Here is a 72,089-nt window from a genome sequence, read left to right on the forward strand (position 1 = left end):
TAGCCAGGCGCGGCGGTGCATGCCTGTAATCAGAGCTACTTGGGAAGCTGAGACAGGAGAATCACTTGTACCTGAGAGGCGGAGGTTGCAATGAGCCAAGATTGCATCATTGCACTCCAGCCTGGGCAACAAGAGCAAAACCCTGTCTCAAAAAATATATGTGTATATATATATATAGACCAAGCCTACATCTCATTGATAAAAATGCGTGGGATAAGAAATTACTTTATAGGCAAGCACTAAGGATTATTGAAGGTAGTAGTGCCTTGTCCAAACATATAAAAGTGGTAATAAACATGTAAAAGAGTTCGAATGAGTAATATACTGGATGTTACCATAACCTTCTCATTTTTCACAAGATTTATATATACACATGTATTTAAATATGCAAGGAATCATGTAGAATATACTACTTTGGATTCATTTAAGAACACCAAGGTAACTATCTAGCTAGTAAAACTTAAATGAGGTCTCACTTGCTTCTCTTCCCAGAGGAAAAATGTTTCACTACACTCATTCACACACTTCATGTGTTTTCTCCATCAGTAAATACATGTCTTATGCCAAAATAAACTGGCCCAGAAAGAGTAAATAAATGATTTAGTACAATCCATTATCAGTACTGGAAAAAATTGGAGTGTATAACTTCTACAGACTATGAGTCAGGAACACCAGGTTTTCACATGATGGTTGATGCGTGCTGTAGTGAGAAACGGGGACCCGAGGGAGAGTTGTGATGTGGACGGGTGCCATCACATCCTGTGAGCTCAGGCTCGCCACAATATATCAGGCTGCAACGTATTATGTTTCCCTACACTGGGGTCTGTCTCCTCCGTGGAACTATAAGCTCCTCAAGGACAAGAAAAGCATCATACTCATTTTTCAGCCATACCTGGCATTATGTAAATAATAAATCCGTTAGCTTGAATCAACTTATAAGCAATAGGGGTTGTCATCCTAAAGAGGGGAAGAAAAGCACAACATAACCATAAAATACCTGGGAAATGGCTAAACCAATCCAAACAAGTGGGGCAATGTGGTTGTTTATATTTATTTAACAGCGCAGAGAAATACTGTCCTCCAGCAGAGAAGAGAACAAAGAGTAAATGTTTTCAGTTAGAAGAGCTCAGTTGGCAAGGGGGCCCATGCTTCAGCCCTGGTACACAAGGAAATGCCATTCATTCCACCAATCAAAACAGATTTCTATGTATGCTTTACACAAAACCCTGGGGTTTACCTTTGTGACACTTTGAGTTATTTGTTGAATGAAACTATTCTGACTGTGTTAGGTTATGGGAAGTTGTTACCAAATAACATATTCTGGCACATAGTAGATATCAGAAAAATTATTAAATAAATGTACTTGAATTTTAACTCTCAGAGTGGCTATGATAAATTGTAGACTACTATTAACTGTGGCTGAGAACTGGCCATAAACATTCTTGGGAAGCCTGAGCTCAAGCCAGGGCTGTTAAAATATTACCAATCCATTTGTAATAATCACCAATATTTACATAGTTCCAGATACTGTTGTAGGTTGTTCACATGTATTAGCTCATTTAATCCCCATTTCTAATCCCCTGGGGTAATTATTATTATCCTAATTTTGTGGATAGAGAAACTGAGGCATAGAGTGACATGGAAGACTGAAAGAGACATGGAAGACCCCCCCCCCCCGCCGCCATCCTAAACTCTTACTGGGGAAGAACTGGCTACTCACAATTACCAAGTCACAGGGAGCATGCATAATTAACAGTTAGAGGTCATCAAAATATGAGGGACCAAGAATAGAGGATATGGAACAAAGGAATTAGCACTCTCTAGTCATTGGTTCAGGTAACTGATAGTATACAGTGAGGAAGATTAAGAACAAGCCTAGATTCCTGAGATATCATAAAGGAGCCTAGGGCCACCACAATGGTAGACATTTAGAAAGGTCATGATTATCTCTGTATAGAAGTCAGGCTTAATTATCCTGCTCCAAGTGCTATAAACTTTGGGAGCTAAATCCCATTTGAGGAGGAAGGAAAATTACCAATGTCTTAGAGGTACAGGACTAGACTAAGCAAAGAGTGACTCACACAAGGTAAATTTAAACTTCCTCAAGTCGTGTATTTAATTCCATTTGAAGTCTAAGGATTCACAGTTACTGGGAAGCAGACATTTATATAGTAATACTTCTAAGATATCACTCAAATTTAGGTCAACTTTTCAGGTGATATATGAGATCATCCAGTTCAATTCAAACATCTCCCCTCTACCATGAACACCAGCTCAAGTCAATGACTTTTCTTTGTTATCTGGAAAAAAGCAAGAGAAACTACGCACTACAGTTTTACTTATCAAATAAGTGACTATCTAATAAATAAGTGAAGTATGTGACAGAGTAGTGGGGAATTCTTTATTCTGGCAACTAACAAAAGTTTTAATTTTCTAGGAAGGTGGTGCTATAGAGGGAGAGGATGGTGAGGGGAAGGATTTAACCTTCTAAGTTACTTGGAATCTACGAATCTCCTGAAATTCTGAATAAAGGTTTATGTATATGTGCTTTTTCATGGAAAAAAACATGTTTAACTTTTTTTTAATTGCCAAAGCAGTCTGGGACCCAGAAAAGATCAAGAATCACAGGTATAAAGAAAATTTATTAGATTTTTAAAACATAATTTGCTATGCCTACTAAAGATTCCACATTGAACTGCAGGAATATCAAAAAGAATTTTCACCAGAGAGAGGTTAAACTGGTCATTACAATTCATACTTTCTCCTTAGAAAACATAGGTTTGTATTTTAGTGGGAATTCATCATAATAACAGAAGGAGATCCTGGCTCTGATGTGAGATCCTCAGGTTCAAATTCCAAACCCACCTCCTACCAGCTGCATAAGCTGAGAGAAGTGTTCATGAAGCCCCTATCAAAGTACCTGGCACTCTGAAAACACTTAAAAAATGTAATCTGTTATGGTTATTGTTATAATTGTGGTGAAATGTTGTATCTAGAAAACAATTTTTCCCAATTTGCCAGGTTTTTTTCAGAGATCCATGATGGCTGAGTAGTCAGTCATGAAAAGCCTAGTCTCCATCTGCATTTATTCTATTGTCTTTGTATTATTTTGTTAGGTACCGAGAAATCCACAGTTTGTAAATTGCTTTTGTTTTCTAATGATGACATGTTGCCAGGTTTTTGCCAAGTTTCCTCAAATATGAGTTGTAATTTAATTTTAAGTAAAACTTGAAACCCTTGGCACTCCTACTTGGCAACATAGAACTTCCTATTCTTAAGACAAAAGGCTCAACGAGTTCCTTTGAGTTTTCACAAAACAACATGTGTGTGAATAAAGAATTAAGTAATCCAAAATTACATAATTAAATTTCCCTTAAAATAAGCATTCGTTCAGCTCCTTTGTTTTTAATTAGAGGACAAACACTTTCTAAACATTGAGTTAATTACTTTGAATTTTTAAGAATAGGATGGAATGCTTCATGACCAACAAAATTAAGACATTTAGCCAAAAGTGGTTCCTTCTGAGGGTGGATTATGATTTGTCTCCAGGATTTACCTTCAGAGAAAGGTAGCAGAGTTTATTCACATAATAGGTTCATGCATTCCTTGAGAGCATGTAAGCAGCTCCCCTTAAAATTATTGTTCAAATAGACACAGAAAAAGAGGCTATGTAAAGATAGTGGCAGAGAGATTGGAGTTATAAGATTAACTCTATATAATGCAAATTTATATATAAAAATGTATATATATAAATATATATATAATGCAAATTTTTGTCACACTTACTTGTTTTTATACTATTGTTGATGAATTAAGCCTCCCAAATGTTTACACGTATTTGTGTTCTGAGAAAATAACTTCAGACATGGAGATTAAGCTGAGGATAGGTAGTTCAGAAAACAAATTCATTGGAGTATTGAAGCTTTTTTACATGTTTTCAAGCCACTGATAACAAGAGCAAAATTAGAGCTGTCTTGTTAAAGAAATACATTAAATGGGAAGGGCAATGAATTCTCAAATGGCCAACTGTAGCTCTATTCTCCATAAATAAAATTGCTTTAACTTTTAATCATTTCTGGCATGAAAGGTTCTAGATTTCTCCAAATAAACTCTATAGGTCCACAGTACTAGAGGGATCCACTGCACACAAGCTTTATCCTGCTTCCCAGTTGCTATATTGAATAACCTTCTTATTTCCTCGAACTTACAGGTATTCTCCCAAAAATGTAACCTTTATAGTTTTGTTTAATAAAATATTCTAGGAAATAAAATACACTCAGATACATTTCCTTTTATCTTGCTGTCTCTGAAATATGTTCATCATTTAACTGCCTTAAAAATCTTTAAGTGAATCTCCTGAACACTTTTTCAGGTCTTCCAGAACAAATGTCAAATCATTTATTGCTGTAAGTGAATTTATCTCACTTACATAGGCATATTTCTATTTTTTATGTTTATTTTTGTGGGTACATAGTAGATGCATATATTTATGGAGTACATGAGATGTTTTGATAAAGGGATGCAGTGTGAAATAAGCGCATCATGGAGAATGGGGTATCCATCCACTCAAGCATTTATACATTTAGTTACAAGCAATCCATTACAGTATTGCTTTAAATATAAAATTTAGTTATTATTGACTATAGTCACCCTGTTGAGCTATCAAATAGTAAATTTTATACATTCTTTCTATTTTTTTACACCCAGTAATCATCCCCACCCCCTATTCTGACTCCCCACCTCTAGTAACCATCCTTCTACTCTCTATGTCCATGAGTTCAATTGTTTTGATTTTTATGTCCCACAAATAAGTGAGAACATGCAAAGTTGCCTTTCTGTGCCTGGCTTATTTCACTTAATGATCTCCAGTTCTATCCATGTTGTTACAAATGACTGGATCTCATTCTTTTTTTTAATGACTGACTAGTACTCCATTGTGTATATATGTATCACATTTTCTTTATTCATTCATCTGCTGATGGACACTTAGGTTGCTTCCAAATCTTAGATATGCTTCAATAAACATAGAAGTGAAGATATCTCTTTGATATACTGATTTCCTCTCTTTTGGGTATATATTCAGCAGTGGGATTGCTGGATCATATAGTAGCTCTATTTTAATTTCTCGAGGAACCTCCAAACTCTTCATCATAGTGATAGTATGAATTTACATTCCTACTGACAGTGTTCAAGGTTTCCCTTTTTTCCACATCCTCACCAGCATTTGGTATTGCCTGTCTTTTAGATATAAGCCCTTTTAATTGAATAGGATGATATCTCATTGTAGTTTTGATTTGCATTTCTCTGATGATCAATGATGTTGATAGGCCTATTTGCCATTTGTATGTCTTCTTTTAAGAAAATGTCTATTCAGCCGGGCAAGGTGACTCACGCCTGTAATTCCAGCACTTTGGGAGGCCGAGGCAGGTGGATCACTTGAGGTCAGGAGTTCGAGACCAGCCTCGCCAACATGGTGAAGCCCTGTCTGTACTAAAAATACAAAAATTAGCCAAATGTGGTGGCAGGCGCCTGTAATCCCAGCTACTCAGAAGGCTGAGGCAGGAGAATCACTTGAAGCCAGGAGGCAGAGGTTGCAGTGAGCTGAGATCATGACACCACACCCCAACCTGGACAACAGAGTGAGACTTCGTCTCAAAAAAAATAAGAAAGAAAAAAAAAGAAGAAAAAGAAATGTCTGTTCAACTCTTTTGCTCATTTCTTCATCAAATTATCAGATTTTTTTCCTATAAAGTTATTTGAGCTCCTTATCTATTCTGGTTATTAATTCCTTGTCAGATGGATAGTTGGCAAATACTTTCTCCCATTCTTTGCATTGTCTCTTCATTTTATTGTTTCTTTTGCTGTGTGGAAGCTTTTTAACTTGATGTGATCCCATTTGTCTATTTTTGCTTTCATTGCCCATGCTTGTGGGGTCTTTCTCAAGAAATTTTTGCCGAGATCGATGTCCTAGAGATTTTCTCCAATGTTTTATTGTAGTATTTTCATAGTCTGATGTCTTAGATTTAAATTTTTAATACATTTTGATTTGACTTTTGTGTATGATGAGATATAGGTGTCTAGTTTCATTCTTCTGCATATGGATACCCAGTTTTCCCAGCTCCGTTTAATGAAGAGACTATTTTTTCCCCAGTGTATGTTCTTGGCACCTTTGTTGAAAATGAGTTCACAGTAGACGTGGGGATTTGTTCCTGGCTTCTCTGTTCTGTTTCATTGGTCTATGTGTCTGTTTTTATGCCTGTACCACACTGTTTTGTTTACTATAGCCCTGTAATATAAGTTGAAGTCAGATAATGTGATTCCCCTAGTTTTGTTCCTTTTACTTAAGATAGCTTTGGCTATTCTGGGTCTTTTGTGGTTTCATGTAAATATCAGGATTGTTTTTTTCAATTTCTGTTTCTATTTCTTTTTTTTCTACTTGTAAGAAGAATGTCATTGGTCTGTTGATAGGGGTTGCATTATATCTGTATAGGCATATTTCTACACATAAAGAATCTGTCATTACAAAAATACTATTTTCTAACCATGGGAGTTATAATGATTCCATCAGTCCATTACTCCATTATACAGCTAGACAAGACTGACATTTCTAAGGTACCAATGCCAACCTCCTTTTTAGCCAACTTTAGATTTAACTTGAACTAGCATTTGTTAAATGCCTACTATATGTGAGTTACCCTGCTTTGTGTTTGCACACACAAGTATATAAATAGTCCTGAATGAGATTACACTACATAATAAGAGTATTTACTACAATTTTATGAATGACACCAAAGCACAAGAAGGGACAAGTACTAGCTTATGTAAAAATTTGCATGCATCCAAATACCCTGCTGACTTTGGGTTTGAAAATATCCCTTATTCCAAGTACTAATAAATCCAAATGATATAAAAACTACAGTCGATATTAATTAATGCTCACCAAAAAGGCATTTTCAGAGCAGCTTGCAAAACTCTCTAATAAAGAAGTCAGGTGGAGGTTTAATGAGTAAGCCTGAAGACCAACATACAAAAGATCAAAATATGCTTGGATATGACCAAAACACAGAAAACAGTTGAGTAGCCACTTAGAAAAATGCCTGTTGATTGTTTAAACTTTTTTCAATTAAGGGGATATGATAACTGTATATAGGCTGCGGCATCAAGCTTATATGTTAGAAATTACTCACATCTTTCCACATATAATACTAAATTTAAAATCACCAAAAAAAGTAAATATAAATGCCCCCATGTTACTAAACCATGTAGATGAAAAGTGAAAATTCAAGTCACTTTTTAGGTAGTTTAGGTGTATAAAACATCCATATCTTTTCATATGTGGTAGTACTTAAATCATTAAATATTTTGACCATCTTCTCTTTTTTCCTCCTTTCTCTCAACATATACTCTCTTAACAATCACTAGGTTTCTGTTATTACTGCTGTGGAACTCCTAGATCTATGATTCCATCCTGATATCAGCCCAGCACTAATGAAAACCCTGCTCCACCTTTCCATTTTGATAGTCTACCTACACTTCAAGCTCAATATGCATCAAATTGAATATATTCTCGTCCCTCGAGCACATGCTTTCACATGACATACAAATTTGGTTTATGGCGCCATGAAAATCATCAATACTCACATTCAAATTGAATGCCAACTAACACTGATTCTACAATTGGCAGATCTAGAATACATATCCTTTCCTAACTTCATTCTCGTGATATTAATCCAAACCTTAATTATCATCCCTTGCCTTCACCAGTGCAAAATTTCCTACTTCTTTTTCTTTGGCCTACTGTTAATCCTTAATTTAACATTTACAGCTCCAGTTACCTTTACAGCCTACATCTCAGACTATTGTTTAATGGATACCAATTTTATGAGGCAATCCCTTCTCACATTCTGGGGTAAGTGTCCCACTCTTTTTCCCTTTCCAGTCTAACCAAAAATGTTCCTACCATATTCCAATTATATGATTTGAATGGAAATCATCATGTTCTAATGGATTGTGCCTTTCCTTCTCTCCTATATCCTCGTTTAAGTCTTACTTGTGTTTTCTGCATTTTTACAATCAAAGTGTCTCTGCTATATGGTCTAAACTCCAGCTAGAACGAACACATTCACTTTAAAGCTCAACTCAATGTCATCTTGTCCAGAAGGCATTCCTGAATCTTCCAGCTATGTTTAAGTAATCTGCTTAAGCATAAGAGTTTGTTTACATCTCTTTTGTGGCACTCTAATATCTTTATCACTTCCATAACAATTGTAGTATATTTGCATAAGTTTCTCCCCTTTTAAACTCTAAGTTCCTTGGTGATAAGGCCACATGTATTATAAACAACCAGTAAATGTTGAATAAATGAATGACTGGATGGATGAACAGAAAAAAATTTTTGCAAAGGATTTTCTAATGCTTTTTCTTTTTCGTTCAGATGTTTGGCATCAGAGAGACACTTCCAAAAAGGAAATAAATTAATTGGTCGTAAACAATGTTTTCTCTTAGCTCCCATTCAAATCATTGTGAACCACAATGTTCTAACTGCATGTTTGTGCTTCCTCAACTTTCATAGCCAAACACCTGCAGTTAACCAACCACACATACCAAAGTATTTTTAACATGACTCAAACTGATCTGGGGAATTGACAACTTCTCAACCACCAGCTGAATACCAAGCTAAATGTCAGTAGTTTCACAGACTCTTTTAATGACATGGGAAAACCTGAGATTTCTCTTTTTTCATGAAGTGACACACTTGCCTGAGAAAGCTGTATCATATCTCTTCCACTGGATTAACAGTGCAGACATTTCTATTGTGGATAAAACAAAAGGATCTAGAAGTTCTTGAAGGTTTTATTTTCAAATGCTGTACACCTATTATTGTACCAGACAACCAGGCTGAGAGAAAATGCAAGTGATTCTTAGCTATTAGAGTCACTCTCACAGACTCTCCTTCCATTTCAATGTATTTCAATCAAAAAAGTGCTACTAAAATTCTTTTCTCCTTTACAGCAGCAGTAATACCAACTACACCGTTACATATCATTTTTAAACAAGGCTCCATGACTTGGTCAACATATCAGAAATATTTCCTCTAATAACTTTATGTTTTAAGACACACTAAGCTAGCTATATTCTTAGCTATATACTTCAAGATTACCTCTCTACAAGGAATAATACAAGGCCAAATTTTTGTCCTGTATAACACTGTTTTATAAGGTTTGTAGTTACTTATTTTTTTAGTCAGCAAATTATTGCAGGATTTGAATACCTTAAGAAACAATAGTAAGGAACTTATTATTTATCTTATACCCCATATATTAATGAATGCATTTTATGTGTTGGGTTATTAATAACCATGTAATGGAAAGGAAAAATGTAGTTTATTTTGATCTGAAAAAATACATATACATTTTCCTACTGAGCAAAAAGTTCAAAACCACATGATTTTTAAGAGATCTGCATATAAGCATAACCAATATCAAAATCTAACTTCAAAAGTACTGAATATTTGCCATGCACATTAATATCCCACTGAGTTTTAGACAACAAAATATATTGGACTTTTGCTTCTTCAGAGGCTGGCTGCACACTTTGGGGTTTGTGTAAAAATAATTATGTGTATTCTCAACCAATTCCTTTAGTCACCTTTCTACGGCACTTAAAACCAAAAAGTGGATGCTTTATATGAAAACATCCTACCTTACCTGATCTAGGTGTTATTTGCTGACTTGTTTCTAAGGCTACACATGCTTGAGATTGTTGCTTATATGGTATCTCAAATGATAGCAGAAATATTTCATCCCAAATCTGTGTTCTACCAGCCTGATACAAGATACAAAATTTCAGCCATTTTTGTTTTATTGGGTCTTTTTTTAAAAAAAAATATTATGGGCACATTTGACAAACTGAAGGAAAAGAAAGAAATACCAAATACTCAAAATTCATTTGTAGGAGGATCTTCAAGCCACCTGAATGGAACATTCCTCTTTAATCTTCCACTCACAGAAACTGCATTACACCTTGCTGCTACCTTCCATTTCTGAGTTTTTCTGTAATATATTACTCTATATTTTCTCTAATTTTGATATTGAATTGCAGAAAAAAGATTTTCACAAGGTGTATGAGAGGGATTCAGGCTACTCTGAACACATCTAGGGAGACATCAAGGTTATTTTGCCTAGAAATCTTTTGAACTTCTCCCTAGGATCCCATGCAGCATGGTACAAGTTGAGTTTCCTGGGGACTTGGCTTTATCCAGGTACTTTTGATCATCTGCACTCGAAGCATTGTGCTGCTTCAGGCTGGAATTAGCCGAGCACATGAAAGTCACCATTCCTTGAAACCTGGATGAAAATAAAACAAAAACTGGAAGTCAAGCAATTGCCACAACTTAGATTCATAGCATTTAATTCAATACACATTTACTAAAACGTTATGAGACACTGAACCTGACCTCAAGGAGTTTCACACATCAAGATAAGGAAGAATCTCAAAGAAACCTAGATGCCACGTCTTTTTTGTCTATAGGGGAGAGAAGCTGGGATATGTATTCTTGATTTTGTGTTTTGAGAGTTAGAAGCAAGATCTTCATAGCTTTGAAAATAAATATAGGAGACTAGAAATAATATTGATAATTTTTTGAAGTCAGTGTAATAATTTAAGGACTAAAATATTCTTAATACATTTGAATTATTATTATTTATCATTACTATTACTTTCTACTTTACAACTAAAACCAGTTTTTACCCCACCTGTGGGAATTTCAGAGCTCAAAGAACAAACATGTATTGGGCAATTAATTCATGTCAGGCATTACACTAGGAATTAGACATACATCTTTTTGCTTAGCACAGCGCTCAGATTGATCTTGGCCTTGCAAAATATTGACAGAAAAACTAGAATATATTTTAATTTCTTTACGTCTCCACGAAGTAACTTCTAGCTTAGTATGAAGGAAATTCCCAGAACATGAACCACATCCATCTTGAAAGCAAATGCTGATGAATTCTGAATTTCCAGCTGCCTGGGACTCACTTATTGAACTCCATTATCAGGGTTAAATGAAACCATGTTGAAGCCTGAGGTAAAAAGAAAAAAATTAGAAGTGTGACTCTACATACACCGAACAAAATATCCTCTTATATTTTGAACCTAGTGGGAAAGTTAACAAAAGTTCTACAATTAAAACAGTTTACACACCATTGTCAGCCTTCATAGATCCTCCTGGCAGAGGGCAAGAGGGTTGCGCTGGCTGAGAAATGTGAGCTGATTGGAAACAACTGTTTCTGTTGCACAATAACGGAGGACTGTCAGGCAAACAAACAACAAGATGTCTTTATTTACACTTTTGTTAGTTTTTTAATCATGAATTTTTGCATTAATTTTGATTTTTTAAAATATTATATTAAAACATTATTTTCATTTCTGAGTTTTTTGGTGCCTTCTTAAATTTTTCTCTGAGGTAGTGATGCTAATCACAGCTCAGCCTTATTCATTATTATAATTTATCTAACGTTGACTTCAGTTTCAAAACTTCTTTCTCATCCAGCCTGTTCATTGAACCAAGACTGGTTCTTGAGGCAGAGTCGGGTGATTAAAAAGTCAGACAATGAATGGAAAAGAAACTTAAAAGATGAACACTGTCACGCCTGTAATCCCAGCACTTTGGGAGGCCGAGGCGGATGAATCACCTGAGGTCAGGAGTTCAAGACCAGTCTGGCCAACATGGTGAAACCTGCATCTCTACTAAAAATACAAAAATTATCCCGGCGTGGTAGTGGGCATTTGTAATCCCAACTACTTGGAGGCTGAGGCAGGAGAATCGCTTGAACTCAGGAGGCAGAGGTTGCAGTGAGCCGAGATCATGCCACTGCACTCTAGCCTGGGTGACAAGAACAAAACTCCATCTCAAAAAAAAAAAAAGAGATGAACACTGATAATGCAAAGAGTTTTTTTAAAAACCTACAATGTACTAAATACTTAAGAGTTAACTGCATTTTCTTTGCAATTATTTATTGGTGGCATTTTGAATTGTTTAATCTTATTTTAAGAGGTTGCTGTTAGTGATGCTGTAACTCTTTCATATTTTCAGAAAGACTTTTATAACCATTATTTTGTTTAAAGCCTACTTGAGTATATTGAATCCCTACTGTAGATTTAAAGGAAATAATTTTATTTAATTGAGTCATTAAAAATGACAACAGTAATAGATTTTTTAATAAATGTTTTTCATTCTACCTTCAGAGTTCACTGAGTGATACAGAGACCCTGGTTAACCTCACTTCTAGATTGTGCCAAGTGGAACTTGTCACATCTTAAGTGACTAACTGAACACATTTTACTCAACTAAGTGACCTGGATCAATTATGCAGAGATATAGTAAAGTTTGCCTTTCAGTGAATGTTTCCTTTTTTAAAAAAAGTTCAATGTTTATTATATATACATACTAGTCTCAAAGACAGAAAACCACCTTTTTTCAGCATATTTGGTCTAAATCTCAGAGTGAAGGAACTACCCCATAATAAACTAACTGGCTGAATGAATTCCTGTCAGCCCCTTTAGAGGGCAGAGCAAACATTTGGGGTTGCAAAAAGTATGACCTGGGTACATCTGCACATGGATAAGTGAGCTCAGAAAGCTCATGTCATGTATTTATGTGCTGCGGCTGATTAAAAAAAAATCTTAGAATTATAATTTGGGTCTGATTTGTTAGACACTATTAAAGGGTTCTAATACTGTTTTTTAATCAACAGCTTGTATTCTCGAGTTTCTAAATTTCCTTTTGTACGCCAAGTACCATTGCATTTATATAGCACATCTTGCTATTATTTATTGAGGCAAATTATTGTTTTATTTTGTCCCAGTCAGATGTCTTGTACACAGTTAACTCTGTCCTTCATCTCAGTAATGAATTTTTAATTTAATCCTTTACATTTATTAATAGCTTTCCCCCATTTTTTTCCCCTTTCTCTTTCCAAGGAGAGTACACCCCCTCTTTACCTTAACTCGTAGTGAAACACTTTTAATTCTGGCCATCCAAAAAAAAGAAAACATTTCAGGAATGTCTCTATAACTTTTTGTTTCCTGATAAACTAACTAATCACTAGCTTTAGAGTCAGATCTTCTTTGAACCCAACTCCAACACTGACAAGCCAAGTGACCCTATCCTAGACAAATAACATTACCTCCCTGACCTCCTTTCTCATCAGCTTTATGTGAATGGTAGTGCCTATCTCAAAGCCAAATTGTAGGGATTACAGCAATAACTTATCTAATGTGCCTAGTACTTCTTACCAGCAATTTCAAATGGTTCAACTTAATTGTAAGGGTTCAGCAGATCCTGGCTTCTGTGTTTTCCCTGGAAAGAGTCTGGCTGGGCAGGGACTTCCAGGGCTTTTGGCTTATCTGAGATGAAATACAGCTTAACTCATGCAAAGCTCAAAAAAAAAATAAGGTGAGCACCTAAGTATAAGATGTTTACCTTGATGGCCAACTAAGATGGTTGGTTCTTTTTGCCTTTACTACAGGCTTTCATTAGTTTTGACAGATATTCAACCAAAAGCTGGCTCTGCCCTATCTTTTACAGAACTTTTTAGAAGAAGAGAAAATTCTTTTCTTTTCTTTTCTTTTCTTTAGTCATTTTCCAGTTCTGCATGGGTTGTATTGCTAAAGTACACAGAAACTTTTTTTCCTTTTTCCCTTTAGGAAAGCCCAAGATGGAATCTTAATTTCTTAAACACTAAGTGTTTTGTTAAATTCCTATCATAAGTTTTCATGACCCATGATAAGAAAAGACACTTCAGAAAAGACTGCAGAGACCACAGGATGCTACTGCTTACAGATGACACTGTTTCTGAAAGGCAAATAAATAAAGTTAAATTGCTAACTTCAACATAGCCTTGGTTTGTATCTCAAACAACAAAGATATCTGAAACAGTTTTATTTTTTATTCCAACTTCCAGAGGCTTTTTTTGCTTTCTTTGACAGACTTGAACTTCCTTTTCTTTTACTCATTTCCAGTAGGACAAATCCTCATTCTATTACTACAACCTTTTAGTTGCCTGCCTTAGGGCAAAGCTCCGTTTGACATTAATGGAAGCTCCAAGCCTGGCCCAGAAATGTGGGGACAAGACACAAAGATGAAATCATGAATGAGGCCATGAAAGTTGATATTCATAAACTCAAAGGTACTTTCAGGATGTTCAAATAAAGAAATAAAAATACATCAACATTTCAGCAAAACATTTGTTATTCCTGCAAGCTTTATTATTAATTTATTTAGAAAGACGGTTGGCAGAGATGCAGGGAAAAAGACTCTAGAAACTTGTACTAGGACTACAGATCCATTCCTGTTTTTCTCTCAAGCACTTAGCCTAATACTTCTCACATGTTTTCTTTTCACACAGTTTTCAGTCATTCCTCATCAGGTTTCACCACTGTGTATATCATATTTTCATCAACCCAAAACATTATTGTGACACTCTGAAAACACTTTTTGAATCAAAGAGAAACTGGCACAGCTTACTAATGAAACTAGTAAGTTACATCAACTCTCATAAATATATTTAATCACAAGTAATCTGTTGGTTAAATCCTTGTTCTTCTTATAACTCAGGAGTGATAGTTAATTTTTTAATTATCGAAGTTTTGTGCTCACATTGATTATATTTAATTTAAACCTTAAATGGAATAGATTTGGAGAAATTATTATGATTCCTCTTCAACATCTCAAATAAAAATTATTCTGGCCATGTGCTGTGACTCATGCCTGTAATCCCAGCACTTTGGGAGGCCAAGGCAGGTGGATCATTTGAGGTCAGGAGTTCGAGACGAGCCTGGCTAACATGGTGAAACCCTGTCTCTACCAAAACTACAAAAAAAAAAATTAGCCAGGCATGGTAGTGGGCACTCCTAATCCCAGCTACTGAGGAGGCTCAGGCAAGAGAATCACTGGAGTCTGGAGAGGGAGGTTGCAGTGAGCCAAGATTGTGCCACTGCAGCCCAGCCTGGTCAACACAGCAAGACTCCATCTCAAAAAAAAAAAAAAATTTTTTTTCTTTGGTCTTTGGAGGCAATTTCTACCGACCTAAAATGTTAATAGGAATAGATACCTCTGGTTGACATGGAGTACTTTTTTTTTCCTTTCCTTTATACTGTATTTCATTTTTTCCTCTGTACTTTTCAAACTTTCTACAAAACTGGTAATAAGTTAAAAAGATTTTAATCAAATAAGGTATAAACTAACTTTGTGTGTGTGTGTGATGGAATCTTGCTCTGTCGCCTAGGCTGGAGTGCAGTGGCCCAATCGCGGCTCACTGCAACCTCTACCTCAGGGTTCAAGCAATTCTCCTGCCTCAGCTTCCTGAGTAGCTGGGATTACAGGTGCCCACCACTACACCCAGCTAATTTTTATATTTTTTGTAGAGATGGAGTTTCACCATGTTGGCCAGGCCTATCTTTAGGTATATAAACAAGTGACTTCAGGTGATCCGCCTACTTTGGCCTCCCAAAGTGCTGGGATTATGGGCGTAAGCTACCGTGCCAGGTCTAACCCATGTTTCTTTTAGGACAAAGTTTCTCACAGTTCTGTGGAAGAAGTATGTTTTGAACAAGATTCTGAATGGAGGTAATGCTGTGACTTGGCAGAGATGAGAGGAGAGAAGCAATGCTCAGAGAACAATGACAGAGAAGGGTTATTTCACAGGAAGCATCATTTTTGTGGCCAACTTTGAAGCACATTAGAAAGAGTTCAGAACTTATGGAAGATTATATTCACTGTAATTTTCACAGCAAGGACACTGCAAGGTCACACTTGTGTGTTATAATTATGTCCTATAGCAATGTTTGCATAAACTAGATTCTGCTAATATATTTTCTTTGATTACTAGTTACTGCTCTGTCTAGTTCACCAGATTTTGAACATTTTTGTTGAAAACTCACATATGAAATTTATTTTATATAAGGCAACCCAATATACATAAGCATGCACACAAACACATTCACATCATATTCCTAGACCTATACCAATACCTATATCCATATCAATACCCATATTTTTAGGTATATAAAAATGTTGTTTATAAAAATGTTGTGCTGCAATATTTACGTTTACAACATGAATACACTCCTGTTCTATTCTACTCTATCCTTCTCTATTCTATTCCATCTTCCTCTATTCAGTTATTTCCATTCCACTGTACTCCACTTTAAATGAAATAGTGACTGTGACCTACTAAGGCCCAACACTTGAAAAATGCTGGTTTAGCAAATGCTTGGGTGACCAAGTCCTTCTGCCTGAAAACAAAAGCATGGCAAATATTATAATATTTTGTTATTATAATATATTGTTGCAACAGTCCCAGCTTAATACAAAAAAAAAAAAAAAAAGCCCAGGCCTGTGGAAGTATAAAAGATGAAATAATATTCTATAATTAGAATCACCAGGGCTTGTCTTGTGACCTTTTGGTGAGGGCAAGAGAGAACTGAAAATGACTCGTGTTATGTACCTAAAGGATCTGAAGCCAGTGACTTTGTGGGGAGTATTGGAAACATTAGAAAAGGGTAATGGTTTGAGGGTATTATTTCAGACATAAATTTTTGTCCATTTATGTAGTTCAAAATGATCAAACTCTCAATATGTCTTTTTCCCTGTCTTTTAAAAAATAACTTATTTTCTATTAATTCATAAGCATTACACAGTGAGTTATTTTTATTTATATGTCTTTCTTTATTTGCCACAGTACAGAATATGATGTTCTACAAGAACATGGATGACAGACATGTTAAAAAACAGTTTGTTTACTGAAACATTCTTCTTTTTTTTTTAGATGGAGTCTTGCTCTGTTGCCAGGCTGCAGTGCTGTGGTGTGATCTCGGCTCACTGCAACCTCCAACTCCCTGGTTCAAGCAATTCTCCTACCTTAGCCTCCTGAGTAGCTGGGATTACAGGCATGTGCCACCACGCCCAGCTAATTTTTGTAGTTTTAGTAGAGACAAAGTTTCACCATATTGGCCAGGATGGTCTCAATCTCCTGACCTCGTGATCCACCTGCCTCGGCCTCCCAAAGTGCTGGGATTACAAGCGTGAACCACCGCACCCGGCCTGAAACATTCTTCTTAAGAAGTTGCATGTGTGCAATTCTCTCCTTCTCTTTATTTGTCAGCACTTAGTACAATTGAGAGGCCTCTTCTATTTGCAAGAGATAAGAGTTTGGCCTAAGACAGAACTTAGTTTAAATTCCAGCTCCTGACACTTAACAGCCTTGGAATCTTGGAAAAGAGTGTAGTGTCTCAATTAGTCAGAATGTTTTCAGTGGCAAGTAACAGAATCTCAAATCAACCACTATTTCTTTTTAAGTGGAGTACAATGGAATGGAAATAACTGAATAGAGAAAGATAGAATAGAATAGAGAAGGATAGAGTGGAATAGAACAGGAGTGTATTCTAGGTTGCAAGGGTAAATATTGGGCAAAAAGGGAAATCTAAATCTAACATGACTGTGTCATTATCTTGCAAATAATGATTCCAGGCATCTATGACTCTTTCTTTCAGAACTTTCTTTCTCTGTTAGCTTTATTCTCAATCTCACTATAAGTCTCTTTGTGTTAGCAAAAAAAGGTCTCTAACAGCTCCAAACTTGTATTCTACAGTTTAAGAATTCCAAGGGAAAGAGGACTACATTCCTAATTGTTTCAGAAAAATGCTCTGGGACTAATGCTGACTGGTTATAATTCATCTTAATTGAGTCATATGCCCATCTCTGAACCAATTGCTATAACAAAGAAGATGCATTGCCTTCATTTGCTAAGAATGGGTCGCGAACCCACCCCTACAACCTGGAGAGGATCCATCCATCTGAACTACATGGGTGGAGAGTCAGGGTTCTCCAAAGGAAACTTAGAAAACACAAGGAGAATAAGAGGCAAAAAATAATAGCTAGCCACTTCATCTCATAAAGCTTTAGTTTCTTTATATCTAAAATGCAGATGAATTTTAGATAAAGTTGTTCTGAAGATTAGAAATAGGGAGAAGATAAAAAACCTGGCAAAAGAGTAGTTACTCAATGAGACAGCAAATGAAAATAATAAAGCAAACAGAGTAAAATGGTAACAACAGGGGAATCTAGGTTAAAGGATGCATTAGTTTTCCTTTTGCTATTTTTATTTTTTAAAGTGTGAAATTGTTTCCATATAAAATATATTTTTCCATATAAAAAAAGAGCATCTCTGACTTCTGGTTTCCTGTTCTGCATGTAAAGACTTTGGAAGCAGTGGCTGTGTCCTAACAGCAAGTAAAAAAAAAAATTGAACAAACTGAAAAAGCAACAACTCTTCTTGAATCTCAAAGAAAGAGGAGGACATGAGGCAAACCACTGCCCTCAAAAGTGGAGAGACAGGTGGACACAGGGAGTGCCAGAGAAGATGTGTAAGCTGAGATGTCAGGAAGCAGCATCAGGGAAGGAAAACATAAACCACAGTGGACAAATTGATGGAGGCTCATTGTGGACACTTCTGAGAGAGAAAAACTCCAGGAGCACCCAGTCATAGGGAGGCTCCCACAATACTGTGAGATTTATGTTCAGCAGATCAAGCAAGTTACCACAGTAAATGCTGGGGGGGGAAATCTCACATTTCTGGCAGGGGAGTGGGAAAAGGAACCATTTTGAAATAAATTAGAGCATTTTGTTCTTAACGAGACCCTAAGGAGAAACTAATTAACAAAAGTCTAACCTTCTGGGGCATTATCAGAGCCTAACTAACCTGGAGAAGGGAAATATCCAAATCCACTCAGCTCTAGCCTTTCACATAGGAGAAGGGAAATACCTAACTCTGCATCCTCTAGCTTTCCATATTGAGGAAAGGAAAACACCCAACTCCAGCCTCCTCTATCCATACTGTTCCACTTAAGTGAGGCGACTGGAAGGCACTGTGAAGTAACAGCCCAGAGGCACAGCCTCAATAAAAGATGTGAGACTGAATCATAGGACTACAGAGCACTTCTTCTCCCCTCACACCTTATCACCACATGACTAAGGCCTACTTACCGAATTACTTTTTACCCAGTAAATCATGTCTTCCTCTAAACAAAAAATTACAAGTTATACTGTAAGGCAGAAAAACAGTTTGAAGAGGCTGAATAAGCATCTGAACCAACCACATATGGTGGGAATGTTGGAATTAAGCCAAGGATTTTTTTTAACCATAATTAATATGATAATGGCTTTCATGGAAAAAGTAGACAGCATGCAAAAAGAGGTCAATTATATAAGCAGAGAGATGGAAATTCTAGGAGTGAATCAATCAGAAATACTAGACATCAAAAATGCATCCACAGAAATAAAGTATGCCTTTAATGGGTTCATCAGCAAACTGGACAAGGCTGAGGAAAGACTCTCTTAGCCTGAGGATATGACCATAGAAACTTCCAAAATTGAAAAGCAAAGTGAAAAAAGAAAAAAAGTAGTACAGAATATCTAATCTCTGTGGGACAATTACAAAGCATGTCATCTATTCAAACTGAGGAATACCAGGAGAAGAAAGAGAGAAGCAGAACAAATATTTGAAACAACAATGACTAAAACTTTCCAAAGATTAATGTCAGACACCAAGTTATAAAATTAGGAAGCTCAGAGAACATTAAACAGGTTAAATGTCCAAAAAACAACAACTAGGCCTACTATATTCCAATTATAGAAAATGGAAGATAAAAACTTCTGAAAGAAGCCAGGGGAGAGGGAAGGGGCAATAGGGAGGGGTCAGGGAATCTTACCTATAAAGCAGGGATCCTCAGCCCTGGGCCAGAGACCTGTACTGATCTGCGGCCTGGACTGCGCAGCAGCAGGTGAGCAGCAGCAATGCAACATTACCACCTGAGCTCTGCCTTCCGTCAGATCAGCTGCAGCATTAGATTCTTATAGGAGCACGAATGCTATTGTGAACTGCCCATGCAAGGGATCTAGGTTGCATGCTCCTTATGAGAATCTAATTAATGCCTGATGATCTGAGGTGGAACAGTTTCATCCCAAAACCAATCCCACCCCCTGACCCCATCTGTGGAAAAATTGTCTTCCATCAAACTGGTCCCTGATGGCAAAAAGGTTGGGGATTGCTGCTTAGAAGAGCAAATTATATTTAACTTCTCAGAAACTATGCAAGCAAGAATAAAGTGGAATCAAATCTATACAGTATTGAGAGAAAAAAAAACAAAACAAAACACTAATCTAGAATCTTGTACCCTGTGAAATTATTCTTCAAAAAAGAAGAAGAAATAAAGATTTTCTTAGACAAATAAAAATTGAGAAAATTTGTTGCCAGTAAGCCTGCCTTGCAATAAATGTTAAAAGAAGATCGTCAGAAAGAAGGAAAGTGACCTAGGTCAGAAACTCGCATCTACGCGAAGAAAATAAAACTAACAAAGACAAGATAAGTGAAAGTAAGAAAAAAACTTCTCTGATTGTTGATTGATCTAACAGATAATAATTTGTTCAAAATAACAACAGTAACAATGTTTTTGATTATATATGCTTATGTATGATTATATATGAGTGAAATGAATGACAGCAATGATACAAAGAATGTGCTGAAGAAATTCAAATTATTTTTTAAGTTATTCACACTATCTCTGAAATGCTATGGCATAATTTAAAAGTGGATTTGGATTAGGTGTAAATGTTTATTGCAAACATTAGGAAAACCTTTTTTAAAAAATCAAAAAGAAAAGCAACAAATAAGCTAAGAAGGGAAAGAAAATGGATCTGTAAAATAATCAATTAAAACCACAAAAAGCAGAAGTAATGGGAGATAAAAATAGAAACAAAGAACAGAGGGGACAGGCATGCTTGTAATACCAGTGCTTCTGGAGGCCAAGGCAAGAGGATTACTTGAGGTCAGGAGTCTGAGACCAGCCTCGGCAATATCTCTACAAAAAAATAAATAAATAAAATAAAAAACTTAAATTAGCTCAGCATGGTGGCACGTGCCTGTAGTCCTAGCTACTCAGGAGGCTGAGGCAGGAGGATCTCTTGAGCCCAGGAGTTTGAGGACACAGAGAGCTGTGATCATACTACTACACTTCACACTTGGTGACAGAGTGAGACATCTGAAGAAGAAAAGAAAAAAAAGAAGATCTTGGGGAGGGCCCAGGAAGATAGCCTAATAGGAACAGCTCCAGTTTGTAGCTCCCAGTGAGATTCATGCAGAAGGCAGTGATTTCTGCATTTCCAACTGAGGTACCTGGTTCACCTCATTGGGACTGGTTGGACAGTGGGTGCAGCCCACAGAAGGAGAGCCAAAGTAGGGTAGGGCATCACCTCACCTGGGAAGTGCAAGGGGTTGGGGGACCAATATTCAACATTGTTAAAGAAAAGAATTTTCAACCCAGAATTTCATATCCAGCCAAACTAAGCTTCATAAGTGAAGGAGAAATAAAATCCTTAACAGACAAGCAAATGATGAGAGATTTTGTCACCACCAGGCCTGCCTTACAAGAGCTCTTGAAGGAAGCATTAAACGTGGAAAGGAACAACCAGTACCAGCCACTGCAAAAACATGTCAGATTGTAAAGGCCATCGACACTATAAAGAAACTGCATTAACTAATGGGCAAAATAACCAGATAGCATCATCATGACAGGATCAAAATCACACATAACAATATTAACCTTAAATGTAACTGGGCTAAATGCCCCAGTTAAAAGACATAGACTGGCAAACCGGATAAAGAGTCAAGATCCATCAATGTGCTGTTTTCAGGAGACCCATCTCACATGCAAAGACACACATAGGCTCAAAATAAAGGGATGGAGGAAGATTACCAGGCAAACGGAAAACAAAACAAAACAAACAAACAAACAAAAAACGGCAGGAGTTGCAATCCTAATCTCTGATAAAACAGACTTTAAACCAACAAAGGTCAAAAGAGACAAAGGCGGCCATTACATATTGGTAAAGGGATCAATGCAACAAGAATAGCTAAGTATCCTAAATATATATGCACCCAATACAGGAGCACCCAGATTCATAAAGCAAGTTTTTAGAGACCTACAAGGAGACTTAGACTCCCACATGATAATAGTGGGAGACTGTAACATCCTACTGTCAATATTAGACAGATCAAAGAGACAGAAAATTAACAAGGATATCCAGGACTTAATTCAGCTCTGGACCAAGTGGATCTAAGAGACATCTACAGAACTCTCCACCCCAAGTCAACAGAATATACATTCTTCTCAGCATCATATTGCACTTATTCTAAAATTGACCACATAATTGGAGTAAAACACTCCTTAGCAAATGTAAAAGAACAGAAATCACAATAAACTGTCTCTCAGACCACAGTGCAATCAAATCAGAGCTCAGGATTAAGAAACACTAAAAACCACAGAACTACAAGGAAACTGAACAATTTGCTCCTGAATGACTACTGGGTAAATAACGAAATGAAGACAGAAATAAAGATGTTCTTTGAAACCAATGAGAACAAAGATACAACATACCAGAATCTCTGGGACACATTTAAAGTAGTGTGGTGTGTAGAGGGAAATTTATAGCACTAAATGCCCACAAGAGAAAGCAGGAAAGATCTAAAATTGACACCTAACATCACAATGAAAAGAACTGAAGAAGCAAGAGCAAACAAATTCAAAATCTAGCAGAAGACAGAAAATAACTAAAATCAGAGCCAAAATGAAGGCACAAAAACCCCTTCAAAAAATCAATAAATCCAGGAGCTGTTTTTTTGAAAAGATCAACAAAATAGATAGACGAATAAAGAAGAAAAGAGAGAAGAATCAAATAGATGCAATAAAAAATGATAAAGGGCGTATCACCGCCAATCCCAGAGAAACACAAACTACCATCAGAGAATACTATAAACACCTCTACGGAAATGAGCTAGAAAATCTAGAAGAAATGGATAAATTCATGGACACATACAGCCTCCAAAGACTAAACCAGGAAGAAGTCGAATCTCTGAATAGAACAATAACAGGTTCTGAAATTGAGGCAGTAATTAATAGCATACCAACCAAAAAAGTCCAGGACCAGATGGATTCACAGTCGAATTCTACCAGAGGTACAAAGAGGAATTGGTACCATTCCTTCTGAAACTATTCCAAATAATAGAAAAAGTGGGAATCCTCCCTAACTCATTTTATGAGGCCAGCATTATCCTGATACCAAAACCTGGCAAAGACACAACAACAAAATAGAAAATTTTAGGCCAACATCCCTGATGAATATTGATGCGAAAATTCTCAATAAAATACTGGCAAACGGAATCCAGCAGCACATCAAAAAGCTTATCCACCATGATCAAGTCAGCTTCATCCATGGGATGCAAGGCTCGTTCAACATACACAAATCAATAAACATAATCCATCACATAAACAGAACCAATGACAAAAACCACACGCTTATCTCAATAGATGCAGAAAAGGCTTCCAGCTTGATTCCATTCTCCCCATCACTTTCAGGTATACCAACAACCCTTCATGCTAAAAACTCTCAATAAACTAGGTATTGATGGAATGTATTTCAAAATAATAAGAACTATTTATGACAAAATCACAGTCAATATCATACTGAATGGGCAAAAACTGGAAGCATTCCCTTTGAAAACTGGCACAAAATAAGGATGCCCTCTCTTACCACTCCTATTCAACATAGTATTGGAAGCTCTGGCCAGGGCAATCAGGCAAGAGAAAGATATAAAGTGTATTCAATTAGGAAAAGAGGAAGTCAAATTGTCTCTGTTTGCAGATGACATGATTGTATATTTAGGAAACCTCATCATCTCAGCCCAAAATCTCTTTAAGCTGATAAGCAACTTCAGCAAAGTCTCAGGATACAAAATCAATGTGCAAAAATCACAAGCATTCTTATACACCAATAACAGACAGAGAGCCAAATCATGAATAAACCCTCATTCACAATTGCTACAAAGAGAATAAAATACCTAGGAATACAACTTACAAGGGATGAGAAGGACTTCTTCATGGAGAACTACAAACCACTACTCAGGGAAATAAAAGAGGAAGCAAACAAATGGAAGAATATTTCATGCTCATGGACAGGAAGAATCAATATCATGAAAATGACCATACTGCCCAAAGTAATTTAGAGATTCAATGCTATCCCCATCAAGCTACCAATGACTTTCTTCACAGAATTGGAAAAAACTACTTTTAACTTCATATGGAACCAAAAAAGAGCCCGCAGAGCCAAGACAATCCTGGGCAAGAAGAACAAAGCTGGATGCATAACACTACCTGACTTCAAACTATACTACAAGACTACAGTAACTAAAACAGCATGGTACTGGCATGAAAACAGATATATAGACCAATGGAACAGAACAGAGACCTCAGAAATAACACCACACATCTACAACCATCTGATCTTTGACAATCCTGACAAAAACAAGCAATGGGGAAAGAATTCCCTATTTAATAAATGGTGTTGGGAAAACTGGCTAGCCATATGCCGAAAGCTGAAACTGGATCCCTTCCTTACACCTTATACAAAAATTAACTCAAGATGGAATAAAGACTTAAATGTAAGACCTAAAACCATAAAAACCCCAAGAAGAAAACCTAGGCAATAGCATTCAGGATATAGGCATGAGCAAAGACTTCATGACTAAAACACCAAAAGCAATGGCAACAAAAGCCAAAATAGACAAAAGGGATCTAATTAAACTAAAGAGCTTCTGCACAGCAAAAGAAACTACCGTCACAGTGAACAGGCAACCTACCGAATGGGAGAAAATGTTTACAATCTATCCATCTGACAAAGGACTAATATCCAGAATCAGCAAAGAACAAATTTACAAGAAAAAAACAAACAACCGCATCAAAAAATGGACAAAGGATATGAACAGACATTTCTCAAAGGAAGACATTTATGCAACCAAAAAACTTATGAAAAAATGCTCATCATTACTGGTCATTAGAGAAATGCAAATCAAAACCACAATGAGATACCATCTCACACCAGTTAGAATGGCAATCATTAAAAAGGAAACGACAGATGCTGGAGAGGATGTGAAGAAATAAGAATACTTTTACACTGTTGGTGGGAGTGTAAATTAGTTCAACCATTGTGGAAGACAGTATGGTGATTTCTCAAGGATCTAGAACTAGAAATACCATTTGGCCCAGCAATCCTATCACTGGGTATACACCCAAAGGATTATAAATCATTCTACTATAAAGACATACACACACATATGTTTATTGCAGCACTGTTCACAATAGCAAAGTTTTGGAACCAACCCAAATGCCCATCAATGATAGACTGAATAAAGAAAATGTGGCACATATGCACCATGGAATACTATGCAGCCATAAAAAAGGAGTTCATGTCCTTTGTGGGGACATGGATGAAACTGGAATCCATCATTCTCAGCAAAGTAACAGAAGAAGAGAAAACCAAACACTGCATGTTCTCACTCATAAGTGGGAGTTGAACAATGAGAACAAAAGGACACAGGAAGGGGAGCATTACACACCGGGGCCTGTCAGGAGGTGGGGGGCTGGGAGAGGGATTTCAATAGGAGAAATACCTAATGTAAATGAAGAGTTGATGGGTGTAGCAAATCAACATGGCACACGAATACCCATGTAACAAACCTGTGCTTTCGGCACATGTGCCCCACAACTTAAAGTATAATAAAAAATAAAGAAATAAAGAAAAGAGAAGAAAGCTTTGAAGGGAAAACAGTACAAATATGGTAGATGTTAATCCAACCATCAGTAATCATTTTGAACATCAATAGCTTAAATGTACCATATAAGACAGAGACTGTCTGAGTAGATTAAAAAAAAAACCAAACTATATATTGTCTGAAAGAAGCCCCTTTTAAGTATAAAGGCACATATAGTTTAGAATTAAATGAATAGAGAAAAATATGGCATGTTAACACTAATCAGAAGAAAATGGAATAGTTATATTAATTTCAGACAAAGATGACTTTAAAGCAAGGAAAGTTATCAGGGATATAGAAGAGCATTACATAATGATAAGGGGGTCAATTCTAATAATATATAACAATTCTTCATGTATACTTAGCTAACGACAGTGTCAGAACAGGTGGGGCAAATACTGATAGCACTGCAAAGGAGAAATAGATGAATTCATCATTATAGCTGGAGACTTCAACATCTCTTTTTCAGAAATGGACACATCCAGCAAGCATAACATTAGTAAGGACCTAGTTGAAGTAAACAACACCATCAATCAACGGTGTATAACTGGCATCTACAGATTATTTTATCCAGCAACAGCTAATTACAAATTATTCTCAAACTCACATGAAACATGCATAGATATAGACCTTATTCAGGACCATATGTCACATGTTAACAAATTCAAAAGAATATAAATTAGGGAGTGTCTGCTTTCAAACCAAATGAAATTAAACTAGAAATCAAAAACAAAAAGATAATTGGAAACACCAAATCACAAAATGCACACAGATTAAGCCACATGCTTTTTAAAAAAGAAAATACAGGATCTCATTCTGTCACCCAGACTGAAGTTCAGTGGCATGATCATAGCTCACTGCATCCTCAAACTCCTGGGCTCAAGTAATCCTCCCGCTTCAGCCTCCTGAGTAGCTAGGACTACAGGCACACACCACCGTACACGGCTGATTTTTTTTATAACTTTTATAGAGACAGGATCTTGCTGTTTTGCCCAGGCTGGTCAGCAACATGCTTTTAAATAACATGGGGGTCAAACAAGAAATCTCAAGAGAAATTTTAAAATATAAAATTTGTGAAATGCAGCAAAAGCAGTACTTAGAGGAAAATTTATAGTATTAAAATGCAAACATCAGTAAAAAGAAAATCTAAAATCAATATTCTAAGTTCTTATCTCAGAAAACTAGATAAAGAAGAGCAAATTAAATCCAAAGTCATATGTAGGAAAAAAAAATAAACATTAGAGCAAAAACCAAGTTAATAAAATTGAAAATAAGACATCAATAGAGAAAATCAATAAAATCAAAAGCTGGTTCTTTGAAAAGCTCAATACAATTAATTAGCCTTTAGCCAGGTAAACTAGGAAAAAAGAGAACAGAAACTAATAATATCAGAAAAGAAAGACGTGATATCATTATAGAGCCTATAAACATTAAAAGGATAATAAAGGAATACTGCAAACAACACTACACACACACATGCGATAATCTAGATAAAATGGAACAATTTCTGGAAGAACACAATTTGCCAAAACTCACAGAAAAAGAAATAAACAATTTGAATAGCCCCATATTAAGGAAATTGAATTGATAATACACTTCCAAAACAGAAAGCACCAGGACCAAATAAGTTTACTGATGAATTCTACAAAATATTTAGAAAGAAATGATAGCAATTCTCTATAATTTCTTTCAGAGTAGAGAAGCAGAGGGAATATTTCCGAACTCATTTTATGAGACCAATATTACTCTATACCCAACTGGAGAAAGACATTAGAAGAAATAAAAACTACAGATCAATCCATTTTATGACAACAGCTGTAAAAATTCTCAGTAAATCATATAAAACAATGTATATAAAATCCTACACCATGACCAAGTGGTATTTATCCTTGGTATACAAGTTTGGGTCAACATTTGAAAATCAATTTTTGTATTCTATCACATCAACAAGCTAATAAATAAAAACCACATGATCATATCAATAGATGCAAAAAACACATTTGACAAATTTTGACATTCATTCATAATAAAAAGGTTTAGTAAACTAGAAATGGAGGGGAACTTCCTCAACTTGAGAGAGAATATATACAAAAACCCTACAGCTAACCTACAGTTAGCATGATACCTATTGGTGAGAAACATAAAACTTCCCCAGTAATTTCAAGAACAAGGCAAGGATGTCTCTTCTCATCACATTTTATCGACATTGTACTGGAAGTCTAGCTAATACAAGACAGAAAAAGGAAAGGAAATAATAAGTATACAAGTTAAGAAGGAAGAAATGTAACTCTTTATGTAAAGGCAATATGATTATCTCAAAGAATTGATTTAAAACAAACAAAAATTACTCCTGGAACTACTAAGCAATTTTAGCAAGGCTCCAGGATACAAAGTTAATGTAAAAAAGTCAATAGCGGTCAGGTATGGTGGCTCACACCTGTAATCCCAGCATTTTGGGAGGCCAAGGTGAGCAGATTGCTTGAGCCTAGGAGTTGGAGACCAGCCTGGTCAACATGGAGAAACCCTGTCTCTACTAAAAAAAAAAAAAAAAAAAAAAAAAAAGTTGCCAGGTGTGGTGGTGCCTGCTTGTAGCCCCAGCTACTCGAGAGGCTGAGGTGGGAGGATCACCTGAGCCCAAGATGCAGAGGTTGCAGTGAGCTGAGATTGCATCACACCACTGCACTCCAGCCTAGACCATAGAGCAAGACCCTGTATCAAAAAAAAAAGAATATATAAATGGTCAATAACTTTTCCATATACCAGCAATGAACAAGGGGAATTTGAAATTAAAAACGCAATAACATTTACATTAGCACACCCCAGAAAGTACTTAAGTATAAATCTTACAAAATATGTACAAGATTTATATGAGGGAACCTACAAAATTCTAATGAAAGCTATCAAAGAAGAACTAAATAAATGGAGAGATATTCCATATTCATGGATAGAAAGTATCAACATTTTCAAGATGTCAGTTCTTCGCAACTTGGTCTATAGATTTGAGATAATTACAATGAAAATCCAAGTTACTTTGTGGATATTGACAAATTGATTCTAAAGTTTATGGGGGGTAGGAATAAAATCTAGAATAGTCAACATGACATTGAAGAAAAGAACAAAGTTAGAGACTGGCACTACCTGACTTTAAAACTTACTACAAAGCTACAGTAATCAACACACTGTGATATTGATGAAAGAATATACAAATAGATCAATAGAACAGAACAGAGATCCCAGAAACAGACTCACATAAATACAGTCAACTGATCTTTGTCAAAGGAGCAATGTAATGGATAAAAGATACTCTTTTCAACAAATGATGCTGGAATAACTGGACATCCAGCTGCAAAATAAATAAATAAATAAATAAATAAATAAATAAATAATAAAAATCTAAACAGAAATCTTACACCCTTCAGAAAAATCAAGTTAATATGAATCATACACCTAAATGTTAACCACAAAACTAGAAAACTCCTAGAATATAACATAAGAGATAACCTAGATGACCTTGGGTGTAACAGTGACTTTTTAGATAAAACATCAAAAGCATCATCCATGATGGAAATCATTGATAAGATGGACTTCATTAAAATTAAAAACTCCTCTGTGAAAGACAATTTCAAGCGAATGGGAAGAGAAGTCACAGACTGGAGAAAATATTTGTGAACAACACATCTGATAAAGGGCTGTTATCTAAAACATACAGAAACCCTTGAAACTCAAGAATAAGCAAACACACAATCTTTAAAACTGGACCAAAGACTCAGACACCTCACCAAGAAAAAACATGAATGCAAATAAGCATGTGAAAAGATGCTTCGCTTCATATGTCATTAGAGAAATGCAAATTAAATGATGAGATACCATTACACACATATTAGACTGTCCAAAATCTGGAACACCAGTAACACAAAATGTTGACAAGGAGACCAAGTAACAGGAACTTTCATTCATTGCGGTGGGGATGCAAAATGGTATAGCTACTGTTGAAGAGAGTTTGGCAGTGTCTACAAAACTGAACATACTCTTACATACAACTTAGCAAATGCATTTCTTGGCATTTACGCAAACGAGTTGGAAAGTTATGTCCGCACACACACACACGCAAATGCACATGAATGTTTATAATAGCTTTATTCCTAGTTGCCAAAACTTGGAAACAATCAAGATATCTTCAGTGGATGAATAAATTAATAAACTGTGGTACACTCAGACATTAGAATATTATTCAGCGCTAAAAAAATGAGCTACAAAGATATGGAGGAATGCATATTATATATATTATATTAAGTACATATTATTAAGTGAAAGATGCCAATCTGAAAAATCTATATGCTGTATGATTCCAACACGATCTTCTGGAAAGGCAAAACTATGTAGACTAAAAGATCAGTGGTTGCCAGGGATTGCAGAAAGTAAGAAATGAATACATGGAGCACAGATTATTTTAAGGGCAGTGAAAATACTCCATATGGTACTGTAATTATGCATATGTATCTTCATATTTACATTTGTCTAAACACATAGAATGTACAACACCAAGAACAAACTGTAATGTACACTACAGACTTTGGGTGATTATGATGTGTCAACGTAGGTTCATCAATTGCAACAAATGTACCACCCTGATAAAGAATGTTGATAATAAGGAAAACTATGCATGTGTAGGGGCACGGAGTATGGGAAATCTATGTTCTTCCTTTTAATTTTGCTATGAACCTAAAAATACTCTAAAAAAAAAAAAAGTAAACAAAAGAGTGGGTTCTCAGTAACTATTAATATTTCCCCCAAGCCTGGCTCAGCACTATGTATCATTATGAAGATGGCTTTGTTTTGATCTTCCTAAATGTGTAGAACTTTACATTATTTTCAAAGGCAATATAATACAGATGTTGGTGCCAGGGCATTTAAACGAATATTTTTAAAAATTTCTATGAGGCTAAGGAAAGTTAGAGATTCCATCACATTCATAATATGTTATGAGCTATCATAAATATTATAAAATGTCAATCTAAAGAAATTCTACTTCTTTTCCAGAAATTTCCAGAGCTCACTTGGAAAAAATATTTTTTTCTAGATATGAAGCTCCTGATATTAGGTAAAGAAACCTAATCAGTTGCTTAAGCAATAAAAGAGAAAGTGAGAAACAGGACCTGAAGGGTATTCTAAGGATAAAGGAGCAAGGGTTTTTCATTTTTTCTCAAAAGAGAAAGACAAGGAATTACAAAATATCTAGGAACAATGAGAACCATTTAGGAATTTTTTTTAAATCACTCGTATTTGAATTTACAAGAAAAACGTTCCCATGAGTCATAAAAAATGAGTGTAATACTGTGTGGAATCTTGATTTGTCTATGGATTTAAATGAATTCCTGATGTGTCACGTAATCAAATGTGGTTTGTACTACGTGATGTAAACAGCCCTAGAATCCCCCTTCTTGCTGAGAACTTAATGACTGAATCCTCAGCTCTGAGAAGACACAGGCTACACAAATCTTGAAAGCACCGGATTCACCAGCCCATGTTCAGAAAGCCATTTCTCATAGCTGGAAGTCAGCCAGCCATCCTGGGCTCTGGAAAACGTGATGACACTTACAGTGAGATCTGAGCAACTTGTATAGAAGTGGGACTCAGGATACAATGTCTATATGCTCAAGACTTACCATCCCCAAACACCATTTAGTTCACTTTTTACACTCATTATCTCACTAAGAGAGAAAATGGAAATGTGAAAAAACGGCATGAAGAAATAAGACAGCAGTGAATAGAAAGCCCCAGAATCAGACTTGACCTGTCTTCATCTTTTTACCTGGGCCAACCTGACTAAAAGTTAAAGTTTCTGAAGGGAAAACAAAGATGACCATGTCTGAATATCATAAATATTTAGACAAGCATTAAATATGGCAGCATTAACAATGATTGTATCTAGCTCCTGTTTTGTAGGTGGAAAAATTGAGACAAAAATGTTAAGTAATGTGGCTTTCATAGTACCTACAAAAATGAGGACTCTAAGGTGAGGAATTCACTTCTCTGAATTATGCGGACAAATAAATAAGTTTATACTTGGACAAAATACAAAATACAGCCCAGATAAAAAGCAAATAGCCTTTAGATAACTACATAACCCAAAGTGTTAATACCTGTTTTCGAATTCTGTGACTTACAGATTCTTAGTCTATCTACCTTGTTTAGTAGAACATATCAGCAATGCATTTGTGGGCATTTATCTCCACATTCCTCCTGAATGAAGGCCAGAGGTAAATGAGAGGAATCAGGAAGCAGGAGAAAACGTAAAGTAAGGATTTCCATTTGAAATTCTAGAACTTAGACATAAAAGGTTTTTGTGTAGTGTTGCCATGTACAATGTATATTTGTTGTGTTTTAGCTGCCTGTATCTGTTCCTCTTTGATTTGGAAACACTTTCTCAATCCCTTGAGTGAATTTTCACTCCATTGCTGTGTGTGCTGGCTTCGTGGGATTATTAGTCAAGGTGTCACTATTCAAGTGATGGGCCTATGACTCCAGTTAGGCTAATTGTATTCTCCCTTGAAGGACTTGGAATCTTGAGTCAAGATGCAAAGACCTAAAACCCCGACAGGTGTTTAATTTTAAGATGGACGAAATTGAGGCCAGGTGTGGCGGCTCGTGCCTGTAATCCCAGCACTTTTGGAGGCCAAGGTGGGTGGATCACCTGAGGTCAGAAGTTTGAGACCAGCCCGGCCAATGTGGCAAAACCCTGACTCCACTGAAAATACAAAATTTAGCCAGGCGTGGTGGTGCATACCTATAATCCCAGCTTCTCTGTAGACTGCGACGAAAGAATCACTTGAACCCGTGAGGTGGAGGTTACAGTGAGCCAAGATGGTGCCACTGCACTCCAGCCTGGGTGACAGAGCAGGACTCTGTTTCAAAAAAAATTTTTAAAAGCTGGAAATTGCCCACCATATCCTGCCACTTGAACTCCTAGTGCCTATCTCTCCCTGGGTCTACACTTTCCCCTTTTGTTCTAGAAAGTTAGCCAGTATCATTTCAATTAATGTATTAATATTTTTCATTTAAATCTCAGTCTTCAAGTTGCTCACAACTTAGTAGGGAAGATGTTGGCTCTCAAGATCTTAGCACACTGTCTGACACTTAGAAGGCCTTCAGTAAATACTTTTTGAACGACTGTTATAATCAAGGTAAATGTTGGCTACCATTGAAGCATATAGATTATGATCTTACATCGTCCTGGGGTAGGTGTAGGGAAAGCTTACCAGAGGAGTGTGGTTGAAAAGTCCTATTTTTAACCTCCCACAGTGCCTTGTAGAGAATAGGTACTCAATAAATGTTTGAATCAAAAACACAAAATCCTCCAAAAATATGTTTCAGTAAATCTCAAATTGATACAGTTTTACTAAATTTTGTTACAACTGCTATTTTCAGAATGTTTGTGTCTCCCCAAAATTCATACGTTGGAGCCTATTCCCCAATGTGGTAGACTTAAGAGTTGAGGCTTTGTGGGGTTGATTAGGTTATGAGAGCTCAATCCTAATGAATGGGATTAGTTCCTTTATAAAAGAAGCCTGAGGGAACTTGTCTGCCTCTGGCCACATGAGGACATAAACATGACAACAAGGCACCATCTTTAAAGTAGAGAGCAAGCCTCACCAGACACTGAATCTGGAGGTGCCTTGATCTTGGACCTTCCAGCCTTAAGAACTGTGAGCAATAAATTTGTGCTACTCATAAATTACCTTGTCTAAGATATTTTGTTCTAGCAGCCCTAACAAAGACAACAACCTTCTAAGATTTGTTTTATTATACTGAATGAGACAACATAGATGGAGAAAAAAATTAAATCCTGCCAAAGTTGGGAGTTTTCATATCTTTTTCACTTTTGCCATCAAGTAATATTACCATCCCCTGAAAGCAACAGAGCTGAGTTCTTTCTCATCTAGGTCTAAGGAATAACAAACATTCCTGCTTTCTTTGAGTGCCAGAGTCAGTAACAGAAAAAACTGGTGCAAATTCTCAGGAGGAAATGCTAATTTGACCCCTCTCCACAAAATGTTGACACTTGACAGCTCTATGTTTTTAAAATCTGATACCAAGGGTATTATCAGGGTATAGGAGGTCTTTTTGAGTTAAAAACAGGGCTTGGAGTTCTTTGATGAGAGCCAAAAGACGGTCTGGGAACTGGAAATGTTTATTGGACCTATGTTAAAATTTGGAGAACTGTGCATGATACATTTTTTTTTTTTTTTTTTTGCCCATAACCTTCATAGTCTTTGTTTCTCGGCCTAAAATAACATTTTTCTTCTCTTTTGCTACCAAAGTGGAAGCATTTTGGGAAACTGTATATTTATGGAAAATATATCAAGAAAGACTTCAGAGCAGAATATTGCCAAGACTGCCACTTTGGGATAGTGCAAATAAATTAAAATAGTATTCTTAACACAAGCAAAAAAAAAAAAAAAGTAGAATTCTTTCTATTCTTCTTAGACTTCTCTGAGTTTTATAAGCCTTGAGTATTAGACTGGCAAAGTATCCAAAGGAAGATTTAGATAATTTGGGATATGCCTTAATGGAATACAGTTTAAGCCTCAGGATTTGTCATTTGGGACAGTTGATATGATAGTGTATGTCAGTTCTAGGACCAAACGGATGAACAAGAGTCAAAGCATATGAGTTTGACTTTTTTACATGGGAAAATCATGTCATTTCTAAGTTTTGATTTCTTCAACTGTAAAAAGCTAGTAATAACTTTACATAGGGTTATTGTAAGGATTAAATAAAATAACATATATGAAAGTATTTTGTCCACTGTAAGTCACTATACGATGATAATTATGACAATGATACTGATAATAATGACAATGATACTGATAATAATGACAATGATACTGATAATAATGGTGATAAACTGAAAGCAGCAAAAGAAATCACTTTAGAAGAAAGGATGTCTTTACAAATAGGGGAAAGAATTCAATCCACATTAAAATCTTCACATTTATCTAGAGAGTATCTGCTATCTTTGTTGAGCATCTCTTTGTTGTGCCTTTTCCCGCCAAAATTGAAGTTTTCTTCTACCATTCTTTGTTTCCTCTCCTACCCTCTAGATGAGAGCTTGAAGCCCAAGCACAAGAAAAGAGAACAGCGTATGGGAGAACATAGAGGCAGTGCGGTGGACATAAATCAGAACCAGGGTGGTCCCAATTCTGCCCTTTGAACATGACAGTATCTATTCCAGGAAGGAAGGGGAGTGACAGGACAAGGGCTCTGGGATCCTGAGGAAGTTAAAGCTAGCAGTGGTTCTGCAGCTTCCTAACTATCTTCTGATTCCACTTATTTTGCCTTAAGGTGTCATCCTGGATCTTCTCAGGCAGTGACGACAAAGCTGATGAGTCTATTCCTGAGATGCTATAGTAGATGCAGGCCAAATAACCTTTACCTCCCCTTTCTAGGTCCAATAGCAGAAATCTAGTATCTTTCACTCTCCAAGGGAATTTTCAGTGATCTTGGAAATTGCACAGCCCCCAAATGTCCTGGATGCTACCAATTACCAGTTTCAGGCCTTTTACTATCGCCTCTTACGGCTTCATCCTCACATTTTTCTCCCTCAGTACTTCAAGGTTTCTCTCTTGTTGCCATTACATCTGCTACTAGCTTTGTAAAAATACACAATATACAGTGCACTGATTTTTGTCAGACCCAATAGTTTCATTTATAAAAAATAAAAATAAAGAAAGAACCAGAAAAAAGATTCAGATGTATAATTAAGGACTCTTAATTTTTCCATTTGCTCTGCTTGATATTACTAAAATTTAGATATCTGAAGGTTTAGCCAACCAATCTCTAGATATGTCAACAATCACAAAACAGATGTTCACAGAGTACAAACCGTTTTATTAAGTGAAGAAGATTATTAAAAACAGGCAGCTCCCACCTTCAAATATTTTAGGAATCTCTTACCGACTTAACATAATTAAAATTCCCACTGGGTTTCAATATTCAAATGCCATTTTGTGAAACTTGGGGTTATCCATGTTAACATTTAAAAATACTTTTCATTCATATTATAAATTAATAAATTTGTTTCAATGCAGATAAATAGAAAGACTACCCATAGTCTTCCCATCAAGAAAGAGTTAACTGCTCAGAAAAATTTGGTGCAATTATCTTCTTCTGTGTGTGTTATTTTTCAGAGTTTAGCATGTACAATATACGCATTTTATTATCTTTTTTAACCTATTTTCTCATAAGTCTTTTCCATCCATTAGAGAATTTTTATAAATATAGTTTTAATGGATGTTTATTAAATAAGTTATACATTATTATATATTATTAATAAAATAATGGACATTACAAATACATTTGTGGAAATTCTCTAATTTTATATAATATAAAAATTTATGTAATATTTGTAAGTGAAAGTTACATCCAGAAGTGGCTTTTTGCTCTTTTGAATAGTTAATATGATTAATATTTCTGTACCTATGTATGTCTTCCTCTTGAATTAGTTTCTTAGAATATATTTCCCAAATTGAAATACTAGATGAAGTCATTAGAAGTTATGCTTTGTGTAATAATTTTTTGGTGATCTTAATACGTAGAAACATAGCAAATTTTAAATCCTAGGCTAATTTCAAATCAATCCGTATTGAGGTCATCAAAGAATAGGACTTGCTTTTAATAATAGATAATATTATTGAGCATTTTATGTGACTCTTCTAAATCCTACTTATTCCTCCCAACAGTCCTGACATGAAGGCCCTATTATTAACCCAGTTTAGCAGAAGAGAACAGCAAAGCCCAGAGAGTTGAAATAACTGGCCCAAGGTCACAGCTAGGGATAGAGTTACATTTGAACCCATGCAACCTGATTCCAGGACCTTTATTCTTAACTACCACCTGCCCTCTAATAAGACAGCAATTCTTCAGCTCTCAAGGCAGAAAAGTACCAAACCTTTCCCCTATAAAATGTGAACTTATTATTTATTATCTGCTTCCTTTCATTAAAAAGAATAATCTCCCTTGGAAGCCAGCAGAGTAAAATTAAAGCAATTACAAGAGTACACTGGCCAGAGAAGCTGGGTTAAAATGTTGCTAGAACAAGCTGATGTTTATGGGAAGAAAATTTCAGGAGAAATCTCATTTATTAGTCCATTCTCACACTGCTATAAAGAAATATCTGACACTTGGTAATTTATGAAGAGTTTTAATTGACTCACAGTTCTGCAGGCTGTACAGGAAGCATGGCCTCAGGAAACTTACGATCATGGCAGAAAGTGAAGGGGAAGCAAGCGTGTCTTACCATGGTGGAGTGGAAGACAGAGAGAAGAAGAAGGAAGTGCCACATACTTTTAAACAATCGTATCTCGTGAAAACTCACTCACTATCACGAGAACAACAAAGGGGAACTCCACCCCACAATGCAACCACCTCCCACCAGGTCCCTCACCCAACACTGAAAATTCAACATGAGATTTGGGTGGGTACAGAGGGTCAAACCATATCACCCCATTTTCGAGGGACATGATAGAGGAAACTCCAAAGTATTCAGACATTGCTCTCAGCTAATGTCTCTGAGCTTAACTGAATATAAGTGGCAAAAGAAAGAAAGGCTTAGTTTGGAGTGAGTGTGGGAACCAGAAAATAAAAGAGTTAGTCAAGCCGGAAAAGTTCATCCACTGACCTGTTGAGTGCCCCTATAACAAAGGCCTTGTCTTTTTAGTTATTATACCCCAACATCAAACACACTGTCTGGCACATAGAAACCCTTCAATAAATCATTGCTGAACAAAAATGAACTGTGCTACGCTGGGTGCGGCATCTCACATCTGTAATCCCAGCACTTTGGGAGGCCGAGGCAGGTGGATCACCTGAAGTCAGGAGTTTGAGAGCAGCCTGGCCAACATGGGGAAACCCTGTCTCTACCAAAAATAAAACAATTAGGTGAGCATGGTGGCATACACCTGTAATCCCAGCTACTCAGGAGGCTGAGGCAGAAGAATCACTTGAACACAGGAGGTAGAGGTTGCAGTGAGCTGAGATCATGCCACTGTACTCCAGCCTGGGCAACAGAGTGAGACTTTGTCTCAAAAAAAGGAATAAAATAAAAATAACTGTGCTGCTTGCCAAAGGGCCTCCAAGGTCAACTCTCCAATAGACAACAAGTGATAAACATTCCATGTAGACATTAACAGTATGAGAGCAAAGGAATGGGTTTGTAGAAGGATATTTCACCTGCAGGAGGAGTGAGTGAAAGTGGAAATAATGCACAAAAACCACGATTATCTCAATAGACGCAGAAAAGGCCTTCAACAAAATTCAACACCCCTTCATGCTAAAAACTCACAATAAACTAGGTATCTATGGAACGTATCTCTATTTATGACAAACCCACAGCCAATATCATACTGAATGGGCAAAAATTGGAAGCATTCCCTTTGAAAACCAGCACAAGACAAGGATGCCCTCTCTCACCACTCCTATTCAACATAGTATTGGAAGTTGTGGCCAGAACAATTAGGCAAGAGAAATAAATAAAGGGTATTCAAATAGTAAGAAAGGAAGTCAAATCGCCTCTGTTTGCAGATGACATGATTATATATTTAGAGAACCCCATTGTCTCAGCCTAAAATCTCCTTAAGCTGATAAGCAACTTCAGCAAAGTCTCAGGATACAAAATCAATATGCAAAAATCACAAGCATTGCTATACACCAATAACAGACAAACAGAGAGCCTAATAATAAGTGAACTCCCATTCATAATTGCTACAAAGAGAATAAAATACCTAGGAATACAACTCACAAGGGATGTGAAGGACCTCTTCAAGCCGAACTACAAACCACTGCTCAAGGAAATAAAAGAGGACACAAGCAAATGGAAAAATATTCCATGCTCATCGACAGGAAGAATGAATATCATGAAAATGGCCATACTGCCCAAAGAAATTTATAGATTCAATGCTATCCTCATCAAGCTCCTTTTCACAGAATTGGAAAAAAACTACTTTAAATTTCTTATAGAACCAAAAAAGAGCCCACATAGCCAAGGCAATCCTGGGCAAGAAGAACAAAGCTGGAGACATAATGCTACCTGACTTCAAACTATACTACAAGACTACAGTAACCAAAACAGCATGGTACTGGTACCAAAACAGATATATAGACCAATGGAACAGAACAGAGACCTCAGAAATAACACCACACATCTACAACCATCTGACCTTTGACAAACATGACAAAAACAAGCAATGGGGAAAAGATTCTCTATTTAATAAATGGTGTTGGGAAAACTGGCTAGCCATATGCAGAAAACTGAAACTGGACCCCTTCTTTACATCTTATACAAAAATCAACTCAAGATGGATCAAAGACTTAAACATAAGACCTAGGACCGTAAAAATCCTGGAAGAAAACCTGGGCAATACTATTCATGACGTAGGCATGGGCGAAGACTTCATGTCTAAAACACCAAAAGAAACGGCAACAAAAGACAAAATTTACAAATGGGATCTAATTAAACTAAAAAGCTTCTGCACAGCAAAAGAAACTTATCATCAGAGTGAACAAACAACCTACAGAATAGGAGAAAAATTTTGCAATCTGTCCATCTGACAAAGGGCTAATATCCAGAATCTACAAAGAACTTAAACAAATGTACAAGAAAAAACAAACAAACAACACCATCAAAAAGTGGGCAAAGGATATGAACAGACACTTCTCAAAAGAAGACATTTATGCAGCCAACAGACATATGAAAAAATGCTCATCATCACTGGTCATTAGAGAAATGCAAATTAAAACCACAATGAGATACCATCTCATGCCCATTAAAACGGTGATCACTAAAAAGTCCGGACACAACAGATGCTGGAGAGGATGTGGAGAAATAGGAATGCTTTTACACTGTTCATGGGAGTGTAAATTAGTTCAACCATTGTGGAAGACTGTGTGGCGATTCTTCAAGGATCTAAAACTAGAAATACCATTTGACCCAGCAATCCCATTACTTGGTATATGCCCAAAGGATTATAAATCATTCTACTGTAAAGACACATGCACATGTATGTTTATTGCAGCACTATTCACAATAGCAAAGACTTGGAACCAACCCAAATGCCCATCAATGATAGACTAGATAAAGAAAATGTGGCACATATACACCATGGAATACTATGCAGCCATAAAGATGGATGAGTTCAAGTCTTTTGCAGGGACATGATGAAGCTGGGAACCATCATTCTCAGCAAACTAACACAAGAACAGAAAACCAAACACTGCATGTTCTCACTCATAAGTGAGAGTTGAACAATGAGAACACATGGACATAGGGAGGGGAACATTACACACCAGGGCCTGTCGGTGAGTGGGGGCCTAGGGGAGGAACAACGTTAAGAGAAATACCTAATGTAAGTGATGGGTTGATGGGTGCAGCAAGCCACCATGGCACGTGTATACCTATGTAACAAACCTGCACTTTCTGCACATATACCCCAGAACTTAAAGTATATTAAAAAAAAAAAAAAAAAAAAAAAAAGAACTGTGCTGCTTGCCAAAGGGCCTGCAGGTCAACTCTGCAATAGAGGACAAGTGAAAACCATCCCATGTAGACATTAACAGTATGAGAGCAAAGGAATGGGTTTGCAGGATATTTCACCTGCAGGAGGAGTTAGTGAAAGTGGAAATAATGCACAGATAAGAAGAAGTAAGATCCCAAATAAAAGAGATGTTTTCTTATGTTAGAGATATAAAAAAAAAGAAGTGGCTAGAATTTGTTATCTGAAAACTGGAGGCTAACAGAAGAATCTTCTACCCTGCCCTTGAATCTGAGATTTTTACACAAAAAATGTTTTGACTCTACTTATGGATTTAGGTATTTTAAATAAAAATATACTAATATTTTAAATTTTGTTTAAGAATTATTTCTTGCCTGTAATCCCAGCACTTTGGGAGGCCGAGACGGGCGGATCACGAGGTCAGGAGATCAAGACCATCCTGGCTAACACGGTGAAACCCCGTCTCTATTAAGAAATACAAAAAAAAAAAACTAGCCGGGCGAGGTGGCGGGCACCTGTAGTCCCAGCTACTCGGGAGGCTGAGGCCGGAGAATGGCATGAACCCGGGAGGCGGAGCTTGCAGTGAGCTGAGATCTGGCCACTGCACTCCAGCTTGGGTGACAGAGCGAGACTCCGTCTCAAAAAAAAAAAAAAAAAAAAAAAAAAAAAAAGAATTATTTCTTGAGCAATTTTCATTAAAGTAGAAGGAAAGAGAAAGACAAAAGAGGGTAAGGGGAAAGGTCAAGGAAAGAGAGACAGAACCTTAAAAATACTTAAGTCAGGGCAAGCCCTGAACCCTAAAGAAAAGTTATGCTCATGGATATTTAACCTCTTGTGATTTGTACATTTTTAAGATGATATATTACACCGTGTGTAACTCTTACAGATTGAAATTTTTGGCTTTATAACTTGGTATTTTATATCCTTTGCGGTTAGTAACTATGGCTTCTATGCTGTCCTTGCCCATAGATCTTAAAATGGTACCATTTATCACTGAATTTTAAATGAAGCTAAAAATGACAATAAGGATGTTGAAGAATTTTTCCCAAATGTATCTTGTATTAGTCCATTTTCACACTGCTTATAAAGACATATTCAAGACTGAGTAATTTATAAAGAAAAAGAGATTTAATAGACTCACAGTTCCACGTGGCTGCAGAGGTCTCACAATCATGGCAGAAGGTGAAAGGCATGTCTTACATGGTGGCAGACAAGAGAGAATGAGAGCCAAGCAAAAGGGAAAACCCCTCGTAAAACCATCAGATCTCATGGGACTTATTCACTACCACGAGAACAGTATGGGAGAAACTGCCCCCATGATTCAATGATCTCCCACCAGGTCCTTCCCAGCACACGTGGGAATTATAGGAGTGCAATTCAAGATGAGATTTGAGTGGGGACACAGCCAAACTATATCATATCTGCTCATCTCCCACACAATTCAAGGTTAACTTGAAAATATTTAGCAATACAATTTTAAATGCCTGCTCTTCAAGAGTTTAAATAAACATTCAGGAAGTTGGGGGGCCGTATTAATTGATGGTTAAGAATATAGTCTTTAAGACCTGGATTCCAGTCCCAGCTCTGCCACTTACTGGCTGTGTGACCTTGAGGTAAGTTAACTGAGCTGTAGGGTTCTCATTATAAAATAGGGATAATAGTATTTATTTAATAGGATTGTCAGAAGACATTGATAACACAATATGTGTAAAGTGCTTAACACTGTATCTGGCACTTACTGGGCAACAAATAAATAGTAGTTGCCGCTGACCCTAGTTCAACTTTTCAGAGTTTACAAAGTGGACCATAACTATTACAAGAACAGGATTCCTCATGAGACTCACATAACTTCCTGAATATGGGTAGGCCAGAAATTCTCTGGGAACTGTTGAACTGTTTCCTTCCAGATCTGATGAATTCCAGGACTTGCAAAAACTGCAGAAGTGAAAATCATTAACTAACATCTGCAAAAATCATTATATATAAATGGGTGAATTTTGTGTTCATTCTCATTGAATCCCAACCATGTTCTAGTTCTTAGTAGGTAGTTTCCACCTTTATTTTGTGTGTTTGCCTTGGGCTTTGTTCACATCTCTTTTCTGTTAACATCAAGTTTCCCTGTGGCCTCACGAACATACTTGTTCTCCTATGTTGTATAAGGAGTTGAAGACAAAGACAACTGAATTAGAAGAAACTGTTAATTTCATTTTACAGTTGGAAGAAAATGTATGATTTGGTAGTGAATTTTCTTTTTCCTCTCTGTTTGTTTATTAAAGACTGGAGAGAATACTTTCTCCATTTTTCCTCTTGATCCTGTGCATTACTCCTTCTGCTCTAAAATAAGTAAGTGAAAGTAAAATTCAAATATATAAAACATGTTCAAACAAACCTTAGGTACAAGTCAATAGAAGTACACAAAGCCACTGATCAGAATGTATGAGAAAATTTCACTACCAGTAATACAAAAAGCAAGGCCTAAATTTACATATGTGTGATAATTTGAATCCTAAGATTGAATTGAATACTTTTATAAGTGAGGCTTACTGTTTTATTATTTAATTGACTTATAAAACATTTTATGCCAATTTAAACTGAGTGGGAAGTTGTTCATGTTTCAAAGGCCAGAAAGACATAACAAATATCATTAGTCTCCTTCCTGGGGCACAAATTAACTTTATAGCCTCCACTTTATAGCATAGACCATGATTCCTGCCCATTATTTAAAAAGCTAGGAGAGTAATAAAAATATTTTTATTGGGAGGGTGATATAAAACATTCACTTATAATTTTAAAAAATGAAGTAAGCTGAGAAAAGATACCAACACATAAGAATGCAAATAAGAAACCAGAATAAAAATAGACAAGATGAAGCAAAACCAAATTTATAAAAGAGAATTAGATAGACTGCATAAAAAGGCAAAAATAAATAAAAGCAACTGTATAAATTAGTAGGAAAAGGCAAAATAGGTTTTGAATGATTAAACTAAATATTTAAATAAACTAATAATATTTTAATGATATAATCAATACTTTAACAGAATAGAGATTAGGAGAGTATAAACCAAATAGGGGTGTGTGTGTGGGGGTGGGGGGCGGTGTACTGTGTTCGCTATGTTAAGATGATGACACAAATTCAAAACAATCAGAGTTATATCAAACCAAATATATTGTTCTCAAAATTAAAAAGCCACAAAGCTCAGCATTCTATCTCTTTTCTGCCTTTCTGGGCATGATGTTGCTTAATGAGTCCTGTAGACTGACAGCTAGGTAGAACTGGATGGCTGAGAGGAATCCAGGTTTTTCCTCTGTGCCTCCCAGAAGAGTCTCCTGTCACTGTCCCAGCCTCTGAGAGACAACTGTAGCAGGAGAAGCACCCTGCTCCGTGAATATGGGACCAAGAATTCCACCGCTTCAGCCACACTCAGCAGGGACAATCACACTGTGAGGTGTGACCAATTTTACATCTTTTTGACAACAGCAGAAGCCAGTCATGGCAGGATAAAGAAATTCATTTTTCAGATTCCATTTCAACTAATTTGAACAAACATAATATTTTCCACCTGTTCATAGTCAAGGCTGTATTTTTTCCCTCAAATAATGTGGATGCAAAGCCTTTTGAAAATGTTTAGCTGTCATTTATTATTTTTTGTAATGTTCAAATGCTTTAAATTGTTCAAAGCTGAGTTAGTTAGATATGGTTCTTTCAGGTGCACTTTGGAAGTGGAAATTAACATCAAGTAGCTCAATTTTATAATAAATAGAAAAATATAAATGTCATTGATAATAGCTCTAATGCACAATCTTGTGTTAATTTTTAATTTTATTGGAAAATTAACTGCACTTTTATATTCTTCATCTTGAAAATGTCTTATTACATTGCGACTCTAATCCTAGATTATTGTTTTGATTTAATGTTTTTGTTCTGTTGTCATTTTGAATGCTGCTTATTTCTAAGTAAATGAACACAAGGAGAACATTAATTTTCAAAGCACTAATTATATATCACTGTCTTAATGTGTTTTGTTTATCAGACACCTCAACATTCCTTGCGCATCTGAGACATCTCACCCTAAACTGCCTATCTAGATAGCTCTCAGTCTTCCACAGTGTCTGGAGTGTAATCAGTCACTAGGGAGGATGGCTTCCTACCTTCTCATTTTCTTCTAGGTATTGCAATGTTACCAAGCCTTCCTTTAAAAATATTGCAAAGTTTGGTTTGGAAGAAAGTTGTATCACTTTTGGCTGTTACTGGAAAAGTTTGTCATCACCTCAGTAATATTCTTCCTGGTTATTTCATATCTTGGCATTGGTATGCCCTTCAAAAAACATAGTTAAGTAATGGAATTGAACTCTCCCCAGAAATTCCTTAAGAATGCATTTTTGTTCTGAAAACTCTCTCCCTTAGATTTTCTCCTCAGTTCAAAGCCTATTCTTGCAAATATTCTGTCAGAGAATGCACAGAAAATATTTTTCATGGTACAAATGTATTTAAGGACATTCACTGGTGTGACAAAGATATTTAAGAGTCTCACAGAGATCCTAATAGGATAACCCTGTAGAAATTACTGGAGTACACAGTGTTGGAGAAAATTACAGTCAGTCTATCAACAGAATTTATTGGACGTCAGGCCATGAACTAAGTGATGATCTTATTCAGACATGAGAGAAGGTAGAATCATGTAACAGTCACGCACAAGGAATACTTTGGGGGAAAACACAAATTCTTTGTATGGGAGTCAGATTTCCATAACTCGAATTTTTTTCTGAACTTGTAAGATAAAATAAGTTCCGTGATATTTAAAGCCTCTCTAGCAACTCCTGGCATTGAAAGATTCTAAAATGTATTCTAGTACTTCTACAGAAACCACTCTTTCCTAACAAAACTATAATCTTTTAACTAAATGTCTTGGAACAGAGAATGACTATGCAAGATACAAGTCAAATTACAGGGAAAGAAAAAGTGCATTGAGGAAAACAAAATTAAATTTGAAGTTATATAATAATAATCATTTACATAGCATTTACTATGGGTTAGCCACTGTTCTCAGCATCTCATATACTTTAACATATTTAATTCTTCCAAGAAGTTCATGAGCTGGATTTTAATACAGATCTCATTTTTATATGCAGAAAGCCAAACACACACATCAGCTTAAAGTCGCAAAGAAAAATGAATCAAACCTTGAGAGTCTGGTTCCAGAGCTCTGCATATAAGCATTACATTACACTATCTCTTAATGCCCCTGATGGTGTTTCTACATGTTTAAGAGCATAACATTTCAGTCTGATATCTCCAAGTATAACTAAAACAAGTTATTCATTGAATCAACATTGATTGACCAGACATATCAATGAGAATAGATAAAATCAATAAACAGTAGTGGGATGAGGAAAACCACAAGACAGCAAGCACTCATGATGTACTACCAAACAAAAATAGCAATTAAATTCAAAATGCATTTAAACTTATTATTAAAAAGTAAACACTTAAATAGAGCCAGAAAAAAATACCCAAGCAAAATATTAAAATGTAATTCTAAGGGGAATAATATCAGTGGGGGAATAAAACTGACTTTAGCTTTCTGGTGAAGGCCTTGGAGGTCAGGGTCATTATGCTGCATGGAAAAATAATTACTGAAGATGCCAACCAATTTGACTTAGTCTACAGCACATAGATTCAGCATTAGCCAATCATTGCAAATATATGTCTGTTCTAGCAAAGGTATAATTTTGTAGCAGATAAAATGCATTTTAATAAAAGCTTTATTGTATTAAGTTAGAAATTATACTAATATAATAATTCTTATGTTTACTCACTGTATCCCTAAGACCGTTAAAATCACTGCTGTCATTTTCAACTGCGAAGCTGTCATAACTTGCTTTTACTCATATAGAATGAGGTATTTCCACCAACAGTGTAAAAGCGTTCCTATTTCTCCACATCTTCTCCAGCATCTATTGTGTCCTGATTTTTAATGATCGCCATTCTAACTGGCATGAGATGGTATCTCATTGTGGTTTTGATTTGCATTTCTCTAGTGACCAGTAGTGATGAGCTTTTTTTCATATGTTTGTTGGCTGCATAAATGTCTTTTTTTGAGAACTGTCTGTTCATATCCTTTGCTCGCTTTTTGATGGGGTTGTTGTTTTTTTTCTTGTAAATGTGTTTAATTTTTTGTAGATTCTGGATATTAGTCCTTTGTCAGATGGATAGATTGCAAAAATTTTCTCCCATTCTGTAAGTTGCCTGTTCACTCTGATGATAGTTTCTTTTGTTGTGCAGAAGTTCTGTTGTTTAATTAGATCCCACTTGTCAATTTTGGCTTTTGTTGCCACTGCTTTTGGTGTTTTAGTCATGAAGTCTTTGCCCATGCCTATGTCCTGAATAGTATTGCCCAGGTTTTCTTCTAGGATTTTTATGGTTTTAGGTCTTATGTTTAAATCTTTAATAGTTCAACCATTGTGGAAGACAGTGTGGTGACTCCTCAAGGATCTACAACCAGAAATACCCTTTGACCCAGCAATCCCTTGCTGGGTATATACCCAAAGGATTGTAAATCATTCTTCTATAAAGACACATGCACACGTATGTTTATTGTGGCACTATTCACACTAGCAAAGATTTGGAAACAACCCAAATGCCCATCAACGATAGACTGGATAAAGAAAATGTGGCACATATACACCATGGAATACTATCCAGCCATAAAAAAAATGAGGAATTCATGTCCTTTGCAGGGACATGGATGAAGCTGGAAACCATCATTCTCAGCAAACTAACACAAGAACAGAAAACCAAACACCACATGTGCTCACTCATAAGTGGGAGTTGAACAATGAGAACACGTGGACACATCGAGGGGAACATCACACTCCAGGGCCCGTTGGGGAGTGGGGGGCTAGGGGAGGGATAGCATTAGGAGAAATACCTAATGTAGATGATGGGTTGATGGGTGCAGCAAACCACCATGGCACGTGTATACCTATGTAACAAACCTGCACTTGCTGCCCATGTACCCCAGAATTTAAAGTATTAAAAAAAAGTATTTCACTAGACATTGGCTTAATCTGAATGTAGAAATCATATAGTTAAAAAAATCAACACACGAATAAGCTATTTCACTACGTTGGAGATTAACCCTCTTATAATCAATATAGAAGGGAGTTGCTTTGACATTATGAATCCAAAACTCCTAGAAAAAGCTTGACATACACAGTATGTGCTCAACCAATATTTCTTGCATGAATAAGTAAATAAAAGCATCTGTCCAATAAACAGAAAAGCAGACAGAATGTGTTTCCCTTAAATGTGATAACATAGAAACCTGAGTTACTCTACCTCTTATTAAAGTGAAATAAAAATAGAAGAGACTTCTGGTTTCTGGTGCAGCATATAAGGAACTTAGAAGTCAGCATTGTGTCTTAAAAAACAAGTAAAAAGCTAAACAAACTAAAAAATGAACAACTCTTCTTAGATCTGTCAGAGAAGCAAGATCACAAGATCACTCCTCCCAAATTGAAGATATAGGTAGATGGAGAAAATAAAAACTAACTGAAGCAAATGTCTTTTCAGAAACCAGCACTGAGGTAAGAAACATAACTAACAAGTTACTGAAGAATCAATGTGCACAAGGCTGAGAGTAATAAACTCCAGGGATACCTAGTTGTAGGGAACCCCTCATGCTTCTGGGATTTTTCACCTCCAGAAGCTCTACCAGGTCAGCACCATGAATATTGGAGAAAAAAACCCTCCCTGCTTCCAGCAGCGGGAGATAAAAAGTAACCACTTTGAAATACCCCAAAGCATTCTGTTTTTCTCAGAGCCTAACTTACTAGGATGAAATCAGAGCCTAACAAGCCCAAAAGAAGGGAATTTTTAACTCAAGGTGGTTCTAGCCTTCCATGTGGGAAAATGAAATACCCAGCTCCAGCTCCTTCTAAATCTCCTGTTTAATATTAATGTGGGAGGAAACCTGAAAAGCACTTCTGAAGCTCATGGTTCAGTGGCACAGACTCACTAAAAGATGGAGATCTGCTGAGGAGACTCTTGAAAGCCTTTTCAGTCCCCACACCTTACACCATAATACTAAAGGCCTATTTAATGCAGTTTATTTTACTCGATGTATTATGTGGACCTCTCAACAAAAATTTACAAGGCATACTAATGGGCAAAAATCACAGTGTGAAGAAATCAAATGAGCATCAGAACCAGAGTCAAATATAAAAGTAATGCTAGACTTCTAAATTCAAGATTTTAAAAAAATCTATGATCCAAATAGTAAGGGCTTTAATGAAGGAAGTAGATAACATGCAAGAAGGGATATATAATGTAAGCAGAGAGATAGAAATTCTAAGAGAGACAAAAATAGAAGCAATAGAAATTTTGACAAATTGAAAACAAAGACAAGAAAAAGACTGACAAAAAAAAAACTAGAAAAGAATATTTAAGCACTGTGGGACAAGTGCAAGAGATACAAATATGAATAACTGGAATATTAGAGAAGAAGAAACAAAGCAGCAGGATAAATATTTAAAACAATAATGATTGTGAATTGCAAATTAATTCAGACACCAAATTATAGAAATAGGAAGCTTATAGAACACCAAGACAGACAAATGCTTCACCCCCCCAAAAAACCTTAGTTCTGTCATATTCCAGCTTCAGAAAATTAAAGACAGAGAAAGACAGTAGAGGGAAAATAAAACACTTTACCTATAGAGGAGCAAAGAATTAGGTGAAACCTCCCCAAGAACCATGCAAGCAAGCAGAGAGTAGAGTAAAATATTCAAACAGTGTTTTAGATATTTTAGATAGAACAATATTTCAAGTGTTAAGAGAAAAAAAATACAAACCTAGAATTCTGTGCCCTGTGAAATTATCCTTGAAAGGAAGGAAAAATAAGGGCTTTCTCAGTCAAACAAAAATTGAGAGAATTGGTTGCAATTAATAAAAGAGAAACTAGATAAAGGAAGAATGTCAGAGAATGAATAAAGGTAAAACAAAAACTTTTATTTTTTCTTATTCTTAATTAATTTAATAGATAAGAGTTTGTTCAAATAATAATGGCAGCAAAGTATTTAATTATGCATACTTAGGTGAATATATATACATAAGCATATATATGTAAATATGCATGAGCTTATGAATAAGTGAAACAAATGACAGCAATGACACATAAGACAGGAGGAAAGAATGATGATTATTTTGTTTTTATACTACTACTGTAAATGGTATTGTGTCATTTGAAAGTGGACTTAGATTCATTGTAAATGTATATTACAAACTCTAAAACAAGCACTAAAGAAATAAAATTTTTAAAAGATCTATACTTGATAACTAAGAAAACAAAAAGTAGAATCATTTAAAATGCTCAATTAAAAACACAGGAGGCAAAAAAAAAAGTACAGTAGACAAATATAGAAAGATAGAACAATGGCAACAAATACAAAACACTAACAAATAAGATAAATATAAATCCAACTATATCAATGATCACTGTAAATTTCAATGGTCTAAACCCACCAATTAAAAGACAATGATTGGCCAGGTGTGGTGGCTTATGCCTGTAATCCCAACACTTTGGGAGGCCAAGAAGGGTAGATCACCTGAGGTCAGGAATTCGAGACCAACCTGGCGAACATGGTGAAACCCCGTCTCTACTATAATAAAAAATTAGCTGGGTGTAGTGGCATGCACCTGTAATCCCAGCTACTTGGAAGCTCAGGCAGGGGAATTGCTTGAGCCCGGGAGACAGAGGTTGCACTGAGCCAAGATTCCACCACTGTACTCCAGCCTGGGCAACAGAGTGAGACTCCATCTCCAAAAAAAAAAAAAGACAATGATTGTTAGAGTGAATTGAAAAACAAGATCCAACTGTGTGTTTTCTACAACTTTTTTCCTTTTTTTTAATACTTTAAGTTCTAGGGTACATGTGCACAACATGTAGGTTCATTATATATATATACATGTGCCATGTTGGTGTGCTGCACCCATTAACTCATCATTTACATTAGGTATATCTCCTGATGCTATCCCTCCCTCTTCCCCCCTTCCCACAATAGGACCCAGTGTGTGATGCTCCCCTTCTGTGTCCAAGTGATCTCATTGCTCAATTCCCAGCTATGAGTGAGAACACGTGGTATTTGGTTTTCTGTTCTTGCAATAGTTTGCTGAGAATCATGGTTTCCAGCTGCATCCATGTCCCTACAAAGGACACAAACTCATCCTTTTTTATGGCTGCATAGTATTCCATGGTGTATATGTGCCACATTTTCTTAATCCAGTCTGTCACTGATGGACATTTGGGTTGATTCCAAGTCTTTACTATTGTGAATAGTGCCGCAATAAACATGTGTGTGCATGTGTCTTTATAGCAGCGTGACTTATAATCCTTTGGGTATATCCCCAGTAATGAGATGGCTGGGTCAAATGGTATTTCTAGTCCTAGATCCTTGAAGAATTGCCACACTGTTTTCCACAATGGTTGAACTAGTTTACAGTCCCACCAACAGTGTAAAAGTGTTCCTATTTCTCCACATCCCCTCCATCACCTGTTGTTTCCTGATTTTTTAATGATTGCCATTCTAACTGGTGTGAGATGGTATCTCATTGTGGTTTTGATTTGCATTTCTCTGATGGTGAGTGATGATGAACATTTTTTCATGTGTCTGCTGGCTGTATGAATGTCTTCTTTTGAGAAGTGTCTATTCATATCCTTTGCCCACTTTTTGATGGAGTTGTTTGTTTTTTTCTTGTAAATTTGATTGAGTTCTTTATAGGTTCTGGATATTAGCCCTTTGTCAGATGAGTAGAGTGTGAAAATTTTCTCCCATTCTATAGGTTGCCTGTTCACTCTGATGCTAGTTTCTTTTGCTGTGCAGAAGCTCTTTAGTTTAATTAGATCCTAATTGTCAATTTTGGCTTTTGTTGCCATTGCTTTTGGTGTTTTAGACATGAAGTCCTTGCCCATGCCTATGTCCTGAATGGTATTCCCTAGGTTTTCTTCTATGATTTTTATGTTATTAGGTCTAACATTTAAGTCTCTAATCCATCTTGAATTGATTTTCATATAAGGAGTAAGGAAAGGATTCTGTTTCAGCTTTTTACTTACGGCAAGCCAATTTTCCCAGCACCATTTATTAAATAGGGAATCCTTTCCCCATTTCTTGTTTTTCTCAGGTTTGTCAAAGATAGATGGCTGTAGATGTGTGGTATTATTTCTGAGGGCTCTGTTCTGTTCCATTGGTCTATATCTCTATTTTGGTACCAGTACCATGCTGTTTTGGTTACTGTAGCCTTGTAGTATAGTTTGAAGTCAGGTAGTGTGATGCCTCCAGCTTTGTTCTTTTGGCTTAGGATTGTCTTGGCAATGCAGGGTCTTTTTTGGTTCCATATGAACTTTAAAGCAGTTTTTTCCAATTCTGTGAAGAAAGTCATTGGTAGCTTAATGGGGATGGCATTGAATCTATAAATTACCTTGGGCAGTATGGCCATTTTCACTATATTGATTCTTCCTATCCATGAGCATGGTATGTTCTTCCATTTGTTTGTATCCTCTTTTATTTCACTGAGCAGTGGTTTGTAGTTCTCCTTGAAGAGGTCCTTTACATCCCTTGTAAGTTGGATTCCTAGGTATTTTATTCTCTTTGAAGCTATTGTGAATGGGAGTTCATTCATGATTTGGCGCTCTGTTTGTCCGTTACTGGTGTTTAAGAATGCTTGTGATTTTTGCACACTGATTTTGTATCCTGAGACTTTGCTGAAGTTGGTTATCAGCTTAAGGAGACTTTGGGCTGAGAAGATGGGGTTTTCTAAATATACAATCATGTCATCTGCAAACAGGGACAATTTGACTTCTTCTTTTCCTAACTGAATACCCTTTATATCTTTCTCTTGCCTGATTGCCCTAGCCAGAACTTCCAACCCTATGTTGAATAGGAGTAGTGAGAGAGGGCATCCCTGTCTTATGCCAGTTTTCAAAGGGAATGCTTCCAGTTTTTGCCCATTCAGTGTGATATTGGCTGTGGATTTGTCATAAATAGCTCTTACAAAGAGACTTAGACTCCCATACAATAATAATGGGAGAATTTAGCACCCCACTATCAATATTAGACAGATCAACAAGACAGAAAGTTAACAAGGATATCCAGGAATTGAACTCAACCCTGCACCAAGCAGACCTAATAGACATCTACAGAACTCTCCACCCCAAATCAAAAGAATATATATTCTTCTCAGAACCACATTGCACTTATTCCAAAATTGACCACATAGTTGGAAGTAAAGCACTCCTCAGCAAATGTAAAAGAACAGAAATGATAACAAACTGTCTCTCAGACCACCGTGCAATTGAACTAGAACTCAGGACTAAGAAACTCAATCAAAACTGCTCAACTACATGGAAACTGAACAACCTGCTCCTGAATGACTACTGGGTACATAACGAAATGAAGGCAGAAATAAAGATGTTCTTTGAAACCAATGAGAACAAAGATACAACATACCAGAATCTCTGGGACACATTTAAAGCAGTGTGTAGCGGGAAATTTATAGCTCTAAATGCCCACGAGAGAAAGCAGGAAAGATCTAAAATTGACACCCTAACATCACAACTAAAAGAACTAGAGAAGCAAGAGCAAACACATTCAAAAGCTAGCAGAAGGCAAGAAATAACTAAGATGGAGAGCAGAACTGAAGGAGATAGAGACACAAAAAACCCTCCAAAAAATCAATGGATCCAGGAGCTAGTTTTTTGAAAAGATCAACAAAATTGATAGACCTCTAGCAAGACTAATAAATAAGAAAAGAGAGAAGAATCAAATAGATGCAATAAAAAATGATAAAGGGGATATCACCACCGACCCCACAGAAATACAAACTATCATCAGAGAATACTATAAGCACCTCTATGCAAATAAACTAGAACATCTAGAAGAAATGTATAATTTCCTGGACACTTACACTCTTCCAAGACTAAACCAGGAAGAAGTTTAAGCCCTGAATAGACCAATAGCAGGCTCTGAAACTGAGGCAATAATTAATAGCCTACCAACCAAAAAAAGTCCAGGACCAGATGGATTCACAGCCGAATTCTACCAGTGGTACAAGGAGGAGTTGGTACCATTCCTTCCGAAACTATTCCAATCAATAGAAAAAGAGGGAATCCTCCCTAACTCATTTTACAAGGCCAAAATTTTACATTTTACAATACCATTTTGGTATCATCCTGATACCAAAGCCTGACAGAGATACAACCAAAAAAGAAAATTTTAGACCAATATCCCTGATGAACATCGATGCAAAAATCCTCAATAAAATACTGGCAAACTGAATCCAGCAGCACATCAAAAAGCTTATCCACCATGATCAAGGGGCTTCATCCCTGGGATGCAAGGTTGGTTCAACATACGCAAATCAATAAATGTAATCCAGCATATAAACAGAACCAAAGACAAAAACCACATGATTATCTCAATAGATGCAGAAAAGGCCTTTGAGAAAATTCAACAGCCCTTCTTGTTAAAAACTCTCAATAAATTCTACAACTTTAAGTATTAAAATAAATATAAATTAAAAGTAAATGGAAGGTGAAAAACATACCACGCTACTACTAATCAACAGAAAACATAGTTATTATGTTTTAATTTATCAAACTATATTAATATATGTTATTAATTTTAGACAGCTCAGACTACAAGCAAAGTTATAAGGGACAAACTGAACATTATATAATGATAAAAGGTCAATGTTTCTAGAAGAGTGTCAAAACTATGTGAAGCAAAACTAATAGAACTGAAAGAAGAAAAAACAAATGTGTTATTATACTTGGAGACTTTAACATTCTTTATTAATTTAATTGAATTTAGTAACTATTAATTTAATTGACAGATCTAGTAGGCAGAAAATCAGTAAGGACCTATTTGACCTCAACAGCATCATCAATCAATCAACATCTGTAGATAACTTCATCCAACAGTAGCAGATTATGTATTTTTCTAAAGTTCACATGGAATATTCAATAAGATACACCACCGTCTGGGTCACTAAAAGCAATTTAAGAAGTTTTAAACAATACAACTATAAATTGTCATCTGCCCTCAGACCACAATGGAATCAAAGTAGAAAACAATAACAGAAAGATAGCTGGGAAATACATGCAGAATCCCATGTATTTACCAAAATACATACAGATTTTAAAAACCTTCCAAATAAAACAGCAATCAAAGAAGAAATCTAAAGAGTAGTGAAAAAATATTTTGAACTAAATTAAAATGATAATATAGCTTACCAAAATTTGTGGGACAGAGTGAAAGCTGTGCTTGCAGGGAAATTTACAGCACCAAATGCACATAATAGAAAAGAAGAAACATCTAGAAATCAATAATCTAAAAAGAGACAAAAGAGGACATTATATAATGACAGTGGGGTCGATTTAGTAAGAGGATATAACAGTTGTAAATATGTATACACCCCACACTGCAGCACCCAGATATATAAAGCAAATATTATTAGAACTAAACAGAGAGACGGACCCCAATAAAATAATAGCTGGGAGCTCCAACACACCACTTATAGCATTTAACAAATCATCAAGACAGAAAACCAACAAGGCAACATTGAACTTAATCTGCATTCTAAACCAAATGGACCTAAATAGACATTTAGAGAACATTTCATTCAGTAGTGGAGAATAAACATTCTTCTCCTCAGTACACAGATCATTCTGAAAGATAGACCATATGTTAGGTCACAAAACAAGTCTTGAAATAGTCAAAAAAAAAATGAAGTCATATCAAATATCTTCTCTGAATACAATGGAATAAAACTGGAAATCAACAAAAAGGGGAACTTTGAAACTATACAAACACATGGAAACTAAAGAATATTATCTTCAATGACTAGTGGTTCAATAAAGAAATTAAGATGAAAAGTTAAAAACTTCTTGAAACAAATGGAAATAGAAATACAACATAATAACACCCATGGAATACAGCAAAAGCAGGACTAAGAGGAAAGCTTATAACAAAAGTGACTATATCAAAAAAGTAGAAAAATTTTAAATAAACAACCTAAAGATGGATCTTAAAGAAGTAAAAAAGAGCAAACCAAACCCCGAATTAGTCAAAGCAAAGAAATAATAAAGATCAGAGCAGAAATAAATGAAATTAAAATAAAAAACATAAAGGATCAATGAAATAAAAATTTGCTTATTTGAAAAGATAAAATTGACAATATTTAGCCAGACTAAGAAAAAAAGAGAAGACCCAAATACATAAAATGGGAGATAAAAAAAGAGACATCACAACTGAAACCACAGAAATTCCAAGGATCGTTAGAGGCTACTATGAGCAACCATATACCCAATAAATTGGAAAACTTAGGAGAAACTGATAAATTCCTAGACATGTACAACCTATGAAGATTAAACCATGAAGAAATCCAAAATCTGAACAGACCAATAACAAGTAATGAGGTTGAAGCCATAATAAAAAGTCTCTCAGCAAAGAAAACCCAGGACTTCATGGCTTCACTGCTGAATTTCACCAAACACTTAAAGAAAAACCAATACCAATCCTACTCAAGCTATTCTGAAAAGTAGAGGAAGAGGAATACTTCCAAACTCATTCTACAAGGCCAGTAATAACCACATAAAAAAGAAACAGACAAAGATATATCAAAAAATTAAACTATAAGCTAATATCTCTATTGAACATTGATGCAAAAATCCCCAACAAAATACTAAAAAAGTGAAATTAGCAACACATTAAAAAGGTCATTCATCCTGATCAAGTGGGATTTATTTCAGAAATGCGAGGGTGGTTTGAAATATGCAAATCAATCAATGTGATACATTATATGAACAGAATGAAGTACAAAACCAATATGATCATTTCAATTGATGCTGAAAAAACATTTGATAAAATTCAACATCACTCCATGATTAAGAAAAAAAACCTCAAAAACCTGAGTATAGAAGGAACATACCTCAACACAGTAAAAGCTATATATAACACACCCACAGCTAGAATCATACTGAATGGGGAAAAATTGAAAGTCTTTTCTCTAAGATCTGGAACAAGACAAGGATGCTAACTTTCACCATTGTTATTCTAGATAGTACTGGCAGTCCTAGATAGAGCAATCAGACAAAATAACAAAATAAAGGGCAACCAAATTGGAATAGAAAAAGTCAGTTTCTTATAGTCAAATCTTATATTTGGAAAAACCTAGACTCCACCAACTATTAAAACTGATTTTTTTAAAAGTCGGTAAAGTTGTGGAAACAACATCAACACACAAAAATCAGTAGCATTTCTGTATGCCAACAGGAAACAATCTGAAAAAGAAATTAAAAAGTAGTTCCATGTACAATAGCTACAGATAAAATTAAATGTCTAGGAATTAACTTCACCAAAGAATTGAAAGGTCTCTAAAATGGAAACTACAAAACATTGAAGCAAGAAATTGAACAGGACATAAAAAGGAAAGATATTCTTCTTCATGAATTGGAAGAATCAATATTGCTAAATGTTCATACTTCCTAAAGCAATCTACAGATTCAATGCAATCTCTATCAAAATGCCAATTGCATTATTCACAGATTCCCATTTTCACAGGAACTAAAAATCCTAAAATTTATATGGAACCACAAAAGACCCAGGACAAGGGCAGCCTGAGCAAAAATAACAAAACTAAAGGAGTGACATTACCTGACTTTAAACTATATTACAGAGATATAGTAAAAAGAAAAGCATTGTACTGGCATAAAAACAGACACACAGACGAATGGAACAGAATGGAGAACACAGAAATAAATCCATACATCTACAGTAAATTCATTTCAACAAGTGTCAAGAATAGACATTGGGGAAAAGACAGTCTCTTCAATAAATGGTGCTAGGAAACTGGTACAAATGCAGAAGAATGAAACTAGACCCCTATTTCCCACCATGAACAAAAATCAAAACAAAATGGATTAAAGACCTAAATATAAGACCTGAAATGATAAATGATAAAAATACTACAAGAAAACATAGGGGAAGCTCTCTAAGACATTGGTCTAGGCAACGTTTTTCTGAGTATTAGTACACCACAATCACAGGCAACCAAAGCAAAAATAGACACATCAAGTTAAAAAGCTTCTGCTTTTTAACAATCAACAAATTCAATAGGAAAATACTTTAATAATTTGATTAAAAATGAGCGAAAGATCTGAACAGACATTTCTCAAAAGAAGACATACAAATGGCAAACAGATGTATTAAAAGATGCTCAACATCATTGATCATCAGAGAAATGCAATCAAAAGTATAACGACATATTATCTCACTCCAGCTTAAGTGGTTTTTATCCTAAAGACAGGCAATAACAAATTTTGGTGAGGATGTGGAGAAAAGGGAATTCCCAAACACTGTTGAGGCGAATGTAAATTAGTACACCCACTATGGAGTACAGCATGGAGGTTCTTCAAAAAGCTTAAAATAGAACTACCATATGATCCATCAATCCCACTGCTAGGTATATACCGAAAAGAAAGGAAATCAGTATATAGAAGAGATATCTGCACTTCCATGTTCATTATCAAATTACTCACAATAGCCAATATTTGGAAATAACAAATGACAAATGTCACTTCTCACTTATTTGTGGGAGCTAGAAAAACTAAAACAATTGAACTCATGCAGATAGAAAGTTTTATGATGGTTACCAGAGGCTGGGAAGGGTAGTGGAGTCAGAGGTGGGGTGGAGAGTGAAGATGGTTAATGGGAACAAAAATGTAGTTAGATGGAATGAGTAAGATCTAGTATTTGATAGCACTACAGGGTGACTACAGTCAACAATAATTTATTATATATTTTTAAATAACTAAAAGAGTATAATTGGATTGTTTGTAACACAGAGAAAGGATAAATGCTTGAGGCAATAGATACCCAATTTACCATGACGTGATTATCACACGTTGTGTGACAAGTAATTGCATGGTTTGGAGCAATTTTCTTAGTCTTCATTTCTAATTTTATTGTGCTGTGGTTTGAAAGAGTGGTCGTTATGATCTCAGTTCTTTTGCACTTGCCAAATATTGTTTCATGTCCAATTATGTGGTCAGTTTTAGAGTATATGCCATGCGGTGGTGAGAAGAATGTATATTCTGTTGCTTTGGGGTAGAGTTCTGTAGATGTCTCTCAGGTTCATTTGATCCAGTGCTGAGTTCAGGTTGTGAAAATCTTTGTTGATTTTCTGCCTTGATGATCTGCCTAATCATGTCAGTGGGGTGTTGAAGTCTCCCACTATTATTGTGTGTGAGTCTAAGCTTCTTTAAAGGTCTCTAAGAGCTTGGTTTACAAATCCGGGTGCTCCTGTGTTGGGTGCATATATATTCAGAATAGTTAGGTCTTCTTGTTTAATTGAACCTGTTACCATTATGTAATGCCTTTCTTTGTCTTTTTTGGTCTTTGTTGGTTGAAAGTCTACTTTCTCTGAAATTAAGATCACAACCCCTGCTTTTGTCTGCTTTCCATTTTCCTGGTAGATTTTTTCCATTCCTTTATTTTGAGCTTATGGGTGTCACTGCTTGTGAGATGGGTCTCTTAAAGACAGTATAACAGTGAATTTTGGTTTCTCATCCAGTTTGCCACTCTGTGTCTTTTAATTGGGACATTTGGCCCATTTACATTCAATGTTATTATCAGTATGTGTAGATGTGGTCCTGTTATCTTAATGCTAGCTGGTTGTTATGCAGACTTGTTTGTGTGGTTGCTTTATAGTGTCACTGGTCTGTGTACATAAGTGTGTTTTTGTAGTGGCTGGTAACAGTCTTTCCTTTCCATATTTAGTGCTTACTTCAGGACTTCTTGTGAGGCAGGTCTGGTGGTAACAAATTTCCTCAGCATTTGCTTGTGTGAAAAGAGTATTATTTCTCCTTCACTTATAAAGTTCAGTTTGGCCAGATATGAAATTCTTGGTTGAAATTTCTTTACCTTAAGAATATTCAATATTGGCCCAAAATCTCTTCTGGCTCATAGGATTTCTGCTGAGACATCTGCTGTTAGTCTGATGAGCTTCCCTTCTTAGGTGACATGACCTTTCTCTCTAGCTACTTTTAACATTTTTTCTTTCATAGGCTAATACCTAGGTGGTGAAATAATCTGTCCAATAATCTCCCATGACATAAATTTACCTATATAACAAACCTGCATATGTACCCCAGAACTTAAAAGTTTAAAACATTATTTAAAAATTAGGAAATTTTAAAAAAAAATTAAATAAATAAATAATCTAAGCTTCCATCTTAGGTAACTAGAAATAAAATAACAAATTAGATCCAAAGTTAGCCAAAGAAAATTAGCAATAAAAATTAGAGCAGAACTCAATGAAACTGAAAACAGGAAATCAATAGAGAAAAATCAACAAAATCAAAAGCTGTTACTTTGAAAACATTAGTAAAACTTATAACATTTTTTCTGGGCTTATAAAGAAAGAAGGAAAAGACACAAGATGCTAATGTCAGAAATGAAAGAGGGGAAATACTATAAACTTTAAAATCCTATGTACATTAATATTATAATAAACAATATTATGAATAATTCTATACCTGCAAATTTGATAGATGAAGTAGACAAAAGCCTTAAAAGAATGACCAAACACTCATAAAAGAAGAAATAGGCAATCTGAATAGTCCTATATCTATTCTAGACATTAAACAAATAATTAATAACCTTCCAAAACAGAAAGCAGAATGCTCAAAGAGGTTTACTGGAGAATTCTACCAAACACTTCAGAAGAAATTGTACTATTCTCTAAAATCTCTTTCAGAGTATAGAAGCAGTGGGACTAATTCCTAACTCATTTTATGAGGACAGCCTTACCTAATACGAAAACTAAACAAAGATATTACAGGAAGAGAAAACTACATACCAATATATTTTATGAACATAGAAGTAAAAATTCTAAATAAAATATTAGCAGATTGAATCCAACAATGTATAGAAACAATTATCGTTGTGCACCACATAATGACATTTCAGTCACTGATGGATGATATAATATTATAATATCACATCTTTACTGCACTTTTCTATGTTTAGATACACAGATACTTATTGCATTGTAATTTCCTACAGTATCTGGGAAAGTAACATGCTGTAATGGGTTCGTAGCCTAGGAAAAATAGGCTATATTATATATCATAGGTGTAGTAAGCTGTACCATCTAAGTTTATTTAAGTACACTCTATGAGGTTTGTAAAATGGTGAAATCTCCTAATGATGCATGTCTTAGAACATGTTTCCATCATTAAGTGATGCATAACCATATACACCACGACCAAGTGGGTTTTATCCCAAGTATGCAGGGCTGATTCAACTTTTAAAAATTAATTATTATAATCAACAGTCTAAAAAATTGCATGATTGTATCAGTAGATGAAGAAAAAGTATTTGACAAAATCCAACACCCATTCTTGATAAAAACTCCCACCCATTCATGATAAAAACTAATAATAGAAAAGAACATCCTCAACTTAATAAAGAACATCCACAGAAACCTACAGCTAATATATTTAATGGTGAGAAAATTAAAGCCTTCTCTCTAAGATCAAGAACAAGGCAAGACTGTTGCCTCTCACTACTGCTTTTCAACATCATACTGAAAGTACTAACTAATGCAGTATAACAAACCAAAAAGGAAATTAAAAGTATAGAGATTGGGAAAGAAGCAATAAAACTGTCTTTGTTTACAAATGACTTGGTTGTCTACACAGAGAATCCAAAAAAACTGCCTCACCACCCCCACAAAAAAGCCTCCCAAATCTAATAAGCAACTGTAGAAAGGTTGCAGGATACAGAGTTTATATGCCAAAGTCAGATACTTTCCTGCATAACATTAAACAAGTCAAATTTCAAATTAAAAACAAATTATTATTTACATTAGCACCCCAAAAATTAAATACTTAGGTATAAAACTAACACAATGTTACAAGATCTATATGAGAAAACCTACAAAACACTGATGAAACATATCAAATCAAATAAGATTTAAATGGCAAAGAGCATAGATAAAAATTTCAATATTATCAAGATGTCAGTTCTTCCAACTTGATCTATAAATTTAATGTAATTCCCATCACAATCCAACCAAGTTACTTTGTGGATACTGACAAACAGTGTATATGAAGAAACAAACCCAGAATAGTCACATAATATTAAAGCAGAAGAACAAAGTTGGAGGACAAACACTACCTGATCTCAAGGCTTACTATAAAGCGACAGTAATCAAGACACTGTGGTATTGGTGAAAGAAATAGGCAAATCAATGGAACAGACCCAAATCCCAAAAATAGACCCTCATAAATATACCCAATTTATCTTTGACAAAAAAAAAGCAAAGAAAATACAATTGAGTAAAGATTGTCTTTTCAACAAATGGTAGTAGAACAACTAGACGTGCACACGCAAAAAAATAAATTTAGATACCAACATACATCCTTCACAAAAATTAAATCAAAATGAATCCTATACCCAAATGTAAATATATATATATCTTCCAGGATATATTAGAAGGATATATATTCCTTCCATATATATTCTATATGGAACTCCAGGATATATATTCCATATGGAATTCCAGGATATATACAGAAGATAACATAGGAGAAAATCTAGATGACCTTGGGTGTAACAATGACTTTTTAGATATAACACAAGAAACACTATCCATGAAAGAAATAATTGATAAACTGAACTTCATTAAAATTAAAAATTTCTGCCCAGTGAAAGACAATATAAAGAGGATGGAAAGACAAACCACAGATTGGGAGAAAATATTTGCGAAACACACATCTGAATAAGAACTGTTATCCAAAATATACAAAGAACTCTTAAAACTCAACAATAAGTAAACACACAACCTGACTTGAAAATGGGTTAAAGACTTAAACAGACAAACCAACAACATTATACAGATGGCAAATAAGCATATTAAAAGATGTTCTGCATCATATGTCATCAGAGAAAAGCAAATTAAAACAACAATGAGATACCATTACTTGCGTATTAGAATGGCCATAATTCAAAATACAACAAGAAACACTGATGAGGATGTGGAGCAACAGAAACTTTTATTCATTGTTGGTAGGAATGCAAAATAGTACAGTTACTTGGAAGACACTTTACAGTTTCTTACAAAACTAAACATATTCATACCATATTTTTTTAGCAATTGCACATTTGGTATTTATCCAGATGAGTTGAAAACCTATCCAAACAAAAACACACACATGGATATTTATAGCAACTTTATTTACAATTATCAAAACTTGGAAGCAACAAAGATGTCCCTCAGGAGATGAATGGATTAATAAACTACAGTACTTCCAGACAAGAGAATATTATTCAGTGTTAAAAAGAAATAAACTATCAAGCCATGAAAAGGCCTGGAGGAAACTTAAATACATATTGCTAAGTAAAATAAATCAGTCTGAAAAGAAGGTAACATTAAAGAGAAGGCAGAAAAATAAATAGGATGAGGAAGGAGACCCATATGCCTGCATTTGAAAATTAATTTTAAAGTAGTAAGACAATCAACTAAAATGATAGGATGAATCTCAAACTCTACAAATCGGAGATTAGATTTAGTGTGGTAAGAATTAAGGAGATGTTATCAACTATAGGGCTGATATTGACATTTTTAAAAACTTGTCTATTAGAATTCTTTACCAAGGAAAAATATTTGTTAAAACAAAGGTAAATAAAGACTTACTCAGATATACAAAATCTGAAATCATCACTAGCAGACTACTTATTACAATAAAAAAAATTTAAGGAAGTTTATCAGCAGAAAAAAATGATACCAGATGAAAATGGGCATCTATTTAAAGGAATAAAAAGCACTGGAAATGGTAACTATATAAGTAATTAGAAAAGCGTTTGTATTAGTCTGTTCTCACACTGCTATAAAGAAATATCTGAGACTGGGTAATTTATAAAGAAAAGAGATTTAATCAGCTTGTGGTTCTGTAGGCTCCCTATAGGAAGCATGACTGGGGAGGCCTCAGGAAACTTCCAATCATGGTGGAAAGTGAAGGGGAAGCAAGCATGCCTTCACATTGCCAGAGCAGGAGGAAGAGAGCAAGGTGGGAGGTGCCACACATTTTTTTTTTTTTTTTTTTTGAGACGGAGTCTCGCTCTGTCGCCCAGGCTGGAGTGCAGTGGCTGGATCTCAGCTCACTGCAAGCTCCGCCTCCCGGGTTCACGCCATTCTCCTGCCTCAGCCTCCCGAGTAGCTGGGACTACAGGCGCCTGCCACCTCGCCCGGCTAAGTTTTTGTATTTTTAGAGATGGGGTTTCACCGTGTTAGCCAGGATGGTCTCGATCTCCTGACCTCGTGATCCGCCCGTCTCAGCCTCCCAAAGTGCTGGGATTACAGGCTTGAGCCACCGCGCCCGGCCTGAGGTGCCACACATTTTTAAACAGCCAGATCTCATGGGCATTCACTCACTATCATGACAACAACACCTAGGGGGAAATCTGCCCCACTTGATTCAGTCACCTCCTACCAGGCTCCACCTCCAACAACAGAGATAACAATTTGACATGATATTTTGGGAGGACACAGATCCAAACCATATTATTCTGCTAAAACCCTCCCAAATCTCATGTCCTCACATTTCAAAACACAATCATGCTTTCCCAGCAGTCTTCCAAAGTATCAACTCATTCTAGTATTAACTCAAAAGTCCAAAGTCAAATCTCATCTGAGACAAGGCTAGTACCTCCCACCTATGAGCCTGTAAAATCAAAAACAAGCTAGTTGCTTTCAAGTTACAAAAGGGGGTATAGGCACTGGGTAAATATTCATTTTCTAAAATGGATAAATCAGCCAAAAGAAAGGAGCAACAGGCTCTGTGCAAGTCCAAAACCCAGCAGGAAAGTCATTAAATCTTAACGCTCCAAAATAATCTCCTTTGACTCCATGTCCCAGATTCAGGGCAAGCTGATGCAAGGGGTGGACTCCCAAGGCCTTGGGCAGCTCTACACCATTGGCTCTGCAGGGCTGAGCCCTCACATCTGCTCTCAAGGGCTGGCATTGAGTGCCTGGGGCTTTTCCAGGCACTTGGGGCAAGCTGTAGGTGGATCTAGCATTCTGGGGTCTGAAAAAATGGTGATCCTCTTCTCACAGCTCTACTAGGCAGTGCCCAGTGGGGACTCTGTGTAGGGGCTCCAACCACATATTTCCCCTCTGCACTGCCCCAGTAGAGGTTCTTCATGAGGGCTCTGCCTTCGCAGCAGACTTCTGCCTGGACATTCAGGCTTTTTCACACATCTTCTGAAATATAGGCAGGGGCTACCAAGCCTCAACTCTTGCACTCTGCACACCTGCAGGCTCAACACCATGTGAAAGCTACCAAGGCTTATGGCTTCCACCCTCTGAAGCAGTGGCCCAAATACCTGGGTCCCTTTGATCCATGGCTGGAGCCCCCAGGGATGCAGGGAGCAGCATCTCAAGGTTGTGCAGAGCAGTAGGGTCCTGGGCCTGCCCTACGAAACTATTTTGCCCTCCTATCTGTGATGAGAGGGGCTCCCATGAAAGTCTCTGAAATACCTTCAGGGTCTTTTTTCCATTGTCTTGGCTGTGAGTACTTGCCTTCCTTTTAGTTATGCAAATTTATGCATCTGGCTTGAATTCCTCCCCCAGAAAATGGGATTTTTCTTTTCTACCATATGGCTAGGCTGTAAATTTTCCAAATTTTTATGCTGTGCCTCCTTTTCAAATATAAGTTTCAGTTTCAGATAATTTCTTTGCTTATGCATATGTGCATAGACTTTTAGAAGTAGCCAGGCTACATCTTGAATGTTTTACTTCTTAGAAATTTCTTCTGCCAGGTACCCTAAACAATCTCTCTCAAGTTGAAAATTTCATAGATCCCTAGAACAGGGATAAAGTGTAGCAAGAGTGACCATTACTCCAGATCCCAATAAGCCACCTTTACTTATTAAAGTGACCTTTACTCCAATTCCTCATTTCCATCTGAGACCTCCTCAGCCTGGACTTCACTGTCCCTATTACTATCAGTAGTTTGATCACAACCATTCAAGTCTCTAGGAAGTTCCAAACATTCCCTCATCTATCTGTGTTCTTCTGAGCCCTCCAAACTATTCCAACCTCTACTCATTACCCAGTTCCAAAGCTGCTTCCACATTTTCAGGTGTCTTTGTAGCACCTCTTGGTACCAACTTTCTGTATTAGTTTGTTCTCGCCACTGCTATAAAGAAATACCTAATTTATCATGAAAAGAGATTTAATTGGCTCACAGTTCTGCAGGCTGTACAGGAAGCAAGGCTAAGGACACCTCAGGAAGCTTACAATCATGGTAGAAAGCGAAGGGGAAGCAGGCATATCTTCACATGGCCAGAGCCAAAGGAAAAGAGCAAGGAGGTAGGTGCCACACACTTTTAAACAACCAAATTTCGCTAACACTCACTCATTATCACAAGAGCTGCACCGAGGGGGAAATCTGCTTTCATGATTCAAGCCTCTCCCACCAGGCCCAACATTCAACACTGGGGATTACAATTTGACATGCGATTTGGTCAGGGATATAGACCCAAACTATATCCAATTTCTTATTTTTTAAATGTCTTTTAAAAACTGTTAAAAGAAAAAAAAAAAAAAACAGTGTATCATAGGATCTTAGGATCTATAATATATGTAAAAGTAAAATATATGACAATAATATTACAAACGCCAGGAGGGGAGATATGAAAGTATACTGACATGAAGTTCTTATTATATAGATGCTGTGGTATACAGATAAGAAAAACTGTGATAAGTTAAAAATTTATGCTTCAAAGTGTACATAACACATACACATAACACTTAAACACATACACACAACAAAGAGTTATAATTAATAAACCAAAAAAGTAAATAAGATGAAGTAATTTTTAAAAAATCAAAAAGAAGCCAGAAAATACAGTAAAGGGGAACTAAGAGCACATGGAAAAATTGAAAACAAATAAGAATATGATAGGCCTACATTCACCTGTATCAGTAATTTCATTAATTATTAATTAAGCACTCCAATTAAAAGGCAGAAGTTGTATTGAAAACAAACAAAAAAATTCTACCAACAAGAAACCCACCTTAAATATAAAAACACAAATAGCCTACATGTTAAAGGATGGAAAAAGATATATCATGATACCATTAATCACTCGTATTAATATTAGATAATACAGATTTTAGAGCAAAGAACATTACCAGGGATAAAAAGGGCCATTTTATAATGATAAAAGATTCCATTCATCAAATGGACATACAATTCTAAGTGGTTTTACACCTGATAACAGAGTTTCAAATTACATGAAGCAAAAACTGATAAATCTGCAAAGAAAAATAGACAAATTCTCAGTTATAGCTGGAAGTTTCAACATACCTCTCAAAAGTTTGTAGAAGAAATAGACAGAAAATCAGTAAGTATATTGGACACTTGTATAACACTACCAACCAGCTCAACCTACTAGAAAACTATTAGAATGATCCACCCAGAAACAACAAAATACACATTTTTTTTTCAAGTGCACAGTAAGGATTTACCAAGATAGACCATATTCAGGGCGATAAAACAAGTCTTATTGAATTTGAAAGGTTTTATGGTATACAAAATATGTTGTATAAACATAGTAGAATTAAACTAAAATCAATAAAAGATATCTGACAAATCCCAAATATTTGGAAATTAAATAACACACTTCTAAATAACCTGTATATCAAAGAAAGATTTTTTATATATCAGAAAATATTCTGAACTCAATGAAAATGTGGAATGCAGTTAAAGCAGTACGTGAGGGGAAATTATAGTAACAATGGCTATATTAGAAAAGAAAAAGAAGGCCTCAAATCAATAATCTTAGCTTTTACATTTAAAAACTAAAAAAAAAGTAAATTAAACTTCAATTAAGCAAAAGTTGTTTATAAAAATTTAATGCCAATGAACTTAACTTAGACTGAAGGGAAAAAAATCATCGAATGTCCACCAACCCTCACTTATGAATAATGGGAATAGCCTAATATTTACTAAAACATTGAGTTTATAGTTAAAAATCTTCCTATAAAAATTCAGGCCCAAATAACTTCTTTAGGGAATCATACCAAATACTTAAGAAAGAAATATCAACAATCCTAAACAAAGTCTCTGAAAAAAACGAAAAGGAAAGAATACTTCCCAACACATTGTATGGTGCCAGCACTACCCTAATATCCAAATCTGACAAAGACACTACAAGAAAACTGCAAACTAATACCGCTCATGAACATACATGCGAAATTTCCAAACCTTCTAAAATTTTAGCCTGTTTCTTTGATGGTCAGAAAGTGCTTGCACCTTATGGTCTCCCTTTATAATCGCAATTGGTATATATACAAATTAACTGCATTTATTCATTCAAAATTTGTAGGGGGATACATTTTCTGGTTTTAAAGCCATTTTTTAAAACTTTTTAGTAAAGCTTAATAAACATAGAGAAAAAAGGCTATTTATAGAACACAACTTAATGAACTTTAATGCACTGAACACGTCCATATAACCAAACCAAGCTCAAGTAACAAAACATCGGCAAAGCCAGAAACCCCTTTGTGAAGCCTTCTTGTCACTACTTGCTCCCTCTAATAGTATCAATTTTTCTGACTTCTAGCAACAAAGATTGGTTTGAAGGCATTTGATTTTATCAGTTAGCTTTTTTAAATGTTTATTCTGCTTGACATTCATCTAAAATTAGTCTGTAAATGTGTTTGAATGATCACTTATTTTATTAAACCATATTTTGTACATATCCCCGGTTATTTATTTACAAATTACACAAAAACTTGAATTATTATTTCCTAGCACATTACATACCTGAGGCATGGTTCATTAATAACATAAATCTATTTTTCGAATGGATTTTCAGATAGTTACAATTTTATAATAGATTTCATAACAGATTTCTCATATGTAATTCAATAATGATTTTTTCTTGGAATGTAGTTATGAAGTGTCTCGAGACTTATTTGTGCTGAATTTTAACATAATCTCAACTTGAGTTTTTCATATGAGAGAATCTTTAGGCCACTTGTCTATTTTGTGAAGACGAATGTAGTTAAAAACTGATTAATATTTTATCTAAGTCTATATAGCTAAGGACACATAAATGCCAATACATCCCAGATTTCTAAGGGACAGCAAATAAGTGATGGCTGCACTCTCAGTCCTTCATGGGGTTGTATTAGTCAGAGTTCTTCAGAGAAATAGAATCAATAGGATATCTCTCTCTCTCTCCATATATATATATATAATTCATATATCATATATATCAAATATATATAGAATCCTATATATGATTCATACATCATATATATATAGAGAGAGAGAGAGGAGAGAAAGAGAGATATTTTAAAGAATTGGTTCACACAATTGTGGGAGGCTTGGTAAATTCAAAATCTGCAAGGTGGAGATTCTGTCAGGCTAAAGACCCTGGGGAGAGTTGCAGCTTGAATCTGAAGGCAATGTGCTGGCAGAATTCATTCTTCCTCGAGGAAGGTCAGTCTCTGTTCTATTAAGGCATTTGACTGGTTGGATGAGGCCTATCCACACTATGGAAGGTAATCTGCTTTACTCAAATTCTACCAATTTAAGTGTTAATCTCATCCAAAAAAACACTTTCATGGAAACATCCAGAATAATGTTTGATGGATTGCCTGGTGCCTTGGCTCAACCAAGTTTACATATAAAATTACCCAACATAGGTTGGAGCTCATCCTTCTGATAGGATGGCCTCCACATCCTCACACATTGACCAAATAAGGGCTCCTAGGCCAATCCAAGTTTCAAAATGTAATAAAGTAAAACATCTTATTTGCTTAATATTAAACACGATACATAATGAGTATATGAAAATAACAGTATAAATATTTTAAAATGCACATAAAAGATGTAATATTGTCTTCTAGCCACAACGGATTGTCCCTTAATATCTTCCAGTGTTTTCCTTCTAAATGATGCTGGGATTTTTAGAAAGCACTAGTGCTATAAGTGAATAAGGTTTGTCTGAGTTTATATAATTTAGTAAAATCAAATATTTTGTATTAATTGTATTATAATTTCAAATAGTGTTTTTCTATTCAATTATTTTATTCATCTTAACTTGCCCATTACCTAAGCTTTACTTTAAACTTTCTTAGAACCCAAGAACTTAATCACACAATGATCTGGAAATTCATTTAACTCATGGGAAACTAAATTGTCTATGAAATATAAATGCATCCTTTTATAACCTATATAATACCCTATTGTTTGAGTATTTCATGTATTGTATTTCCTAAACAAAGATTTTATTGGGCAAATGGACATTTTGGGGCTCTGTATTTTAGGTAAGCAAGAATCTGCTGTTTAAATAACAAGAGGAAATGCATCTACCTTAGACAATTGAAGTTTAACAAACTCAGTTGCATTTTTATTAGGATTTCATCGTGAGAAACAGCTGATATCGTTACTTGCTTTGTCCTCCTTGGTGATTCAATTTCACTTTTATATATTCAATAGTGGAGAAATGCTGTAGCCTGGACCACAGTTTTGATTTACATTTGGTTTCCTAGAATTTCATTATAATAGTTTTGTTTGGCATCCAAAGTCTATGTAAGTCCCAGTTTATATTCCCCCTCAGCTGAATAATTACAAGTCACCACATTTCCATAATCTTTGCCAACATTTTTTCCTTTCAGTGGTAGTGGAAAGTAGTTTTTGTTCTGATTGTGTTTATTTGCCAAGGGCATTTATTACCAAGACTTGGTAAAGGCTCTGATTGGGCCACATCTTCCTCAGCTGGTTCCACTCACTCTCCCAGCCTCAACCAGTGCAGTTGGTTTGTTTGCTTAAATTCAGAGTTGTTGATTATTCTCCCATTATGTGCTTTCATGATCTGGAAAGTTTTAGAAAATAATTTTTTAAATTAACTATGAGATCTTCTGAAAACTAAGTGTAGCCAAAATAATTTCACTTGTTGAAAAACAAAATAGCATACGTTAAAAGCTCAGTCTTTCGACCCTTGGGGTAGACATATGGTTTTGAGTCCTGGCCCCACAACTTATTAACCTCTCTGTGCTCTTGTTGCCTGGTCTTACAAATGGGAGAACTAATAGTATCCTAATTTAAAAGGTTGCTGTGAATAATGCCTTACACATTATAGGTGCTGTTTGTTATAATGTGCTAGATATACTCTGTCTTTGGAGTAAGTAGTTCAATAAATTAAACCACTTAGCTATTTACTGAACTCTCTAGCAGGTTAGTTGATTTAGTCAATGGAACGTTGCAATTTCCATACACTTAAATAATTCCTTTACGTTCAAAGGATTTAAATTTGGAAGCATTAAGTTTAGTGATTCTCCTGGGAGTAAATATTAATCATGAACCTAGGTATATTTAAGTTATAGGCAAAATGATAGCTGACTCTTAAAAGTCATTAATTCAAGGTTGGGTGTGGTGGCAATTTCCTATAGTCCCAGCTATTTGGGAGGCTCACTTGAGACCAGGAGTTTGAGGCTGCAGTACACTATTATTATTGTACCTCTGAATAGCCACTGCATCCCAGCCTGAACAACAAAGCAAGATCCCATCCCTGAAAAAATAAAATGAAAGGTTTTAAAGACAGCTTATGTTATTAGGATACAGTTTATAATCTGTGATTGCAATTACAGTCAGCCAGACCTTGCCTAAGCATTCTCAAGCTCAGTCACAGTTTTCATATTCTCATCACTTCTATGGAATTAAATGTCTTGTTAATAATATATGTGTTGGGTTTAATTGTCTTTTAAAATGTATTTTAAAAGATTACAATACAACTGAGCATTAACACAAAAAAGTTATTATATTTGCAATAAAGCATGGAAACAACATTGAGTATACATTTGATACTGAAGAAACAGATATTTGTTTTTGAAAAGATAGCCACGATTTCATTTTTTCTTGCAAAGCAACCATCAAGTGCTCTATGGAATCTAGGAAAGCACAGTACTTACAGGCATGAAAACTTATGATATAGTTTGCTCCTAAATTATACATAACTGACCATAGACACTTTTTAGTAAGGCCAGTAATTTGGGGAGAAAAATCTGCAACTAATGTTCAAGAAATCTTTAAAGAAATGCCATCTTCTAAGCTCTGGGGCAATATTGTGTTGAAAATACAGATATTAACAACTCTAAGTTGAAAAGTGAGTCAGAAGCATTGGACTCAGATTGTAAAGAAGTTTAGGAAATATCTTCTTCATTAATTTATTGCATTAGCATTTTCCTTTTGTACCAACATAAGACTGATATGAAATTCTTTAAAGTTGTGTTAAGTCCAAAATTGTGTTTACTTTACTAAAAGAGCTCTTTCAGTAAATATAAGATTTTAAAAACTAAGTGATATATAGGCCTTGTGGATAGCCTAATTGGTAGCATTGTTTTCTTCTTTTGTATTAATATATAAAGATAATAGCACATGTTAAATTGATGGAATCATATTTGATGAAATATAATAAGCATAAGTAACAGTATAAACCTATCTGTGGTAAAGGATCTAGTTTCAATTTTCAATTCATCACAGGTATTTTGTAAAGTACAAGAAAAATGAAATGTAAAAGATATAAATATATAATAAGTGAATTATTTAAATTATTAGATATAACGAATGTAAAGTTACTTTATCAAATTGCTCTAAAATTTTCTAGGTGCTCGTTCGCACTTTCTCAACTTATCTTGCCCCAGATCAGTAACAATCCGTGGATCAGCAGTTTGTGGGCCACACTCTGTCGCTCATCTGTG

Source organism: Macaca thibetana, chromosome 2 (assembly GCF_024542745.1).
Source record: "Macaca thibetana thibetana isolate TM-01 chromosome 2, ASM2454274v1, whole genome shotgun sequence".
Classification (NCBI taxonomy): domain Eukaryota; kingdom Metazoa; phylum Chordata; class Mammalia; order Primates; family Cercopithecidae; genus Macaca; species Macaca thibetana.